Source organism: Ailuropoda melanoleuca, chromosome 6 (assembly GCF_002007445.2).
Source record: "Ailuropoda melanoleuca isolate Jingjing chromosome 6, ASM200744v2, whole genome shotgun sequence".
Classification (NCBI taxonomy): domain Eukaryota; kingdom Metazoa; phylum Chordata; class Mammalia; order Carnivora; family Ursidae; genus Ailuropoda; species Ailuropoda melanoleuca.
The window spans coordinates 72,684,220-72,756,308 of NC_048223.1; the positions used below are offsets into that span (position 1 = coordinate 72,684,220).

The window sequence follows — 72,089 nt, forward strand, 5'->3', positions numbered from 1 at the left end:
AAATGCACAGATCTTATGTGTACCATTTGATGAATTTTGACAACATGTGTTTAATTCAAACCCCTATTAAGATGAAGAATGTGTTATCATCACTCCAGAAAGTTCTCATGCCCCTTTTCAAGCAATTCCTACATCCATCCCTACTAGAGAGGTAACCACTAGTCTGTTTTCTGTTCTTTGTTTTTCACCGGATATTAGAGTTGTCTATTCTAGAATGCCATATAAATGGGATCATACGGTACACACCATTTTGTTTGGTCATTTCTACATCTTTCAATGTAATATGTCTGTTCAAATCCTTTGCCCATTTTTTAAAAATTGCATTGTTCTTGGGGTGCCTAGCTGGCTCACTCAGTAGAGCATGGAACTCTTGACCTCATGTTTTGAGTTCAAGTCCCATGTTGGGTGGAGATATTACTCAAAAATAAAATCTTTTTGGGGCGCCTGGGTGGCACAGCGGTTAAGCATCTGCCTTCGGCTCAGGGCGTGATCCTGGCGTTATGGGATCAAGCCCCACATCAGGCTCTTCCGCTATGAGCCTGCTTCTTCCTCTCCCACTCCCCCTGCTTGTGTTCCCTCTCTCGCTGGCTGTCTCTATCTCTGTCAAATAAATAAATAAAATCTTAAAAAAAAAAAAAACAAAAAACAAAAAACAAAAATAAAATCTTTTTAAAAAGTTAAAATAAAATTGCATCGTTCTTTTATTATTAAGTTACACAGATTCTTTATATTCTAGAGGAAAGACTTTTGTCAGATAAGTTTGCAAGTATTTTCTCCAAGTCTGTGGCTTGCTTATTCATCATCTTTTTTTTTTTTTAAGATTTTATTTTTAAGTAATCTCTACACCCATTGTGGGGCTCAAACTTACAACCCCCAGACCAAGAGTCACGTGGTCTTCTGACTGAGCCAGCGAGGCACCCCATTTATTCCTCTTCTTTTTTTTTTTTTTTTTTTAAGACTTTATTTATTTGACAGAGAGAGCGAGAGAGCACAAGTAGGGGAAGTGTCAGGCAGAGGGAGAGGGAGAAGCAGGCTCGCCTCTGAGCAGGGAGCCCAATGCAGACTCCATCCCGGAACCCTGGGATCATGACCTGACCCAAAGGCAGCCGCTTAAAGACGGAGCCACCCAGGCGTCCCTTATTCGTCTTAACAAGATCTTTAGATATACAGAAGTTTAAGTCTTTCTGAAGTCTAATTTATCCATGTTTCTTCCATGCTTTTTGCTTCCCGTGACTTAAGGAGTAATTTTCTAACCCCTAAGTAATGAAGATATTCTCCTGTTTTCTTCTTGAAGCTTGATCTATTTTTCATTTGGTACATGAGCTGTCTCAAATTAATTTATTATTAATTTAAGAACAAAGACATCACTGGTACATGAGCTGTCTCAAATTAATTTATTATTAATTTAAGAACAGAGACATCTTTATTTTTTAAAGATTTTATTTTTTTAAGTAATCTCTACACCCAAAATGGGGCTCGAATTTACAACCCCAAGATCAAGAGTCACATGCTCTACTGATTGAGCCACCCAGGCACCTCCAAAGATTTTTTTTTTTTAAGATTTATTCATCTATTTGTGAGAGAGAGAACACAAGTAGGAGGGGCAAGGGGAGGCAAGAGAGAATCCTCAAGCAGACTCCAAGCTGAGCAAGAAGCCCAATGCGGGGCTGGATCTCATGACCCTGAGATCACAACCTGAGGCAAAACGAGAGTCAGATGCTTAATTGACCGCGCCACCCAGGCACCCCTGAAGATTTAATTTTTTTAAGTAATCTGTATACCCATTGTGGGGCTCAAACTCACAACCCACACAAGACTTGCATGCTCCACCAATTGGCTGAGCCAGCCAGCTAGTCCTGAATTTTTTTTAAAAGATTTTATTTATTTATTTGACAGAGATAGAGACAGCCAGTGAGAGAGGGAACACAAGCAGGGGGAGTGGGAAAGGAAGAAGCAGGCTCATAGCAGAGGAGCCTGATGTGGGGCTCGATCCGATTGGGATCACGCCCTGAGCCGAAGGCAGACGCTTAACCGCTGTGCCACCCAGGCGCCCCCTGAATTTTTTTTTTAAAGTAAGTTCTATGTCCAGTGTGGGACTTGAACTCACCACCCTGAGATCAAGAGTCGCATGTTCTACGGACTAAGCCAACCAAGTACCCCTAAATGAAATTGCTTTGAAATTGTTTTCTAGGAGTGCTTGGTTGGCTCAGTCCCTAAAGCACACGACTCTTGATCTCAGGGTGGTAAACTCAAGTACCACCTTGTGTGTAGAGATTACTTAAAATCTAAAAAAATAATAATGTATTGTTTTCCAATTGCTTCCTGATACTGCAAAAATTGTACATATTTTTGGGGCACCTGGCTGGCTCGGTTGGTGGAGCATGTGACTCTTGATCTTGTGGTCGTGAGTTCAAGCCCCATATTAGATATAGAGATTACTTAAAAATAAAATATTTGATGGGGGTAGGAGGATGCAAATAGAAAAAAAAGAAAATAAAATCTTTTTTAAAAAGTGTATATTTTTATATTTACCTTATATCCTGAGATACAAATTCACTTATAATGTCTGGTAGTTGTGCTATAGGTCCATTAAGACTTTCTATGTAAATAATCATGTCATCTGCAAACAGAGGGAGTTTTACTTCTTCCTTTCTGATCTTTATGCTTTTTATTTCATTTTCTTATCTATGTTCACTGGTTAAATAGAAGTTGTGACACTGGGCATCCTTATCTTCTACCTGACCTTAGGGGGAAAGCATTCACTATTTCACCATGAAGTATGATGCTAGCAGTTGGGTTTTTGTGGATAACTGTTATGGTTATCTCATACTATATAAAAACAAAAACAAACCTCCCAAACTTAGTGGCTTAAAACAACAACAATTTTTTTTAGTTTGTGAAATTTCAATTTGGGCAGAGCTCAGTGAGGAAGGCTTGTTTCTGTTCCACAAAGCATTAGCTGGGGACCGAAGAATCCACTTTGAAGATGGCTTACTCAAATGGCTGGTAAGTTAAGGCTGGCGTCAGTTCCTCTATAGAGACTGCTTGCTTTCTCATAGTATGGTGGCTGGATTCCATGAGCCAGCATTCCAAAAGACCAGATGGAAGCCATCTCAGCACTATGACATAACCTCAAAAAACACATAGCATCATTTCTACTGTGGTCTTAGGTCCACCCAGCGAGATTTAGGAGGTGAACATGGTCGTTACTTCTTGGTGGGATGAGTGTTAATGACTCATGAGAAGAGCATGTGAGACGGGATGTATTGTGGAAAATGTAATCTGACAAATGCCCCATATCGGATTGAGGAAGGTCTCTTCTGTTCTAATGTGATTAATTCTTATAATGAATCAATGGTGAATTTTGCCAAGTACTTTTTCTGCATCTGTTGAAGGATTTTCTCCTTTATTCTGTTATTATTGGAAATTACACTATTGACTTTAGATTGTTAAACCATTTGGCAATCCTAGGATAAACTCAACTTGCTTATGCTATAATAAACTTTGTATGTATCACTGGGTTTGTTTGCTAATATGTTCCTATGTTTATTCATTCATTCATTCATTCATTCATTCATTCATTCATTCATTCATTCATTCATTCATTCAAGTAATCTCTACAACCAACTCATGACCCCGGAATCAAGTGTTGCATGCTTACCAGCTGAGCCAGCCAGGTCGCCTGATTTGCTAGTATGTTGTTAAGACTTTTTCCACCTTTGCTTTTGAAAGATACTGGTCTGGGGCACCTGGGTGACTCGGTTAAGCGTCGGACCCTTTAATTTCAGCTCAGGACTTGATCTCAAAGTTGGGAGTTCAAGCCTTGCATTGGCTCCACATGGGGCCTCAAGACTACTTAAAAAAAAAAAAGATACTAGCTTGTAACTTTCTTTTTGTGTAACAACTTTGTTTGGATATGAGTTATACTGGCATCATAACATGAGTTGGGGAATGCTGTCTTCAAATTTCTGAAAGTTTGTAGGTTATTTTTTTCTTAGATGTTCATTAGAATTCACATCTGAACCTGGAGGTGTTTTTGTTGTTGTTTTTTGTTTTTAAGATTTTATTTTACTTAAGTAATCTCTACACCCAATGTGGGGCTTAAACCCACAACCCTGAGATCAAGAGTCTCACATTTCACGGACTGAGCCAGCCACGTTGCCCTGAGGCTGGAGTTTCTCTGTGGAAGAATTTTTGATAAATGCAATTTCTTTAATTGGCTATGCAGATTTTGTTTCATCTATGGAGTTTTGGTTGTAATTTCAAGGCATCTGTCCATTCCATCTAAGTTGTTAAATTCCTTGGCAAGGAGTTATTTAGAAATTCCTTATTATCCTTTCAATATTTGTAGGATCCATAGTGATGTCCTTTTTAATTCTTGATATTAGTAATTTATTTTCCTTCTTTTTTAGTTATCAGTCTACTTAGGAGCTTATCAATTAGTTGATCTTTTCAAAGAACCAGTTTTGGGGTTTGTTATTTTCTCTATTGTCTTAAATTTTTTTGATTTGTTTTACCTACAAACTTTGTTGATGAAGTAGAGCAATTCTTGTAAAAACATAATCAGACAGTTTTATTCCCCTGCTGAAAATCTTCAAGCATTTCCCATTGCATTTAAGATAGAAGACAAAATTATTACCATATCCTATAGAGCCCTCCATGACCTGGCCTTTGTCTCCTTCTCCAACCCCATTTGTTGCTACTCCTTCACTCACAATGTTTCACTCACTATGGACTTTTGATAATTCCTATGTCAAGCCAAGCTTTTTCCTGTCTGAGTCTGTTCTCTTCACCTGGGCCATTCTTCCCCCACAACTCTGCATGGCTATTTCCTTTTTATCCTTCATGTGTCAGTTTAAAGTATAGCATATCAAAGAAACTTTTCCCTGACCATTCTGAAGGAGCTCTCTGGTCCCTGTATCTCACAATTATTCCCTATCATGTAATCTATTTACTTAATAAGACTTTCCATAAATTATCATTTTTGATTAGTTTATGTTTATTGACATGTTCATATTTCTTTGATGTTAGAGTTTCATCTGAATAGGAGACTACTGTGTTGAAGTATAGCATCGTGGCTAGTAGAGTAGGCTGTAGATTCAGGCTGGCTGAATTTGAATCCTAGATCCACCACCTACTGTGTGAATTTAGGCAAGTTATTTATCTCCCTGAACCTCCATTATTCCATCTGTAAAAAAGGAATATTAAATAGTACCTATCTTACTGTTGTTGTAGAGATAGAGTTAAGGCATCAAAAGTACATAAAATAAACCATGGAATATAGTAAGTCCCCAGGAAATATACATGACTTATCATTTGTCATTGATTTCCAGGGCCTAACACAGTGTGTTATTCAAAGAATGGATGTGAGGAATTGTGTAAAGTGTTCAGTTGCTATTCAAGTGTGTCAGATATCATTGGTGCAAGTACTCAAGGCAATGCATTACTCATATAATATAGGTTTAATTATCTGCCACTCATCTTGGCTCTAATTAGCAGCAAGAAATTTCTATGAAACAAGCCAAATGCATTTCTTTTCAAATTGCTCTTCCCATTGACTATTTGTGCCTTATTTCTCTCTACTGAACGTCAAGTCTCCAAAAACAGGGACGGAGCCATCCTTCTTCAGTAAACATCACTGAACACCTATTATGGTACCACACCCCGTGCTCCTTAGAGGGGATGAAGGCATGGCTCTGCCCTTGAGAGAACCAACTGGGGGGGCATAGGTAAACAGGGAGTTATCATAAAGTGTAGTACATACTCTATTAGAGAAATACCTGGTGTTAGATGCTATCGGACACCCAAATCAGACTGAAAGTACAGCTAACAGACCTCCTGAGCTAAGCTCTCCATAATGCTGATATAATGCCTGACATACAATGGGTGCTGAATAAATAAATGTTGAATACCCAGAGGGGGAATAGGGTAAGATATTATTATATAAACCCATTAACTTCTCTATTTCCATACCCTTGAGAGCAAGAGTGGTACCTCACTTATCAGTCCCTAGACCAGACCACTGTCCCACTCTATAGCTCGAAGGCCTATTCCCACAAAAGGCAGGAAGAGTAACAGTGGAAATCAAAACAGAAATAGTCAATCTTCAATGGAAGATAACCTGGCAAGAAACATTTTGGGTCATCAATCTGAAATAAATCAGATATATTATTTTAAGTATTCTTCCATTCTGACTACTTATGTTTAGCATTTGTGCTTCAATAATGTGAATAGTTTAATAATGTGAAGAGTTAAAAAAGAGAAACAATGGCCAAAATATGAATAAAATTTATTTTTAATATCCTATGTATTCTGTAACATAGAATGCAAATTTTTATTTAAAAAAATATTCGCAGTCCTCTTTTATTGATAACATAACAGATACTTATTACATACATTTAAGTTATCTTGAGATTTGATAACAATACTTAGCTACAATGTAGCCCAGAAATGAAAATATACAAAATAGTCTTAAGAACACATATATTTCTACCTGTGGTACACTTACAAATCATACAAAGATACTTATTTTAAAATAAAGACTCTGAAAATGAAACCAGTTCATCTAATTTTTACCAAGGTATGACAAAAAAATCTTTTATGCAAACAAAATTAAAATTAAAGCAGAAATAACACTTTCAACTTAGTTTTCTAATACATCAATTAGATGGCAACTAGACTTATTGTGGTGATTATTTTGCAGTAAATACAAATATTGAATCATTACATTGTGCACCTGAAACTAATATATTGTTATATGTCAATTTTACCTCAATAAAAAAATTATAAAGTTGGAACAATTAAAATAGTTTGCATTGATCAAAAAGAATCACATCAATTCTACAAATCACTATTTCTTTTTTTTTTTTTAATATTTTATTTATTTATTTGACAGAGAGAGACAGCCAGTGAGAAAGGGAACACAAGCAGGGGAGTGGGAGAGAAAGAAGCAGGCTCCCAGCAGAGGAGCCCAACGTGGGGCTCGATCCTAGGCAGACGCTTAACGACTGCGCCACCCAGGCACCCCTACAAATCATTATTTCTAAGGACAGAACTATAATTGTTCCCTTCCCATTTCTGTCATGCTTACAATAAAAGATAAAAAGTATTCTAAACACAATAAATGGAATTCTTATATTTTAAACCATTTTAATATAAAGAATTGCAATTAAATCATGTCTTACATTTCTACTTAAGTTTATATTGCACTAAAATTATTTTACATGGAAGAACTAGTTGATGTATCAAGACAAAATACCTTAGAAATATTCTTTGACATTCACATCTATATTAATGGATATTTCACAGTCCACTTAAATAAATTTTCTAGTGTATACCAAATCACCTAACAAAAACAAATCTATAATGCTAATCTGTTTTGAGAGCAAAGATATTCAGTATTTATTATTACTGCCTTTGGGAAATACATTGACTTTTAAAAACAAATTTAAGTCAGTCATAGTACCTAGTACCTAGTAACATTTGAGCAATACCTGAAAATTCTTCATTTATTGTTGAGTTTCTACAAGGCTAATTTTTAAATACATTTATTTTATTTAAAAACAAAGAGAAAAAGTGTCAGTTCTTTTATGCAGTGGAGCAGAATTATGAGGAGAGATATAATAAGAATAATCTTCAATGCTGGCATCTAAGCTACGTGTTTTTTAAAGTTTTCAAAAAAATTTTTTTTAGTAATCTCTACATCCAAGTGGGGCTCGAACTTATGACCCCAAGATTAACAGTCACATGCTCTTCTGGGTGGGCCAGCCAGGCACCCCCCCAAGGTATGTTTTATATAACTTAAAAATTCAGTTTCCATCATTCTACTGCAATATAACCAAGCCTATTTATTATGATAATATAACCAATGTTAGAGTCTTTGAAAATCATGATTATAATTAAAGCTTGGAATTAAAGCATGATAAAACTAATGGCCATTTAATCCCATTTTAAGTTAGTTCTACTTCCAAATAACACTTTAAAACAGTTTCAAATAACCGAACTGATTAGCCAGCATCAGCTTAGGAATTTTTTTCAATGGTCTAAGGTATAACTTTTGGCATCAAAAAGCACAGCAAGCACTTTTGACTTGTGATGCATACAAAAATCAAGTACTAAAAAACCAGTGGTTCCTGTGACAAGGCAAATATCCCCCTTCAAGTAATGTTCCTCCCAAAATTAAAGTAACATTTTATTTCTCCCTCTGAGATTTTATTAAGGAAAAGAAATCATGATTTTCTTTAGTTGAGGTGAAAAAACTGCTTCATAAGTTCATATGTTGTAAAAGCCACTGCTTGAGAGGGAACACAGCGAATGTAATTAAGAGATAAACCACGATATAATCCTCTTCGAATTCCATGGTGTCCATAGACATACTTCATAGTCTCCCACATGGTACTGAAAGACAATGGTTAAGTGATGACACCTTTATACCCACTCGTGAAGAGACAATTTCAGGATCCATAATAGCATTTTTTAAAAAGATTTTATTTATTTATTTATTTGAGAGAGAGAGACATAGCATGAGTGGGGGTAGGGCCAGAGGGACAAACAGGCTCCCCGCTGAGCGCAGTGCCCACATGGACACAGGGCTCAATCCCAGGACCCTGAGATCATAACCTGAGTGAAGTCAGATGCTTAACCCACTGAGCCACCCAGGCGCCCCCATAATAGCATTTTTAAAAGAAGCCAAAATGCCATCTTGAATAGTTTTTGGAAGGCAAGTGTAAAAACAACCTGAAAATTCACAATAAAGCAGCAATTCATTCCAAACAAGTACAAGCATCATGCACAGAATTGCTGGGTTCATTAGCACAACCTATTTTGTTTGGACTATGTCTGTAACATTTACTGGCAACACTTTCTCATAATAATATCTGGACTAATGGTAAGACCACAGTCCTATCTCCCTACTTACTTTAAACATTACATTACCTAAAGAAAATGAACAATGACAAATAGAGAACTTACAGGCACTTTTCAGATTCTGGAAGAACAGTTCCTAATTGCATTCGCCGACGAGTTACATCAAATGGGTAGCTAAAAGAAGAAAATGGCAGAAGGACTTAAAAATGATTTTTAGTGTTCTACTCAACAATTATCAAATACAAAGCCTTATATATTATTTCCTTAGGAAAGAATGTGTTCCTATGACTTTATTGTTTTGTCTAATCTGGGAGTCAGTATATAAGCTCATGAATAAATCATATAGCAATACAGAGGTCTTGCTTTTGCTTATTTGGTTCCATTGGGTTAGATGATTCTTCTCTCTCATCATTACAATATAGAGTTTTATTCATTCCTCAAGGTCAAATTAAGTGCCACTTTCTGAAGATTCAAACTGGGTATTTTTCATTGTTGGAACCTAGGACAGGGTTTGTCAACTTGGGCACTATTGACACTTTAGGTTGAGTAATTCTTGGCTGCGGGGGTCTATCCTGTGCACTACAGGACGTTTAAGTGCATCCCTGGCCTCCACTCACTACATGCCAGTAGCATACCCACAGCGGTGACAACCAAAATTGTCTCCAGTCATTAATAAATTTCCACTGGAGGCAAATCACCCCCAGTTGAGAACTACTACTCTAAGAGTATTCAGCAAGTCCCCCTGTACACAGTAGACCAACAGAAATTTTTCCTTAAGGGCAAAAACCAACAATACACATATTGAATTTAGAAGACAGAGAAAATTCTATATAAAAAAATTACCTGAAATAAAATAAACAAAAGTAATCTCTTTTAGGAGTGGGACCCCAGGTGATTTTTTAAAATTACTTTTATTTTGCTAATATTGACTAGTTGTGTTAGGTCCTGTGCTAAACAATTTATGTAAGTTATCTCATTTCATCTTCACAACTGCATGAAATAGGTACTACTATGCCAACATTAATAAACTGAATCTCAGAGACATTCTCCAGTGTGACAAAGCTGCTTTCTACTTTCCTATCCAAAGATCTCCATGGTACGTAATATACACCTAAGTGATATATGACAAAAATAATGATATACTTTTATATACATTTATATTTACAATGAAATGTTATAATTGAAAAGAAACAATTTTTTTGACCAAACAGCTTAAGAAATAATATTACCAATCACTGAAGCTCTGTATGCATTTCAATAGCATCTTTAGGAATTATTTTTTAAGGACGGTGGTAAGAAGAAACTATGAGAATTAAGGGACAAAAACCTCAACCTGAAGGATTCGGTTTCCAAGTAGGAAAAGATGTATGTGAGTACAAGGAATTGGTTAGTAGAAAGAAGAGAATGTAAGAAGACCAGGTACAAGGAGTAGAACAAGGGAAATAATGGAAAGAAAGAAAAAGCACAGTAGGCAGTACATTTTTTACCATTCTACAATAAAAAATGATAAGACAGAGTGAAAATTGGAAATGTATAATGTGAAAATTGATTTCAAGGTATTACCAGGGCTAGAAGATTAATGGCTATCAGTAACAAATAGGAAAGCTAGGAGCTGAGGATTGTCACCCAGAGGAGGACAAGAAAGTAATATCTGAACTATGGAGTTTGCACTGATGGCAGAAGTCCAAGTAGAAACATCCAAGAGCTTGCTTAGAAAAGTAATGGAGAGTCAGTAATGAAGATTTAAATAGAATATGTTATCTGTACAGAAGTGACCTTTGAATCCATAAAGATAGATGAGCTATTCTAGATATTTATGGAAAGAGCAGAGGACTAAAGTCAGGCTGGGCCTTAACAAATCAGCATGAATAGGTAGGAAGAGGAGGATATGAATCAGCAAGATACCTGAAAAGGAAAGGCTGGAAAGGTTGATTGCCAAGAGAGGGCACTGTTAAAAAAATCCAGAACTAGAACAATTAGAAGAAAGCAAAAGAACTTGAGATGGAGCCTTTGGATTTGGTAAGAGTCAACAGGTGTAGAATACAGTTTAAGAAAAGAAGTGGGAAAGAAAAGACAGATTTTAAGGATCTAAACTGGAAGTGAGTAGTAAAGAAAAAAAGCAGTAAAAGCAAGAATAGAGAATAGAATCAGGTAGTTAGAGGGTGATCGTGTTTTTGCAAATGAGCAAGATTCCACAGCCCGGTTTCCAAAAGTAAATCACACAACTTCTCTTCTTTACCTTCAACCTTGTATGATCTACTTCCACACACAAGTACACTGAATCTGCTTTTGCAAAGGTGATCCTTAATTGTAAAATCCGGTGAACACCTTACATTTCAGTACTTATCTTACTTTGACTTTTCTTTTCCATTGGATACTCTTTTAGTCTTTGTGACACTACTACTTCCTGTTTTTCAGGATACTCCTCAGTCACAGAAAGCTTTTCGTCTTGTTCCTGAAAAGTTCCTGCATCTTAGTGCTCCAGCCTCTTTTGATCTCATCTTACTCAATCTCTCTTGGGCTGGGAAATTTTAGGAAGTCGCCTGTCCAATTATGATATAGTTAATACCTTTATCTACATTCCCACTACAACTTCTATTAATACATAATTCCATTGTATCGCCACTGTCTTAATAAGGATATATGCCTTCTGGGGCACCTGGGTGGCACAGCGGTTAAGCATCTGCCTTCGGCTCAGGGCATGATCCCAGCGCTGTGGGATCGAGCCCCACATCAGGCTCCTCTGCAATGAGCCTGCTTCTTCCTCTCCCACTCCCCCTGCTTGTGTTCCCTCTCTCGCTGGCTGTCTCTGCCTCTGTCGAATAAATAAATAAAATCTTTAAAAAAAAAAAAGAATATATGCTTTCTGAGGCAATAACTTTGTTTTTCCTTCAGCAAATGTCCCAAAGCCTAGTGCACTGCCTGGCACAAAGGAGGCCTTCAAGATTTAGTGCAAGAGAAGTGCCTCCTTACACACACACACACACACACACACACACACACAGGCTCAAATTTCAGAAACTCATAAAGGCAAATTCATGAGAAAATATGAATGAAGACCATACTTAGTAATTCTTCTCAGCTTGCTTTCTTTTTTTCTTTCATTTAAAAAAAATTTTTTTAAAGATATTATTTTTAAGCGATCTCTACACCCAATGTGGGGCTTACCAGGCGCCCCTCTTTCTTTCTTTTTAATGAATCCACAGGAATTTGGATGGGTTCAAGCTAATTTGGTCAATTTGGCACCTGATTATTTATAATATGCTTAAAGTGCTACATCTGGAAAAACGTTATTAGATTACTGCTTATATTTTGCAAGGGATTCTGTGTTTTAATAATCTAGTAGAAAAACTAAAATGATTAACTAACACTGAAAATCAAGATCAAGAAACTGCAATTTGATTGAATCAAGTTGATGAAGAAACTTACGATATTGTCTGTGCTATTGCTCCAGCAACACCACCACAAAGTAAGTTTATGTGGGTTTTCAAAACTAAGACATTAGGATTGTCTGATGAAGGTCTGCCAAGAAGGGTGGGAGCATGGGAAAGCCCAACACTCTTTAAGGTACCAAAAGTAAAAAATGAAACACCTGAAAAACAAAATATAGATTCACCACAATGCTTAACATTACATGAGCCATGAAAAGACACCATTCTTCATAATAAACAATTAACTCAAGGAATAAACTATACATTCCCTGATTTCTGATGTTTGGCTTATTCTCTAAGAAAAAGGTTTAATTAATATTTATAAATAACCTAAAGATGACAAAATAGCCACCTATAAAAATTATAGCTGTGGTTTTCATACACTAATATATATTTCAGTGCAGTAGTTGGGCATAAATGCCACCTTACATATTAATAGAATTAAGTAGTTTTCCAAGGTTTCACATGAGTAAAAGTTAAATTCATGATTAATAATTACAAGTAACTATGACAACTTAGAGTCACAAAAACAATGACAGTAATAAGATAAAGACTAAAATTTCAGAAGTGACAAAGAATTGTTATTTTAACTCAGTGTCTAATTTTGTCTTCAAGGAAGAGTTGTGACCATGAGAGAAATGGTCATATTGGATCACAAGACATGTGAAATCTAATAAATATTAAATTATCAATAACATGCAGTTGGTGCTTACTGAACATTTATATGATTTTATAACAGACCCATTAACAAAATCAAGAATAGAATTCAAGCAATCCTATCAACTGAATATTACTCAAGATAACTTGATATCTACTAAATTTTAAAAGATATTTAAAATATACTTCATGCTTAACAAGAAATAAGCACTAAGAAAAATTCAGTGTAGGAGAATACCTCAATATATGCATTTATTCTTTACACAAAATTCTTATTATAGTATTTTGAATTGATGGTATACAATTTTAGAATATTCATATACTTTATATTTGAGAAATCTATTTTAAAGGCTTAATCTAAAATCTGAAAAAGATCACAATGAGGAAATTCATAGCAAATTAAATGTAAGCTGAAAAAATTAGAAATACCTAAATGATGTGGAATAGTATTCAGTGAAATATGATACAACTAATAAAAATGACATTTGTGGAGAGTATTTAAACATATGAAAAATGTTTGGGAAATGGGGAAAAATGAAGAAACAAAATTATATATATACTATAATTAGGTTAAAATACATTTTAAAAACAAAAAACTTAGAGAAGAAAATAGAGCAAAAAATTATGGAGTTCTACTTCCAACATAACAGCAATCTAGGTATACTGAATGACATTGTCATTGCTGTCGGACTTGCAAGAAGGATAAAAAGGTCTCCAAGAACCCCAGCACCACAGCCTTCCAAAAATACAAGCTGGAGCCCACTTGGGAGTTGTGGGCCCATGAGAGACATGAAGTGACACTATATAATGAAGCCAACAGCAGAAAGCTTATTGAGATGGATCTTGCAACTGGGTTTGCAGAAGATGGAATCACTGGGTCTAAAACTTGGAGATTAAGATCAAGTAATGGGCTCATAATTAAAGACCACCAACTATAGAAGGGGGCAAATAAATTTATACACTTACAAAACAGTGGGTAAGTGTTCAGAAAAATAAGCGAAAAAGATAGAAATTTTTAAAAACATAAAAAGAAAACCCATAGGCAGAAATCAAATACCAAGGTATAGAAACAAGTACAAATGTATCAATAATCACAACTATTAGGTGGGCTAATTGGCAATTAAGGATTTTACAGATCAGATTTTCAAAAATATCCAGTTACACAATGATTACAAAAGAAATACCTAAAACATAAAGACATGAAAAAGTAGAAAATAAAAAGATGAAAAAAGATATGGTAAATATTAACTTAGATCTGTCCAAAAACTAATTATGAGTTAAGGGGAGGGGGCGGGCATTTGAACAATGATAATATACTAGATGATATTAAGAATTTTTTTAAGTTCATAATGGTATATGGTTATGCTTTAAAAAAGTATAGAGAGGAGCTGAATACTGAAATACTGTAGATGAAATAAAATGGATTTGCTTTAAAACAATTTGGGATGAGAGCGGACGAAGTATTTAGGGGCACAGATGAAACAAGACTGGTGGTGAGTTGATCATTGTTGAAGGTAGGGGTGCATTATGGCTTATTATACTATTGTCTACTTTTGAGTATGTTTGAAAATTTCCACATTTTAAGTAAAAACAATAAAATAATAAACTCATGGGATACAGCTGAAGCAGGATTTAGGGGTAAAAAGCCTACATTAGAGAAAAAACCCCAAAGGTTGAAAAATGAATGAGGTAAGCATCCAACTGAAGAATAAACCTGAAGAAAGAGATACTTAGGAAATGAACAAGAATCAATGAAATGGAAAATAAAAGTAGACTAGAGAAGAAAACAAAAGCCAAAAATGATTTTTTGCAAAATCTAATAACTGATAAAACAAATAAAAATGAAAAAAGAGGCATGACAATAGAACAGATGTAAAAAAATAAAAAGAAATAAGGGAAATCTTTTGCCATGAAAACTAATACTAAAGGGTCAAGTTCAAAATGGTAAAAAAAAAAAAAAGGTATGAATTACCAAAAATGGTTCACAAAAGATAGAAAACCTACAACCATTTAAGAAATTAAACCAGTATTTAAAAATCATCCACAATGAAAACTTTCAAGAAACTTTCAAGAAATTCTAGTCATCTTATAGAGATTATTCCTGAAGATGGAAAATGAGGAAATTCTCTTCAACTCATTTATGAGACCTATATAACCTTGATACCCAAACCACAAGGATATTACAAAAGAAAATTATAAGCTAATCTCATTTAGGAATATAGATGTAAAACTTCTAAAAACAATTAGCAAACTTAATTCAACAGGATATAAAAAGGTCATTATGTCATAACCAATTTGGGTTGATCTTAGAACATCTATTAATGTCATTCATCATAATAATAGCTTAAAGGAGAAAACTATATGATCACCTCCGTAAATGCAGGAAAGGGTGTCTGATAAAGTTCAACGTCAATTCACATAAAAATTCTTACCAAAACTTCCTTAACGCCATACATGAATATTATGCTAAGTGAAGAAGTATTACAAACAGTCCCTTTAAAATCATTAAGGAGCCAAAATGCCCAGTATCATCACTTCTATTCACTGCTGCCCTGTAGGTCCTTAGCTATTACAGTAAGCTAAGGTAAACATAAATAAATAAGGAAATAAGGATTAGAATGGAAATAAGAAAAATATTATTTGTACAGGATATGAATTTCCCACACAGAAACCCCAAAGCATCTGTAAGTAATATCTGGCTATAATATCAACAAGTAGGATAACGGCTAGCTATCAGATTATATAAAATTATATCAAACAATAAACTGAAATGTAATTTTCTAAAAGACATGACACAGCTTATATGGTATCTATAAATACATCTAACAAAAATGTCTAAGAACTGTATAAAATTTCATTCAAAATCCCAACAAGGGTTTTTGTGCAATATCAAAAACTGATTCTAAAATGTCCATGGAATAGAATATCTATAGTTCTTACATTCCTTTAAAAAAAAAGTATAAGGTAAAGGGACTTGTCCTACCAAATATAAAGATTCATAAAACTGTACTCTATTATTATTTTTATTATTATTTTTAGAAGTACCACTACAGATCACTGGGGAGAGGAGGGGCTATTTAATAAATGGTCCTGGGTCAAATGGTTATCCTTAAGGAAGAAAAAAATAAATCCAGATGGAATAGGGGCTTGAATACAAAATGCTAAAATTTAAAAATCATTCTTAGACAAGAATAAAAGATCAAGATTCTGCCAAATTTGGAAATACCTGCATATGGAGCCATTCCTAATATAGTGGGCATCAGGCCTCTGTAAAATCCAAGGAAACCGCCTTCCTTTTGAATGAAGAAAAATTAGAAGTGAGGTTACATTGTGCTTATTATGAAAATATCAAAAAACAAAAGCATATATTACACTGAAAAAATTATTCTCGAACCCACCCTGAAACACTGATGTGTCATAATCTTTATTAATATCGATAACCATAAATAAGAGTTTAAATAACACTCAAAATATTTTTCTAAATATAAAAGGACACATTATAGGGGCACCTCACTGGCTCAGTCAGTAGAGTTTGTGACTTTTTGATCTTGGGGCCAAAATTCAAGCCCCATGTTGAGCATAGAGCTTACATTAAAAAAGGGGGGGCACAATATAAGTGAGAAAAGTAAATGTGAAATACCTTTGCATAAATTGTTTTGAATGCATGAATAATTCCTGTATAAGTGTGTTCCCCTTTCACCTGGAATGCTAGACGTACTCTCACCATGTCAAGAGGGTAAGTACAGATAACTGCGGTCATACCTGAAAAAAAGTAGACACTGAAATGTAAAAGCAGATATATATATGTAATCTTTCCTATCATTAGTAGTGCTCTCAAATTGTAGCAATGATGAAAACCCAATGCGATAGAAAATATTACTGACAATTATATCATAATATCATCAGCTGAAAAACAACCTTGTAAGCAAAGGGTGAGTTTGTAAAATCTTTTCAAATTCTTCCCACTGTGAAGTTATATTATTAACACGGAAATAGTACAGTATAGATGAATCATGAGGATTTTTTTGAACTCTATCTCTTGTCTATTCCCATGTAAGATACCAGAAGGAAAAAACTATCTCCTAGCACTAGGCAAGATATTTGACTTTTTATTTACTCTCTGATCCTAAAATGAAGAGATGCTTTACTTACCAAAGGAATTCTTTTTATTTTTTTAAGATTTTATTTATTTGAGAGAGAGAGAGAGAGAGAAAGCACACAAGCAGGGGGAAAGGGAGAGGAAGAAGCAGACTCCTCGTTGAGCAGGAAGCCCAAGGCAGGGCTCGATCCCAGGATCCTGAGATCATGACCTGAGCCGAAGGCAGACACTTAACCAACTAAGCCACCCAGGTGCCTCTTGGAATTCTTATAAAAATAAAATAAAGGCATTTTTTTAAACTTCAAATCATGATCGTTATTTTCTTTTGTTGTTGATGAAACATAATAAAAATATAAATGCTCATAGTCATAAAAACATTTTGTTTTAGGAATAAAAATCTGATAAGCAAATTTAGTATTAAGTCCTAGATTTTCATCAATATATAATTTTCAAATTTCATAAATTATCCAGCTGAGCTATTTTTTAATTAAATCATCTATTTTTAAGTTTTACCTACTCTTAATTTTATTTTAATTCCAGTATAGTTAACATACAGTGTTACTTTCGGGTGTACAATAAAGTGATTCAACAATTGTATACATTACTCAGTGCTCATCAAGTTAAGTGTACTCCTAATCCCCTTTACCTATTTCACCCATCCCCCATCCATCTCCACTCTGGAAACCATCTGTTTGTTCCCTATTGTTGACTCTGGTTTTTGTTTTGGACTTGCTGGGGGTTTTTTTTGGGGGGGGGTCTTCCCCCACTTTGTTCCTTTGTTTCTTAAATTCCACATAAATTCCACATATAAGTGAAATCATTTGGTATTTTTCTCTGACTTATTTGGCTTACCATTAGATTCTCTAGCTCCATCTATGTTGTTGCAAATGGCAAGATTTCATTTTTTACAGCTGAATAATATTCCTGTGTGTGTGTGTGTGTGTGTGTGTGTGTGTGTGTATCTCCCATCTTCTTTATCCATTCATCTACTGATGGACACTTGGGCTGCTTCCTTAATTTGGTTATCGTGGATAATGCTACAATATACACAGGGGTGGGTACGTCCTTTCGAATTAATGTTTTCGTATTCTTTGGGTAAATACACAGTAGTGGAATTACTGGATCATATGGTAATTCTATTTTTAATTTTTTGAGGAACGTCCATACTGTCTTCTGCAGTGACTGTCTGCCACTAGTTTACATTCCCACAAACAGCACACAAGGGTTCCTGTATCTCCACATCCTTGCCAATACTTGTTTCCTGAGTTATTTTATTGTGCTTTTGATTTTCATTTCCCTGATGATGAGTGATGCTGAACATCTTCTCATATGTCCATTGACCATCTGTATGTCTTCTTTGGAGAAATGTCTGTTCATGTCTTCCGTCCATTTTTTAATTGGATTATTTGGGGTTTTTTGTGTTCGGTTGTATCAGTTCTTTATATATTTTGGATACTAACCCTTTATTGGATATATCATTTGCAAAGATCTCCTCCCATTCAGTAAGCTGTCTTTCAGTTTTACTGATACTTACTATACAGAGCTTTCATTATTTTTTTTATTTAAAAATTTTTTTGAAGATCTTATTTATTTTAGAAAGAGAGAGAGCAAGAGACAGCACGAGTGGGGTGAAGAAGAGAGGGAGAAGCAGACTCCCTGCTAAGCAGGGAGCCCAAGGTGGGACTTGATCCCGGGACTCCGGAATCATGACCTGAGCTGAAGAAAGACACTTAACCAACTGAGCCACCCAGGCGTCGTATTATTATTATTTTTAAAGATTTTATGAATTTGAGAGAGAGAGAGAGAGAGCACAACCAGGGGGAGGAGCAGAGGGACAAGCAGACTCTCTGCTGACCGGGGAACCTGATGAGGGGCTTGATTCCAGGACTCTGAGATCATGACCAGAGCTGAAGTCAGACACTTAACTGACTGAGCCCCCCAGGCACCCCTATTTATTATTATCATTATTATTTTAAAGATACTACTTACTTATTTGACACAGAGAGAGATAGCACAGGCAGGGGAGTGGCAGGCAGAGGCAGAGGGAGAAGCAGACTCCCTGCTAAGCAGGGAGCCTGATGCATGACTCAATCCTGGGACTCTGAGATCACAACCCAAGCCGAAGGCAGATGCTTTACCGACTAAGCCACCCAGACGATCCACCCTATTTATTATTTTTTTTTAAAGGTTTTGTTTATCCATTTGACAGAGAGAGAGACAGCGAGAGAGGAACACAAGCAGGAGGAGAAGGAGAAGGAGAAGCAGGCTTCCCGCTGAGCAGGGAGCCTGAGGTGGGGCTTGATCCCAAGACCCTGGGATCAGGACCTAAGCCAAAGGCAGGTGCTTAACTGACTGAGCCACTCAGGCACCCCTGATGTACCTTAATTAATTAAAATAATACTCTTAGACATTTAGGTTGTCTAACCTAATTTGCTATATGCTCCATTATTTGCTATATGATATTGTAATAGCAAAAAATGCTTTGGTCAATGACCTTGTAACTAAATATTTTTGTGCATTTCCATTATAGATAAGTTCCTAAAATAGAATTATTAGGTCAAAGAGTAAGGCTTTTAATAGAAATTGTCTTCCAGAAAGACTGTGTCAATTTGTAATGTCAGCCATTAGAATAAAAATCCTATTTTCCTGTCTTCTCAGAAGTATTAGATAATTATTAGACAACTAGAATATTCAATTATTGGATAATTTTCCCAACATTTAATGGACAAAAAGCATCCTCTCTGTTATTTTGGCTTGTTTCTTTTATGACATTTTTTCCCCCTTGTTTGTTTGTTTCTTTTTTTTTTGTGGTTTTGTAACTTCGACACTCAGCTGTCAGTTCTCATCCACATTGATTGTATAGATTTTTGAAAGTGGTGCCAGATTTTTTAAAATGGTTACCTATTTTGTACCAAAACATATAGCTTCTTTGATGAATCTTCATCCTCATTACATTTTTCTTCTTGATTTTTTAAAAATTTATTTATTTGAGAGAGAGAGAACACAAGCAGGGGGAGTAGTAGGCAGAGGGAGAAGCAGGCTTCTTACTGAGCAGGGAACCCGAGGTAGGGTTGATCCCAGGACCCTGGGATCATGACCTAAGCTGAAGGCAGACACTTAACTGACTGAGCTACCCAGGTGACCCTCATTATGTTTTCTGAACAACCTCACATCAATATGTTATGAGGGACATTCCTAATTCCTTTGGCCCAGACAGTTTTATTGAGTCTAATGTCAATGTGCACATCTGGAGTTCCCATCTCCTTCGGGGCAAATTTCTGGATCTCTTTGAGTATATGAGGCACATGCTTCTTGAAGCCCACTCCATAGATATACTTGTGAATGGTAAGGGTGTGTTTTCCTTTTTTTTTTCTTTTTTTTTTTTTAAAGATTTTATTTTATTTATTTGACAGAGAGACAACCAGAGAGAGAGGGAACACAAGCAGGAGGAGTAGGAGAGGAAGAAGCAGGCTCCCAGCAGAGGAGCCTGATGTGGGGCTCGATCCCAGAACGCCGGGATCATGCCCTGAACCGAAGGCAGACACTTAACGACTGCGCTACCCAGGCGCCCCTGTGTTTTCTGATCACTCTCTCGTGTTCAGCAAAACAGCCTTTCACCACCCTTCTCTGCAGAGCCATTCTGGGCCCAGGTTGGAAAGGAAGAGTGCAAGGTATTATCCTGACTTCCTTTTTCTATGTAAGCTTTTTTTTTTTTTTTAAGATTTTAAAATTTTTTTATCTTTTTTATTTTATTTATTTGACAGAGAGAGTGCGCTAGCGTAAGTGGGGAGAGCAGGAGAGGGAGAATCAGGCTTCCCATTGAGCAGGGAGCCCAATGTGGAACCCAATCCCAGGACCCCAGAATCATGACCTGAGCTGAAGGTAGATGCTTAATCACTGAGCCACCCAGGTGCCCCTAAGATTTTTTCTAAAAGATTTTATTTATTTATTTGTGCAGTTCCCCAGACCTCCTTTCTACTTGCTAGATGGGATGCTGCCCAATGCATCAATTGTTGAAAAAGCCAATTTGGGGTGCTGGGGTGGCTCAGTCATTAAGCATCTGCCTTCGGCTCAGGACATGATCCCAGGGTTCTCGGATCGAGCCCCACATCGGGCTCCCTGCTCTGCTGGGAGCCTGCTTCTTCCTCTCCCACTCCCCCTGCTTGTGTTACCTCTCTTGCTGGCTGTTTTTCTCTCTCTCTGTCAAATAAATAAAATAAAATCTTAAAAAAAAATGAATTTTGTTACACAAGGATATAAAAATCACCAAGTTTTGTTGTTTTTCAATACTCCTGAAAACAACTTAATGATTTCAATGTAATTTTAAACCTTGGAATATAAGCAGAAGAGTCTTAAGAATTTTGCACTCTGAAACCTTAAAAACTAATTAGTGACTTTAAATGTTTATTTATTTTTTGGAATGAAGGGGAGGTAAATAATATTCTTCTGATAATCATATTTTTACCCTTCACTCCAAGTATAAAACTATGAAGCCCTCTACAAGGCTAGATGTAGACTTCTACAAACCCTAACTACAGAAAAAGATTATTATGTCTTGCATCGTTCAAACTAAAAATAATATCACACCATAAAATAAGTTTGAGGATATCCAACTAAGTTCTAATTTTCCTCACAATGACTACATTAATGCTTAAGCATGGATGTAGTCTACCTGCCAAGTAATCCGGCACTAGCATTATTTTCTTGGTTTGAATTTTTCTAATTTCAGCTAATTTATTTTTTATTTTTGAACTATTTTTTTAAAGATTTTATTAATTTATTTAACAGAGATAAAGACAGCCAGCAAGAGAGGGAACACAAGCAGGGGGAGTGGGAGAGGAAGAAGCAGGCTCATAGCAGAGGAGCCTGATGTGGGGCTCGATCCCATAACACCGGGATCACGCCCTGAACTGAAGGCAGACGCTTGCCACCCAGGCGCCGCTGAACTATTTATTTCTGACTTACGATCAAAACTGATCAAATGGTCAAAAGAACTTAAGAGTATGGACTCTAGAGTGAGCCTGAGTTCAAATTAGACTCTACCACTAACTAGCTGTGTGACTTTGAGCAAGTTATTTAAACTGGGTGTCAGCTTCAGAATCTATAAAATGGATATCTCCATAAGTCATTACCCAAATTAGGGTTTTATGAAGCTAAAGTGAGTTAATATATGTAAATAAATGCTTAAAATAATTCCTAACATATACTAAATATTATATGTAAATGTTAGCTATTATTTTCCCAGTCTTTTTCAAGCTATTCATTTTTTGACCCTTTCTTTTGTGAACCAAATCATTTGTCTCCTCTTTTTACCCAAATTCTTCCAATCTGAATCTCTTCCGGCACATCAAGAATTCAAATAAAAAGAAAAAAAAAATCAAAAAAAGAAAAAGAAAAAAACAATCAAAGGATTATTGGAGAGGAATATGCAACAAATGGGAACTTAGCTTGACTGCTAGTAATCAGGCTGACATATATAATAGTCATCCATATGGTGACTAGAATTTTTCAATTCATAAACCTAGTGTCTCCCATTTTGGCCTTTTTTCTTTTCTTCTTCTTCTTCTTTTTTAAAGATTTTGTTTATTTGTCAGAGAGAGAAAGTGAGCACAACCAGGGGGAGCAGCAGGCAGAGGGAGAAGCAGGCTCCCTGCTGAGCAAGGAGCCCAATGTGGGACTTGATACCATGACTCTGGGATCACGACCTGAGCTGAAGTCAGACGCTTAACCAACTGAGCCACCCAGGTGTCCCTGGCCTTTTTTCTATACTCACATATCTTCCTTACTATTTTAATTAGCACTGCTTTATAGAGAGGCCAAAAAAGTCCTCCAAGTGCAATTAAGGGAAATCAGAAACTACCTACCTCAAATAGTGGTGGTGATAGTTTTCTTCTTCCCCCATTTTACAATCACAATCTGATACAGAAAGTAGTGTATCTACACCTACCAGGAAGCAACAAGACTCAATCAAGTTGAGATGTGCCTGCAATTTTTGTGTATGTGCAAACTTCTCTTTTCCTCCCTTAGTCAAGAAACCAGGGACTTGGGGTGCCTGGGTGGCACAGCGGTTAAGCGTCTGCCTTCGGCTCAGGGCGTGATCCCGGCGTTGTGGGATCGATCCCCACATCAGGCTCTTCTGCTATGAGCCTGCTTCTTCCTCTCCCACTCCCCCTGCTTGTGTTCCCTCTCTCGCTGGCTGTCTCTCTCTCTGTCGAATAAGTGGATAAAATCTTTAAAAAAAAAAAGAAACCAGGGACTTAATGATGAATCCAAGCTGACTGAGACAGTTTTTTTTCCCCTAAGTTCTGACCCTCTTATCGTCTCCATAGTATAGAATCCAGGAATTGTGGTAACCTAAGAACGTACTTTAATCAGCAATTAGATTTTGCTGATTTGCAAAGCTTCGAAGAACTCAATATTACCTCATAATTACTGTATAAAATTTAAAAAATCCTATGATTGCAAATTATATTTGTAACCACAATACCGAAGATAGATAATTTTTGGTCACTAAAACTTAAGAGATCATATTCTGAAAATACAGCAAATATGAATTTTTTATTCTGCTCCAGCAAGAAGCATAAAGAACTTCTTAACAAAGGAACTAACACTGCAAGGCGGAAGCAGTAGAGGAAGATAAAAAAGGACTTCAACCACCTCCATTTTGACCTCAGTCTGTACTTTCTAATTGCTTAAGTTCCTCTTTCCAGCTTTTCTCTTAACTTAGGCAAAAGACCAAGTGGGTGGGATGCCTGGGTGGCTCAGGTGGTTAAGCGTCTGCCTTAGGCTCAGGTCATGATTCCTGGAATTGAGTCCCGCATTGGGCTCCTTGCTCAGCGGGGAGGCTGCTTTTCTCCCCCTGCTTGTGTACTCTCTTGCACTCTCTGACACATACGTTAAAAAAAAAAAAAAAAAAAAAAAGACCAAGAGCACAAAGCATCCTGTGAGCATCCCTCAAGCAATAACAACTGCCCTGAGCAAGCAAGACCCTGTGGGATTGACCTCACAACAATCATCGACCTGACCTTTACTGCCCACCTGCACATAACCACCAACCTTTGTCCCACATTTTCCTTATATCAACCTAGAAGTATTTTCAGCCCTTCAAGACAGTCTTTGAGACATTAGCCACTGTATTCCGGGTAATGGCCCACAGAAAATAAATTCCTTTCTTGTTTTACCACCATCCCCCTCTCTACCTTTGGATTTTATCCACAGCAAGTGGCCGAACCTGGTTTGTTTGGGAACCCCGAAGCCAGGCTCTCTTGCATCCCTGACCCCCAGGTACAATTCTGACGAGCCAGTCAGAAGCTATCCTTGTGATTTATGCACCCCCCTCAGGATTCCTCAATATAGAGCAGTTAGCCATGGGAGTACCCCAGGGCTCTCTGTTTGTTTCCCAAGCTAATGGCTGTGATAGGCCAGAGTCAGCTACCTGTGGCTAGTCCACTCCAGACAGGGAGCTGCTGACACCTGCTTCATTTCACAGACTTTCTTTATCGCTTGCCCAGAACTGGCACTGGCTGCCTTAACCACATTTGGTGAAACAGAGAAACAAATTAGAAGTAGCAGGCCCTAGAAAATTGGCTCCTGGTAAGTTCTCCCTGATAAATGCATATGGACCCTGTACTTCTCTACCTGCTTTTGGGATGGGTCTTTACCAACCCTGCTGTTGGGTTCTTTTGAACGATTTATCAGGTTTTCATAAACTATTTGTTCAGGTTTGCATAGGTTGGAATTGTGGCAGGGGCCACTGAAATTTGTGAAGGTACTGACGGAAAGAGGAATGATGAGAGGTAAACAGGAAGCTAGGGTACACATCTGGCAGAATCCCTATTGGAATTTGTATGTATGTGAGTGTATGTACAAGATGGGAAGTACTATTTCTATACCCTTTCAAAGCCCCCTAGGGAGAATATTGGCTGACTGGTCTACTTTTAGTTATAAACCTATGACTGAGAAGAAAATGATATGGTAATACCACCTGGGCTATGTATATGTTAAGCTCAGAGGAAAGATAGCCACTGAATGGCTCTCTTGAATTCCTTCCTTTCATTCAGTTGCCTCCAAATAGGGGGTTTTGGTTTGGCTATCTTAACTTGTCTAGGAAGCCATCTGGTTCAGCTGGTCAAGTGCTGACTTTTGGGGAGAAACAAAAACTGAAGCCATATGCTTCAGTCAGTGAAACCCCTGACTTTTGAGGAAGAATGAATACTAACAGAGGTACTCTTGGTTTCATTTAGTTATCATTTTGTTTCCTCTGTGTTCTTTCTGAATTTTTACCTAGGAAGATAGGGAATACTCCTTCTGTTCCCAAAGAAAGTCCATCAGGACATATTTTGAATAAATGGTACAGAGGGTTGAAAAACAACCAGAGAAAAAAGCCTGGTTTGCAAGAAGACAAGACAGGAGACAGAGATAAAGGAATGTTAGTCCAAACTTTTAATCTGTCTCTGGCCTTGCCAGTGGCTCCCCTGCACCTCTGTCTCTGCCTCTCTCTCCTTCAGCTCCCACACTACCATCGGCCAGCTCCTGTCCCATCCTCGGTACCTCCAACCCATGGGCTCCTGCTCTTCCTACCCCTGCTATCAAGGAGCAAAAGGTATCCCAAGCTGTTTGGCTACCTCCTTATGAGGATCAAACTGAAGCACCTCCAAAATCAACATGAAGGAGCCCAGAGGTTCCCCTGGACTTAAACCACCCACTTCAGATTTGCCCACAGGAGTCCCAGGTAAAATTGACAGTGGGGAACAAACTAATTGATTTTTTAGAGGATATGCAACATACTCAGTATTAAAGCTAACTCAAGAGAGTTGGTTTAATTAAAATAGACATGTCTTTAGAGTTACCAGCATTAAATATAAACCTTTATTCCACCAAGGTTTACTAAAAGGCCAAATAAATTCATGTTATCTCTGTTGCAATTTGTCAGGAAAAAGATGACTTAAAATGATGGTCAATTTTGTCTCAAAATTTTCATGGGTAATTATTTTTTTGTAAAGATTTTATTTATTTACTCGACAGAGAGAGACAGCCAGCAAGAGAGGGAACACAAGCAGGGGGAGTGGGAGAGGAAGAAGCAGGCTCATAGCAGAGAAGCCTGATGTGGGGCTCGATCCCATAACGCCGGGATCACGCCCTGAGCCGAAGGCAGATGCTTAACAGCTGTGCCACCCAGGCGCCCCTTCATGGGTAATTATTAAGAGCAAGTAGGTTGAATAAATAAAATGGTACAAGGAACAGGAATTCACTTTGTGGAGGGAAAAGAACGTAATTTTGTCCTACAATGAAACTGTCCTAGAAGAGACTAATAGATTTCTCTTATTTAGAGAGAGAAAGCTTACAGCTAAATCTGAATGTAAAAAGTTATAGGTTTGTGAAGGGGAATCTTTGGAAAAGAATTTTATGCATGTTCAGGACTAAGACTGGAATGAATGAGTTTCTTTGTTTTTTTGGCAGGGGGTGGGGGAGGGGAGGTGGGGTGGGGAAGAAGCAAGGGGAGAGGGAGAAAGAGAATCTCAAGCTAGCTCCTTGTCCAACACAGAGCCGGATGTAGGGCTAGATTCACAACCCTGAGATCATCACCTGAAATCAAGAGTCAGAAGCTTAACCAACTGAGCCACCCAGGCACCCCATGGAATGAATAAGTTTTAAAAGTACATTGGTTAGGGGCCCCTGGCTGGCTCAGTCGGTAAAGCATGTGACTCTTGATCTCAGGGTTGTGAGTTCAAGCCCCATGTTGGGAATAGAGCTTACTATAAATAAATAAAAATAAAGTATACTCTTCAAAAAAAAAATAAAAGTACATTGGTATAATACTGAAATTTGGCTTTTCTCTCTGTTAAAAAGACAAAGTTTTCTTGGATTGTTGTCTTGGTCTTGATAAGAAACTGTAAAAAGGTTATTTTTTTCTTTATCTGCCCAGAAAAACCAGTTTCTATATGTTGTCATTATCAAGTCTTCAATTACTTAAGAAAGTTAAGACTTCTCAATATTAAAGGAACTAAGTTTTGCTAATAACTATACAACCTTCTATAGAATCTTTTATTGCCACCTTGGTAAAACAGATAATTAAATATTTAGTTTTGTAACAATTTGTAATCTTGTTAAGGCAACTGCTTTAAAACCTTCTGGGGTTTTTGGGGTCTCTGCCTGGTTCAGTCTGAGGACTGTGTGACTCTTGATCCCAGGGTTGGTAGTTCAAGCCTCACATTAAATGTAAAGATTACTTAAATTTAAAAAAAAAAAAAAAAAAAAGAGGTGGGGAGGATGCCTGGGTAGCATAGTCAGTAACTGTCCGACTTTTGGTTTTCGCTCAGGTCATGATCTCAGGGTGGTGAGACTGAGCCCCATGTCAGGTTTTGTACTCAGCAAAGAGTCTGCTTGGGATTCTCTCTCCCACTCTCTCTGCCCCTCCCACTCAAGTAACACTCAAGCGCACGCGCGCGCTCTCTCTCTAAAATAAGTAAATATTTTAGGGGCGCCTGGGTGGCACAGCAGTTAGGCGTCTGCCTTCGGCTCAGGGTGTGATCCCGGCGTTATGGGATCGAGCCCCACATCAGTCCTCCGCTATGAGCCTGCTTCTTCCTCTCCCACTCCCCCTGCTTCTGTTCCCTCTCTCGCTGGCTGTCTCTATCTCTGTCGAATAAATAAATAAAATCTTTAAAAAAATAAAATAAAATAAAATAAAATAAAATAAAATAAAATAAAATAAAATAAAATAAAATAAAATAAAATAAGTAAATATATTTAAAAAAACAACCCTCTGAGGTTTTTAACAACTCCCAAAGACTCAAATTCTAAATGAAAGCATTTTGACTAATTAGGCTTGTTTATTCAGCATGTTAGGTTACATGGGAAGCACTGTCAAACAAATGGTGATAACCTTCTTAGGTTATATTGTCTGAGTAAATACTGTAACTGTTCTAGAAATCATAAGAAATCCCTAAAGTTTTAACATGTACTGGTATAAGGTCATCACTTGACATTCTAGTTATTGAAATGTTGTGTGCCACAGAAATAAATGCATTTCCTTGTCAACTACACTATAATGAACTATCATCCAGTCTTTAACCATGTCCATCTTTTAGTCTTTTGTTATTTTTTTTTAAGATTTTATTTATTTATCTGAGAGAGAGAGAGAGAGAGTACAAGCAGGGGGTGGGGCAGAGGGAGAGGGAGAAGCAGACTCCCTGCTGAGCAGGGAGCCCGATGTGGGGTTCAATCCCAGGACCCTAAAATCATGACCTGAGCTGAAGGGAGACCCTTAACCAACTGAGCCACCCAGGCACCCCTAGTCTTTTGTTATTTATAGTTACTGTTCTGATGCTCTTGAAAATGTGTTTCATCTTCAAGGAGATTAATGAAAAGGGGTTTTTGACAAATGCGACATCTTCACCCAGGCGCCCCTTATCTGGTCACTCTTAGTTCCATAAGAACTGGCAGAGCAAGACTGATTTTAAACAATTGAAACATACAGAAGGAAAGAAGACCTTTCTTAAATACAAATCTTGATTCTCAGTCCCTAGTTTTTCCGTTTTCTGGTTGACTGAGGTTCCACATGTACTAGATTGTAGTTGTAGGATGAGGGAAAATGATGAAGTTCAAAAAAGCTTTAAAATAAGCTCTGTTGAAATGATTGTGAATAACACACCATTTTTTATCTTGGCAAATATAAAAATTTCCAAACTTACACTCAAAGGCTACCAAGGGTACAGGAGCAAAGATACCTGATATAAATAAAATTAACTAGAACATTCATTTCACCTATTTACAATCATAGAAAAATGTAAATTGTAATTACTTAAACATGGTAATAAAAATAGAATCACTGAATAATGGAAGCACTAGTCTTATGTGTCATTACAAACTTTTTCTCTAAAAATTAAAATTTATAGTTAAAGTTCCTTTTGGTTATTATTGTTTTCTAATATATACTGAAAACTTGGTGTTAACATGTCTTTCATTTCAGAAAAATGAAACTAGAAATACTGTTTGAATGAATAATGCTATTCAATAATCAAATGCCGAGAAAAGGAAATAACACAAAGTCTTCAGGATTTAACTCATATTCACAATCCAACTTAATCTTTCCTACAACCTTCAAAGAAAGAATTTTGATCAGTTGAATTTACAAGACCGAAAATTTAAAAAGTGATGTACAAAATCATAAATTTTATAATTTAGGGGTCGCCTGGATGGCTCAGTTGGTTAAGCTTCTGCCTTCGGCTCGGGTCATGATCCCAGGGTCCTGGGATAGAGCCCCACATTGGGCTTCTTGTTCAGCAGGGGGTCTGCTTCTCTCTCTCCCTTTGCCCCTCCTCCTGCTTGTGCTCCCTCCCTCTCTCAAATCTTTTTAAAAATTTTTATAATTTAGAATCTTATTAAAATTTCTCTTCCATAAAATGAAGATAATCACAGCATTTTCCACATAGTGTTTTTCTGTGGACTACATGTTAAGTGCCTGAAGATCACATGTTACGATAAATAAACGTTTCCAGAAGTAGAATTGTCAAAGGGAACGTACGGTGTTCACACAGTTGTACATTTAGACTATTCCTTACCTTTTCTTACTATAAAATACTTTTTTTTGAGTTGGGATAGTAATGATTTCTTATATAATTGAGTGTAGGAAGATGATAAATGTGTGCTACTTAATCAATGTCACAAATATTACCTAAGCCAAATTAAGAATTTTAGTAGAAAATTAATTTGTCAGAAATAAAATACACCCAGGCGCCTGGGTGGCTCAGTTGTTTAAGTGTCTGCCTTCGGCTCAGGTCATGCTTCCAGGGTCTTGGGATTGAGTTCTACCTGGGCTCCTGCTCAGCGAGAAGTCTGCTTCTGCTTCTCCCTCTCCCCCTCCCCCCTGCTTGAGTGCGCTCTCACTCTCTCTCTCATTCTCGCACTCTCTCTCAAATAAATAAATATTAAAAAAATAAATAAATAAAATACATCCACTCCTCTTACCTGCCATGGATCCAGCCATTAATCTGTGCACATGACCGGAAACTCCCAGCTTTGTAGTAATCAACTAGAAATCAAAAACATCAAGTTAAATGGAATATTTTTAAATACTTCTCATTTCACTGTTTCATATTGAAGACACTTCAAAAAAAGAGCTACAGGACTAGTGAGAAGAAAATTAATGTTAAACATAAATGAAACAAGTGCAACTGTATAAAAGTGAGCAGCGTTATAGCACAGAGTGAGCAAATCAGGTATCTCCTCTGTCACCTTCTGTTCTAGCTCTGTACTTTTATAATCTTAACTTAGAATTATCAAATATACTATGTTGCACATTGACGACCACATATACTTAAAGAGTACAAATAAAATGCTACTACAGACAATGAAGTCTTGATATACTGATGGCATCGATTCTGACTGATGAGCTTAGAATGTTGTTCCCATTCTACTGCTTACATTTCTTTTTAAGATACCCTATGGAATTTAACATCCGTTTTCTGTGTTAAAATGTTTGAGAGGATAAACTTTCAGTCCAACAGAGAAGAGAAAGTCAATCAATGAGTAGGGTGGGAAAAGTTGTTAACTGATAGCATTACTCAAAAACAGACTTTCACCATACGATCTCACTATTTTATTCAGTAAGAAAATCCAAAGTCACAACGTTCCTTTCCTACAACTAAGAAACAAAAAGCACAATAAAAAGCTATTAATATTTTATAGATTTATTATTATCTACTTGAAGTATATTCTGGCTCTTCTTCATAAGTGTGTTCATAAACAATTTGCTCAAAAATGACAATTCTAGAATAGATAACTACAAAAACAAGTTATATTTAAAAATTTAAACTACCACAAGTCTTTTTCCTTCAAAAAGGCATTACTTTATCCATTCATCCAAAGTAACTTTAAAGGCCAAAGCAAATGCCTTCTCAACTAAGTATGATATGCAAAGACACAAAAAGAAAATAGAAGTTCAAGTACCGTTTTATAATGCTCAAATGCCATAAACTGGATTGCACCATAGGGAAAGATTCGAATCATCATTGCACCATTCCCTTTATATAATCCAAGGTATCCCTCCTTTTGGGGAACAGCACGCAATGCAGAAAATACTCCTATTTTTAGAAAAATGTTTAGAAGAAAAATACTATTAAAACAGAGAAAACTATCTAAATTCAAATTTTCTTCACAATCACAGAATCATTCATGATGTAATTTTGCCTGAGCAATTAAATGAATAGTAATTTGTTTAGCAGTTAAAACTACTTAAAATACATAAGTCCGAATTATACAAACATATCTCATGTAAAAATATAAAACACATTTTAGCAAAAACATAAAAAAACCCAGCTATACATTTTAGTAAATTTTATTTACAATTATCACAAATTATATTAACTTACAGCAATCTAAAAAATGTTAACAGAAATACACTCAAGGGGGGCGCCTGGGTGGCACAGCGGTTGAGCATCTGCCTTCGGCTCAGGGCGTGATCCCGGCGTTATGGGATCGAGCCCCACATCAGGCTCCTCTGCTATGAGCCTGCTTCTTCCTCTCCCACTCCCCTGCTTGTGTTCCCTCTCTCGCTGGCTGTCTCTATCTCTGTCGAATAAATAAATAAAATCTTTAAAAAAAAAAAAAAAAAAAAGAAATACACTCAAGGACCAGATACTGTACTTTCCAGACTGACCCAGATACACATGTGGCTTGTTTACATAAGGAAATTGCTAAATAAAAGAAACAAGTTTTATTTATATTTTTCAAGATTTTATTTATTTATTTGAGAGAGAGAGAGAGCAAGCATGAATGGAGGTCAGAGGGAGAGGGAGAAGCAGGCTCCCCACTAAGCAGGGAGCCCGATGCAGGGCTCTATCCCAGGACTCTGGGATCATGACCTGAGCCAAAGGAACTCTTAACCAACTGAGCCACCCAGGTGCCACAAAGAAACTAATTTTAAAAACTATTTTAACTATTTAAATTTGGGGGGAGGGGCGCCTGGGTGGCACAGCGGTTAAGCGTCTGCCTTCGGCTCAGGGCGTGATCCCAGCGTTCTGGGATCGAGTCCCACATCAGGCTCCTCCGCTATGAGCCTGCTTCTTCCTCTCCCACTACCCCTGCTTGTGTTCCCTCTCTCGCTGGCTGTCTCTTTCTCTGTCAAATAAATAAATAAAATCTTTAAAAAAAAAAAAAAAAAGAAAGAAAGAAAGAAAGGAAATATTAAAAAAATAAATAAATAAAAATAAATTTGGGGGAAATTTTCATTAGGACACTTTAATTAAGAAGACTGATAAACACCTGAGTTCTAATCCTATATAATAATATATTATTTATTCTTTTAATGTCAATCACTAATCCTATTTGCAGTACAGACTTCTCAAAAACAAATTACTATTTCTATTATTAAACTATTTAAATTCAAGTTTGTTTCCAAATTTTTCAAACAAAAATTTGATCAAATATAAAAGTAAATCACTAGTCTCACTTACAATTTTATTTTATTTTATTTTATTTTAAAGATTTTATTTATTTATGTGACAGAGAGACAGCCAGCGAGAGAGGGAACACAAGCAGGGGGAGTGCGAGAGGAAGAAGCAGGCTCCCAGCAGAAGAGCCTGATGTGGGGCTCATCCCAGAACGCCGGGATCACTTAACGACTGCGCCACCCAGGCGCCCCTCACTTACAATTCTAAAATGCAAGTAACCTTTTGATCTTCCTAGAAATTAAAATTGTAGGTACTTATTAACATCCAAAAAAAGATATCCTAAAAGCATTTTTTATTAAATAGATATCTAAATGGACTAATAGTCTATTAAAAAGAATTCTATTGGGCCACCTGGCTGGCTCAGTCAGTGGAGCATTCAACTCTCTGATCTCGGGGTCTTGAGTTTAAGCCCCATCTTGTGGGTAGCGATTACTTTTAAAAATGGCTTAAACAAGAAAAGGGAACCTTATGGGGCGCCTGGGTGGCACCGCGGTTAAGCATCTGCCTTCGGCTCAGGGCATGATCCTGGCGTTGCGGGATCGAGCCCCACATCAGGCTCCTCAGCTATGAGCCTGCTTCTTCCTCTCCCACTCCCCCTGCTTGTGTTCCCTCTCTCACTGGCTGTCTCTATCTCTGTCGAATAAATAAATACAAAAAAAAAAAAAAAAGAAAAGGGAACCTTAACATAAATCAATCAATCAATCAAGCACCTGTATAACTTCCACCCTTTAAAAAAAAAGTCACCCTCAATCTTGAAAAAAGAAAAGGGGGGGGGTGTGCCTAGATGGCTCAGTCAGTTAAGTGCCTTCAGCTCAGGTCATGATCCCAGGGTTCTGGGATCAAGCCCAGCATGAAGCCCCACTTCAGCCCCACATCGGGCTCCCTGCTCAGCAGAGAAGCATTCTTGCTCTCCCTCTGCTGCTCCCCCTGCTGTGCTCTCTCTCTGTCAAGTAAGTAAAATCTTAAATAAATAAATAAATAAATAAATCCTTCTCCATATCTTTTACCTATTTTATTTATCAAGATAGGATTAGAAGGAAATAACATTTGGTAATATGTTTGTATATGTATACATCAGCTCTGAAAGAAAATGGAAGTAACTGATAAAAATGCTTAATTCCAAGGAGGAAATAAGGGAGGGAACAAAATATTTGTTTTTATACTTTTTGAATTATGAGCTTGTGACAACATCACACATTCAAAAAAACTAAAAATAAATAAAAATGTAAAAGCAATAAAATTAAAAGTAGGGGCACCTGGGTGGCTCAGTCAGTTAAGCATCTGCCTTCAGTTCAGGTCATGATCCCAGGGTCCTGGGGTCCAGCCCCAATCAGCCCCCTGCTCAGCGGGGAGTCTGCTTCTCCCTCTCCCTCTGCTGCTCCTCCAGCTTGTGCTCTCTCCCTCTCTCTCAAGTAAAATAATTTAAAATCTTAAAAAAAAGATTAAAAGTAAAGATTTTTAAAGAATCCCATTCTGATTCACCTACCTATTTTTACATTACATTTGACTGTAAAAAGCTAAATGAGGTCAAAGATTTTCAATATATTTCAGAAAAAAATTCTTTATGCAAAGTGGGAAGGAAAAATTCTAATTGTACTCTTTGCTTTTCATTTGGCCAGAATAATTTTGCTTCAATATGAAAATAGTTTTTGATGCCTCGGAAGTAAAATTACACATTTTTAAGAAGAAGCTAAAGTAGAAGTTTTATTCAATAGCACAATTTCATCATCTTTGTGAAAATTCATGTTTAAAAAAGCAAAATTTGGGGCACCTGGGTGGCTTAGTCGGTTAAACATCCGACTCTTGATTTCGGTTCAGGTCATGCTCTCAGGGTCGTAAGATTAAGCCCTGTACCAGGCTCTGCGCTGAGCACAGAGTGGCTTAGGATTCTCTCCCTCTGCCCCTCCCCTTCCTCCAGCTGTCTCTCTCTAAAATGAATAAGTAAAATCTTTAAAAAATAAAAATAAAGGGGCGCCTGGGTGGCACAGCAGTTAAGCGTCTGCCTTTGGCTCAGGGCGTGATCCCAGCGTTATGAGATCGAGCCCCACATCAGGCTCCTCCACTAGGAGCCTGCTTCTTCCTCTCCCATTCCCCCTGCTTGTGTTCCCTCTCTCGCTGGCTGTCTCTATCTCTGTTGAATAAATAAATTTTAAAAAATCTTTAAAAAAATTAAAAAATAAAAATAAATAAAATAAATAAATAAATAAAAATAAAAATGCAAAATTTTATAGACTACCTTATGCATGCATATAAAAAGAGAGCAATCTAGAATAAAATGCCCAAAAACATTTAAAAAGAAAACTAAAAGCTATATATATATTTTTTTATTTTTTATTTTTGGCTCATATACTTTAAAGATATATGAAACTCCATGTACTACACCAACAGTTCATCATTTCACTCCAGGAATTCCATTTCAAATTTTGCATGACTTGTAGGGTACACTGTAACCCATGGCATGTAGCCCTGTAGAGCGTGAAATCTAATGTGAATATGTAATCTAATGACTACAAATCAGGAAACAAAACAACAAAAACCAGCATGGGGAGGAGGTTAAAGGAATAAAACAATCCTGCTCAGACATTCATACGTTGGGTTACAGTAAACACCCTGAGATATTGGGTAATATAATTCATCTCCTTTTTACCCTTAATTTGGACAATGAAAGAAAATAATTTCCTTCCTTTCCAGTTTCATATACCGTCTCAATAAGTTCAAAGGTCTGATTCTATATATGAGCAGCACACTGTGCTCATTGCTGGACACAGAAATGGCAGCAATTTTTTTTCTTTCAATTTTAAGTATAGACTTACTTAGTATTAAAAATATTGACAAGAGGGGCGCCTGGGTGGCACAGCGGTTAAGCGTCTGCCTTCAGCTCAGGGCGTGATCCCAGCGTTATGGGATCGAGCCCCACATCGGGCTCCTCTGCTATGAGCCTGCTTCTTCCTCTCCCACTCCCCCCGCTTGTGTTCCCTCTCTCGCTGGCTGTCTCTATCTCTGTCGAATAAATAAATAAAATCTTTAAAAAAAAATATTGACAAGAAAATGAGCTATAGTTAATATATAACATAAATATTACTTACATTTTTTGAGAAAAATCACATTTTAAAAACACCACTAGAAAAATAATTGATTTTTTTAAACTGAAGACAGCTGACACAATGTTACATTAGTTTAGGTGTACAACATAGTAATCTGACAACTCTGTATATGTTATGGAAAAAATAACTGACTCTTATTCACTCTGGAGAACATCTTCCTTGTATAGTGATGCTGCATAGGTCATGCAGAGCACACATCATTCCTATCTACTGAAGCATGAACCTATAAAATAATGGAGTGCTATGAGTTAGTTGCCTTGACCTAATTTCTTTCTTGGTGTCTGTCCACATTAATTTTTTTTCTTTTAAATCTTTTTCCCTCTAATTTTTAAAGTAATATATGTTCAACATGTATTAATATTAGCTTAGGAGAAAAAATTACCTTAAATTTCACCATTGAAAATTACCACTTAATGTCTGTCTTTGCAGCCTTTTGTCTAAGCTCATGTTTATTTACATAAAATGCAGTATCATTAAACCATTTTATATGTTTTCAGTTATCTAATACATCATGAATATTGTTCCTGGTCAATTAATTTTTTTTTTTTAAAGTAAGCTCTAGGGGCGCCAGGGTGGCTCGGTTGGTTGGGTGTCTGCCTTCAGATCGGGTCGTGATCCCAGGGTCTTGGAACGTTCCCTGCTCGGCAGTGAGCCTGTTTCTCCCTCTCCCTCTGTGATTGCTCTTGTTCTCACTCTCTTTCAAATAAATAAATAAAAATCTTATAAACAAATAAATAAAGTAAGTAAGTAAATAAGTAAGCTCTATGCCCAACGAGAAGCTTGAATTCACCAACCCAAAATCAAGAGTCACATCATGGCGCCTGGCTGGCTCAGTCTGTAGTGCATGCTACTCTTGATCTTGGGGTTGAGTTCTACCCCCAAGTTGGGCATTGAGATTATCTAAAAAAAAATAATAATTTAAATAAATAAATAAACAAAAATAAGAGTTGCATGGTCTACTGACTAAGCCAGCCAGGGACCCCCAGTTGATACTATTTTTAGTTTTTGTGTGATTGGAAAATAGCCTAAAATATGGATTTATTTATTCATTTAAATTATACTTATTATTTAATATAGCCAATTCCCTACTATTGAACATTTTGGTTTGCTTGTCTTTTAATTAACAGAAATAATGTTTTGATCCTTGTATATATATCTTTCAGCACATTTCTGATTAGTTCCTTACAGTAACCTCCTAGAACTAGAATTGCACGCCCAAGGAATATGTATCTTTTTTTTTTTTTAAAGATTTTATTTATTTATTCGACAGAGATAGAGACAGCCAGCGAGAGACGGAACACAAGCAGGGGGAATGGGAGAGGAAGAAGCGGGCTCATAGCGGAGGAGCCCGATGTAGGGCTCGATCCCATAACGCCGGGATCACGCCCTGAGCCGAAGGCAGACGCTTAACCGCTGTGCCACCCAAGCGCCCCGAGGAATATGTATCTTTTTAAGATTTTTGATGCATATTACCAAAATGCCCTCCAAAGAGGCTATAAAAATTTCTTACTCTCACCAATGACATATTATTAGAGCATCCATGTTAAGTGGCTGATTTTTATGTTTGCAAGGAACAAACAAGGGCTTGAATAAGAATGTAAATTTATCCATATATACTAATTGCATTGAATTCTGTTTACACTAAAGATTTCCAGAAGGCTTATTTAACTAGGTGTTTAAAGGAATAGGATGCCTGGCTGGCTCAGTCGGTACAGTGTGCAACTCTTGATCTCAGGGTCATTAGTTGGAGCCTCACGTTGGGTGTAAAGATAACTTTAAAAATAAAAAATAGGGGCACCTGGATGACCCAGTCAGTTAAGCAGCCAACTCTTGATTTCAGCTCAGGTCGTGATCTCAGGGTCCTGGGATCAAGCTCCATGTCAGGCTTCATGCTCAATGAAGAGGAGTCTTCTCTCTCTCTCCCTCTCCCTGCCAACTCATGTGTGTGCTCTCCCTCTCAAATAAAGAAATCTAAATAAATCTTTAAATAAATAAAGGAATAAACCTTATCTCTATCACTAATTGGATATTTTTTAAAAACCAGCACCCGGGTGGCTCAGTCAGTTAAGCGTCTGCCTTTGGCTCCCAGGGTCCTGGGATCGAGTTCCACTGTCGGGAACTCAGCAGGGAGACTGCTTCCCCCTCTGCCTGCTCTGCCCGCTGCTCCCTGCACCCCCGCCCCCCGGCCTGTGCTCTTTCTCTAACAAATAAATAAATAAAATCTTAAAAAAAAAAAAAATCAGGCTGAGCTCTTATGTGTCTGGAAAGGGCGTGACTCTTTAATCCCAATAAACAAATAGTACTTCAGTGATTCCAAGATTTTGGTTTAGAGAATATCAGTACCCTAAAATGATAATATATCTAACCACTACTGCAAATGAAAAGGTTAAAGTAGATAAGAGATAAATCTCTTGCACAATTTGTTCTCAAACTTGAACTCCCTTTTGTATCCTCTTTCCACCATAATTCACAACTGGAAATGAACCCAGCAGATAATGTTTTCATTCACTTTTATCTTTAGCAACCATTAACTCACCTAAATGTTTGTAATGGTGATTGTGAGCTTGTAATAAAACCTTTACTCGATCCAAAGGAGCAACTGTTGTTTTGGCACAGCATCCAGCAATACCTAAAAAATTTTTAAACAGTCAGGATGAAATTGCATACCATTTCTTTCCACATGGAAATCATTATTTATTCAGTCAGCACACCTCCTGATTTCTAATTTGGTCTCCACGGGTAGAACTGCCCAGTTGCAGGGATATAAAGATGATTGGCCCCTGTTCCCTGTAACTTAATAACTGAGTATGTCAGACTTAAAAATAAATCTGAAGAGTGTAAATCTTCCCCCTAATACCTGATGAACACTGGGAATCTTGCTAAATGTAGTTACGGAGACAGATACTTGAAGGTACTTACCCAGCTATGAGGCTCTGTTTCAAGTAACCTCTTCTGGATGACTGTTTCATTGAAACAACCAACTTTTACCCATAAAATTCAACATACCCATATATATTCAGCCATTATGTATTTGGTCCCTACCACATGTCACTGTGTAGACATATAGATGACAGTAATGTGTGTACATGGGCTTTAGTGTAGGTCAGAATCCAGGGCAGCCCTACTAGCTTGGCATCCTTCTAAGACAATAATATATGAAGACTCTTTGCTATAGATTGTGTCCTCCCAAATTCATATTTTGAAAACTAATTCCCAATGTGATGGTATTTAGAGGTAAGGCTTTTAGGAATTGATGAGGTCAGCAGGGTGGAGCCCTTGTGAACAAGATTAATGCCCCTATAAAAGCCCAGAGAAATCCCTGACCCTTTCCACCATGTGAAAACACTGAGAAGGTGGGGGCCCTGGGTGGCTCAGATGGTTAAGCATCTGCCTTCGGCTCAGCTCATGATCCTTGCATCCTGGGATCCAGCCCCATATCGGGCTCCTGGCTCACTGGGGAGTCTGCTTCTCCCTTTCCCTCTGCCTCTTCCCCTACTCATGCTCTCTCTGTATCTCTCTGTCTCAAATAAATAAATAAAATCCTTTAAAAAAAAAAAACTTACTTCAAAAACAAAACAAAACAACACTGAGAAGGTACCACCATGTGAGAACACAAAGAGAAGGTGCCATCTGTGAGGAAGCAGTCCTCCAGCAGACACCAAATCTGCTGACACCATGATTTGGCTTTCCCAGCTTACAAACTATGAGAAATAAATGTCTGGAGCTTCCAGGTTGATAAAAAGGAAGTAAGAAAGGAAAAAAAGAAGGAAGGAAAAAAAACGTTGTTTATAAACCACCAGATTATGATATTTTTGTCATAGTAGCCCGAACAGACCAAGACAATTTTGTAAAGTACCTTACATGTTAATAAGCACTTGATAAAATAGGCTGTTACATTATAAAAAGGTGGATAAAATGTGGATAAAAAGTCTCTGGTGTCTTTTTATGATTATATTAAGCTCTTCACTATTGCATATTTGATCCAGAAGGTACAAAAGGACTGGGATTTTGTGGGTCGCCTTTACCACTATATCGCCAGAGACCAGTACAGAATCTGGCACATAATAAGCACTCAATAAATGTTTGTTAAATGAATGAAGGTAGGGGCACCTGGATGGCTCAGTCGGATAAGCATCTGCCTTTAGCTCAGGTCATGATCCCAGGATCCTGGGTCCGAGCCCCGAGCGTTGGACTCCCTGCTCAGCAGGGAGTCTGCTTCTCCCTCTCCCCTAGCAGGTGCTCTCTCTCTCTCTCTCTCTAAAATAAATAAAATCTTTAAAAAAATTAATGTAGAGTCTTACTTTTTTTTTTTTTTTAAAGATTTTATTTATTTATTCGATAGAGATAGAGACAGCCAGAGAGAGAGGGAACACAAGCAGGGGGAGTGGGAGAGGAAGAAGCAGGCTCATAGTGGAGGAGCCTGATGTGGGGCTAGATCCCATAACGCAGGGATCACGCCCTGAGCCGAAGGCAGACGCTTTAACCGCTGTGCCACCCAGGCGCCCCTGTAGTCTTACTTTTAAAAATGTAAGACAAAATCACTCAAAGTCCACACACATTTATTTAATAGCCTACCATGTAACTGTTAATTAAAATCCATATTCTGAGATATCCAAAAATAAAGTGCCTATTCGTATTCAAATATTAAATCCACATATAAGTTTCTATATCAAGCTTCTCTTATCAGAACTAATGAAAATCATAGTCACGGCTACCCAAAATTGAGGATCAACTAAAAATAATTTGCATTTGGGTATATTTGGTTTCAGAATATTATATTATCTTCTCAGTCACTATGAACTAACCACATAATGAAATTAGTTAGAACGTGTTCAATAAGTTTCCTTTGATAGTATCTTAACTCACTTAATCCCATTACTTTATAGCTCAATCATTACAATAATCCATTGAGTTAGGTCATGCAGCTTTTATCTTCCTTTTAAGCAAATGAGGTTAAGATAGTGGCCAAAGGCACTGCTAATCAACAATAATAGTTCACAAGTTTTGAGCGTTTACCTTGTACCAGGTACTAGGCTAACATATTTTTTTTTTGAAGACTTTATTTATTTATTTGATAGAGCACAAGCAGAGGGAGCGGCAGGCAGAGGGAGAGGGAGAAGCAGGTTCATTGCCAAGCAGGGAGCCCCAGTTGGGGCTCCATCCCAGGACCCTGGCATCATGACCTGAGCCGAAAGGAAGACGCTTAACCAACTGAGCCACCTAGGGTAAGAGATTTAACTCAGGACACTATGCCGGCTTTTACGAGTACTACCTCATTTAATCATTACAACCTTCTCAAGTAGGAAGTCTTTTCCCATTTAAAGGATGTGGAGGGACACCTGGGTGGCTCAGTCGGTTAAGCGTCTGCCTTTGACTTGGGTCATGATTCCAGGATCCTGGTATCGAGTCCCGCACTGGGCTCTTAGCTCAGCAGGGAGGCTGCTTCTCCCTCTGCCTGCTGATCCCCCTGCTTGTGCTCTTTCTCTCTCTCTGGCAAATATATAAATAAAATCTTAAAAAAAAAAAGAACTAAAAATAAAATAAAATAAAAGGATGTGAAAACTGAGGCACATGGAGGCTAAGTAAGTTGCCCAAAAGTATTTTTTCATATCACCTGGACCAGGAACTCTTTCAAAATTATTCACACTTTCGGGGCGCCTGGGTGGCACAGCGGTTGGGCGTCTGCCTTCGGCTCAGGGCGTGATCCTGGCTTTATGGGATCGAGCCCCAAATCAGGCTCCTCTGCTATGAGCCTGCTTCTTCCTCTCCCACTCCCCCTGCTTGTGCTCCCTCTCTCGCTGGCTGTCTCTATCTCTGTCGAATAAATAAATAAAATCTTTAAAAAAAACAAAACAAAACAAAATTATTCACACTTTCTAAAAACCTGAAGCAGCACTTTACCAAATAAGAGAGACAAATGGCCAAAAAGAATATGAAAAGATATTCACCATTATTAGTCTCAGGGAAATGCAAATTAAAACCACAACTACATACCTTTGAACACCTATTTAAAGAGAAACACACACACACCCCTACACAAACACAGCCGACACAAACTCTGATAACAGCAAGTGTTGACAAGATAGTGGGGATACAAAATGGAACAGACACTTTAGAAAACAATTTGGCAGCTCCTACTTCACTCCAAATAAAAGCCATTTGGAAAGCCCCTCATTCACCTCTAACCTCCTTTCCCCATCAACACCACGTGGTTCCAGCTACTAAACTTTTCTTAAGGCCTGAAATTCTCCTCTTGAGACATCAACTTGCTAAACTCCCTCACTACTTCAAGTCTGCTCAAATGTCATTCTCTCCAATAGACTTACCACGACTGTCCTATTTAACATTGCACCCACTCAGCCTCTGCATTTCCTTGCCCCATTCTCCTTTTTACTTCTCCCCATTGCATTCATCACCTTCTAACATACTATATAACTTACTTTCTCATTTTATTTATTTTTTCTCCCCTCAACTCTCCAATCAATGTAAACGCCAGGATCTTTGTTTTGTTCGCTGATATACACTCAGCATGTAGCAGGCACATAGCAGGCACTCATATTCCTTGTATAAATGAATGAATGCCATTTTTATCAGAACAAAAGAAATTCTTAATACTACTAGACACTACAGATATTTTTTCTAAAAGCCCTTATAATGTGGAATTTTCAAAACTCCCAGCCTTAACAAGTAATTAAGTGTTGACAACCCAGACAATCAATTAAGAGAGGGTAGAGATTGAAAACATTTATGGGAAGGCAGAGGAAGTTTCTGAGAGACAATTATGAACTCTCTGGCTTCACAATGACACGGATAGAAGGGCTGCCCCAGCTACCTGTCATGTAGCTATAGAACAGTTTACTAGAATCACTGGAACCAGTTTTGGTTGTAGACAGTTTTGCACAATTTCCCAGTCAACTTTAAAAAGCTGACTTCCAATATATACTTTCTTTAAAGCAAACGGCAAAATCCCATTCTACACTGGGTCACTTATGGTCTTTACAAATGAAAGGGGTACCCAGCATGTTTCACTGAAACCCTGGAGTCTTTGTAAAGGACTCAGCTCTTTTCCCTACTATCCAACCCCGAAGAATGGGTGCTTGGTTCAGCCCGTCCACCCGCCCAGCCGCTCTCTGACAGCTCGAAGCCCTTTCTCCCCAGGATCCTGCTGTCACTAGTCAAGTGATTATTAGAAAGAGTTAGAACAGGTCAGGACAAATATCCAGCCGGGCATTGAAGCAGCCAGAGTCCAAGAAGTCACTGCGGCCGCAAGCACCGTATCTGCCCCGGATCCCGCCCTGCCACCCCAGCACGGCCGGGTCCTCTCGGCGGACACCCACCTCCGGCCAGAAAGGAGCGCAGCCAGTAGAAGTCCCGACGGGCGGTGGGCCCTCCGGCTCCTGCCGCCTGCGGCATCGCGGGAGGGGGGTCGGCCGCTGCCAAGGCCGCGGCCGCCGCCATCAGGACCAGGACCGCGTCGGGAACTGTGGTCGCCAATTTACGAGCCACGGGCTGGGGCCATGGCCACAGCGGGCGGTGACAGAGCACCGACCGCCGCGCGGGCGGGACCGAATAACACCCGGCTGCGCGGCGCGGGCTGATGGCGTACGCCAGGGGCGGGGCCTGGGCCCGGGTCCCAAGTGGGAGTCGCCCGCCCTCGCCACCTCCCCCACCCGGCGTCACCCAAAGACCCCACTCCCGGCCTCGCTTTCCAGGCCTCTTCTGTTCTAACTGAAGAGAAGTGTGGACCCGGGGAGGGTCCTACCAAAACCCACCGCCTCAGAAAGCTCTCCCCCGTCCATTGACTTGTAAATGCCCATTGGGCTGTCTTCCTAACTACCCCAGACGAATCCTTTCCAGAACCAATCTTTGGTTCCTCTCTGCTCTTTCCAGGAACGTATGAAGTTGCACCATCTCCCACCAAATCAGTTCTCCCTTCATAGAGCTTCTCACTGAACCGCAGTTTCTGCCCTTCCTAACCACCTATTAAGCTTCCATTCCACCCCATCACCCCTGTCAAAGAAAAAAAAATTTTTTTTCTTTTTTGGTCTAAGAAATATTGCTAAAGTAGATTGTTCTTTCTCGGAGGCCCTACAGATTACACAAATACTTATGCCTTGTCAGGCCTTTCTGAATCTGTGCCTGTGCTTCACTCTCAAATCCCACCGAGCTCTACTCCCCACCCCAGTCTCAGCCCTAAACTCTGAGAAACTCCCCCGTTCCTTCTCCCTTCCCTTACCGTATTCCAAGACTCTATTACTTAACCACACTTTAGGGGCACTGTTATCTTACCGTGAGCTCCTCATCACTACCTATCGAGCAAAATCATCCCTATCATTTATGACCAAAGTTGTTCTGAACTTGTATCATCTCTTTCAGAAACATTTATGATTTTCCCCAATACTTATTCCAACCTTTCCTATTATTGGCGCTTGTCTCCTCTTTCTCTTTCCGTGGATATGCTTCTGCAAGGTGTTTCTAGCCACGTGTAGTCACTAATGATGAGTCCAGATTTAAATGTTATTTTCTCCCATGTTCCCAATTTTCGATTTCCTCTGGAAAATACAAACCCATATAATAGCATCATTATTTATATTTTACATGTCTAATATCAGTAATCAAAAGCTCCCCAGAGTGGAATGATTGCACAACATCGTAAATGTAACTAATGTAAATTGTACAACTAAAAATGGTTCAAATTGTAAATTTTAAATGAAGTGTATTTTACACAATAAAAAAAACACAAAGAAGGCCGCCTGGGTGGCTCAATAGGTTAAGCAAGTGCCTTGGCTCAAGTCATGATCCTGTAGTCCCTGGATTGAGTCCCACATCAGGTTACCTGCTCAGCAGTCTGATTCTCCCTCTGACCCTCCCCCCTCTCGTTCTCTGTCTCTCTCTTTCTCTCTCTCTTTCAAATAAATAAATAAAATCTTAAAAAAAAAAAAACAAAGAAAACGCTCCTTTTTTTTTTTTAACATAAAAACAAAGGAGAAATTTCTGTATTTTGGGGTGCCTGGCTGGCTCAGTCAGCAGATTGTGCAACTTTTTTTTTTAAGATTTTATTTATTTATTTGAGAGAGAGGGAGCTGGGGAGAGGGGCAGAGGGAGAATCAGACTCCCCGCTGAACAGGGAGTCCAGTGAGGGGCTGGATGCAGAGCTCAATGTGGGGCTCTATCCCAGGACCCTGAGATCATGATCTGAGCCGAAGGCAGAAGCTTAACCGACTGAGCCACCCAGGTGCCCCAAAAGACTCTTACCTATAGGGAACAAACTGAGGGTTGCTGGAGGGGAGGTGGGGGGATGGGGTAACTGGGTGACCAAGGCATTAAGGAGGGCACTTGATGGAATGAGCACTGAGTGTTATATGCTACTGATGAATCACTGAGCTGTACCTCTGGAACTAATAATACATTATATGTTAATTAATTGAATTTAAATAAAATTAAAAAACACAAATTTCTGTATTTTCATATTACCTAATTGGCAAAACTGCCCTAATTCCTAGTGCTAACATGTATTTTTCCCCTGTCCTGTGGGCCATACTGGTACATCTCTTCTCTCTAATTTCCCTTTTCAATGAGATGTACCTTACAGGTTTAACTTTCACTTCATGGCTCCCAACTCCAAAACTCAATCCAGATGAAGGATGAAAAGTCGATATAAAGGATAACTGACAGGGCACCTGGGTGGTGCAGTCAGGTTAGCACCCAACTCTGGGTTTTTGCTCAGGTCGTGAGATTGAGCTGTTTGTCTGCTTAAGTTCTTCTCTCCCTCTGCCCCTCGCCTCTCATTACACACTCTCTCTCTCTCTAATAAATGAATAAATCTTAAAAAAAAAAAGATAACTGACAAGTCTAGTGATTTCAACATCCAATTACTTCTCCATCTACACAGCTGGTTGCTACTAAACTACCCAACCTACAGATGTCAGTAGTGTCTCAGGGCTCAGTCAGCAGATCTCTCCTACACTCCCACTCACTCTGGGAGATCTCACCCAACCTCATAGTTTTATGTTGTTGTTATTATAATTTTGTTATATTTTATTTATTTTTTAAGTAAATTCTATACCCCTTGTGGAGCTCTAACTCACAACTGCTGAGATGAAGAGTCACATGCTGTATGGACTAAGCCAGCCAGGTGCCATCATATTTTATTGTATTTTTCACAATATGGTGATTCAGCAATTCTATACATTACTCAATGCTCATCACAGTAAGTGTATTTTTAATACCCTTCACCTAGTTCACCTATTCCGCCACCCACCTCTCCTCTGATAATCACCAGTTTTTTCCTTATACTTGAGAGTTATTTTTTTGTCTTTTTTCTTTGTTTATTTGTTTTTCTTAAATTCCACATATGAATGAAATCAGATGGTATTTGCTTTCTCTGACTGACTTATTTCACTTAGCATTGTACTCTCTAGATCCATGTGTATACATGTGTGTATACACACACACACATATATATGCCACATTTTCTTTATCCATTCATCTATCCATGGACACTTGGATTGCTTCCATAATTTGGCTATTGTAACTAATGCTACAATAAATGGGGTGCATATATCTTTTTGAATTAGTGTTTTCATATTCTTTGAGTAAATACCTCATAGTGGAATTACTGGATCATTAGGTAATTCTATTTTCAATGTTTTTGAGGAATCTCCATACTGTTTTCCAAAATGCCTACTGCAGTTTGCATTCCCACCAACAGTGCATGACCAACCTCACAGTTTTAAATACTACCATATGGCAATGACTCCCAATCTCCAGCCCTTCCCATCCATTCCCCAACTCTATTGATTCATATTTTTAACGACTCCACTTACATATCTAATTGGTCTATTTATCATATACAAATTCCTCATCTAACTCTAAATTCTTCATTTTCCTTCACACACACGCTACTCCTGTAGCCTTCCCTCATTTCATTAAACAGCACTCCATCGTCAATCTGTATACCTTGAGTAATTTCCTAATTAGTCTCCCTGCTTTCTTGTGTCTCCTACTATCTATTCTCAATATGACAGCCAAAGCAATCCTTTAAAACCTAAAACAAATCTTGTCACTCCTTATCCCAAAACCTTTCAGTTGCTTCCCATATCATTTAGAGAAATTCTTACAATGGTCTACTAGTTTCCTATTATATCTCTGACCTCAACTCCTAGGACTCCCTTTAGTCACACTGGCTTCTTGTTCCTCATAAACACCAAGCATGCTCCCCTCAGGGCCTTTGCACATGCTGTTCTTTCTGCCTGTACTGCTTGTCCCCTAAATATTCCATGTAATTTCCTCCTTCTCGCTTCTCTTTCAGATCTTTACATAAATGTCACCTTCTCACATTACTGGCTATAATATTTCAAATTACCAGCACAAGGTGTCCAGGGTGGTGTAGTCAGTTAAGCATTTGCTTTTGGCTCAGTTCATGATCCCAGGGACCTGGAATGGAGCCCTGAATCGAGCTCCCTGCTCTACAGGGAGTCTGCTTCTCCCTCTGACCCTCCCCCTTCTCATACTCTCTCTCTCTCTGTCAAATAAATAAAACCTTTTAAAAATAAATAAATAAATAAATAAATAAAATCTTTTTTTAAGAAATAGAATGTGGGTTGGGGTGCCTGGGTAGCGCTGTCCTTAAGCGTCTGCCTTTGGCTCAGGGCATGATCCCAGCGTTCCGGGATCAAGTCCCACATCGGGCTCCTCCGATGGGAGCCTGCTTCTTCCTCTCCCCCTCCCCTGCTGTGTTCCCTCTCTCGCTGGCTGTCTCTCTGTCACATAAATAAATTTAAAAATCTTTAAAAAAAAAAAAAGAAAGAAAGGAAGAAAGAAAGAAAGAAAGAAAGAAAGAAAGAAAGAAAGAAAGAAAGAAAGAAAGGAAGAAATTGAATGTGGGGCGCCTGGGTGGTTCAGTCAGTTAAGCATCTGACTTTGGCTCAGGTCATGATCCCAGTGTCCTGAGATTGATCCCTGAATCAGGCTCCTTGCTCAGTGGGGAGCCTGCTTCTCCCTCTCCCCCTGCTATTCCCCCTGCTTGTGCTTTCCTTCTGTCTCTCTGTCAAATGAATAAATAAAATCTTTAAAAAAAAAAAAAAGATTCCTTAAAAAAAAAATGTAAGTTCCATGAGGGTAGGGATTATCTGTTTCGTTGATTGGATATGTCGTTTGGTACTGAATACATGGTAATCGGTGGTAGACCTACTTGAAGAACAATCTTTTCTATTTTTTTAAAGATTTTATTTTAATGTTAACTAACCACAATTTAAATCAAAAATTTGAAGAAAAAAAATATTTTGTTTTTAAGTAATCTCCACACCCAACATGGGGCTGCAATTCACAATTCAGAGATCAAGAGTCACACGTTCTATCGGTTGAGGCAGCCAGGTGCACCAAAGATCAATCTTCTCTATCTCTGCCTATCACTTTTAGGGTATGTAGCAATCAGTAACCAGAAGGCTAGGAAAACAGAGAAAAATCAATCCACTTCCTTAAAGAATGTACTATTTCTTGGGATGAATGTGAACCTAATAGTAAAATTAACATAATACAAATAAAAATGGGGATACGGGAGAAAGATCATATTTGTTAGCAGTCTATCAAGGAAGGAGATAATTGAACTGTCCTTTGACATGGGCCAAGGCGAACTCACATACATATCCACACGCACAAAAATAAGGACACTCAATCTGTTCAAGAAACAAAGAATAGTCCAGTTTGCCTATCTTAAGATCCTTGACCCCCTCTCCATGACTCCCCAACACTTGCATGGCAGACCATTGACCAATGTTAGAGAAGTAGGTCAAGGTTATATCAAGAACAGGTTTAATCTTTGGCTAAATAGTTTAGACTGAGTTCAATGGATAATAAGAAGCTGGTGACAGTTCTGTTTTAGAAAAATTAATCTGGAAGAGATGAATAGAATGTTTGGGAAAGCAGGCACTGACAGATCTTTAATAAGGAAGCCGGTTAGGAAGCTTTTGCAATAATCCAGGCAAGAGGGTGGTGGGAGCATGAAAACACAGTGACCTAAAAGGAAATGGATGGAGGTGCTTGGCTGGCTCATCAGAAGAGTATGAGACTCATGGTCTTGGGGTTGTGAGTTTGAGCCCCACATCAGGTGTAGCCATTACTTAAATAAATAAAACTTTAAACAAAATAAGAGTAAAAGGAAATGGATGAAGGAAAAGTCAAAGCTGCTGAAAACTTTTTTGCTAGAGTGATTAATAGATTTGATGGTATCATCAACAGAATAGGGAAGACAGAAAGAAGGAATGGTTTAAGGCACTGAAAGGAGTTAGAAATGTTAGCACAAACAGTAAAGATGAAAAACAAAAACAATAGCAACAGAAAGCCAAAATAATTTTAAAATAAACATTGTATAGGAGCACCTGGGTGGTGCAGTGGGCTAAGCAGTAGATGCTTGATTTCTACTCAGGTCATGATCTCAGGGTTATGGGATTGAGCCCTGGGGTGGGCTCTGTGGTCAGCGCAGGGTGTGCTGGGAATTCTTGCTCTTTCCCTCTCCCTCCTCCTGTGCCCCTCCACCGCTGGCATGCACCCTCTCTCTCTCTAAAATAAATAGATAAAATCCTAAAAAAAACAAAAACAAAAAAAAAACAAAAAAAAAAACCCAAAAACTGTAAAGGTGACGAAAACATGCAAAGTGTCAAAGAACGAAACTTGTTTTGTTTTTAAGTGAGCTCTACTTTCAAAAAGGGACTTGAACTCTCGACTGACTGAGCCAGCCAGATGTCTCTTGCAAAGGACAAAGTTCTGGCGAAGCTTTTTTTTTTTTTTTTTTGAAGATTTTATTTATTTATTTGAGAGAGAGAGGGAGAGAGTGCACTAGCATGGAGGATGGGCAGAGGAAGAGGGAGAGACAGGCTCCCTGTTGAGCAGGGAGCCCCATGTGGAACTCGATCCCATGACGCCATGCTTAGCTGACAGCCGCCCACGCACCCCAAAGCTTTTTTTTTTTTTAAGCATGGACTATATATGAATACCATATAGACCATATATAACAATAACTACCCCAAAAGCCTTCTTTGTGGGGTGCCTGTTGGTTAAGATTACAATTCTTGATTTCTACTCAGGTCCTGATCTCAGGGTCCTGAAATCAAGCCATGCCTAGAGCTCTGTGCGGAGTGTGGGACCTGCTGAAGATTCTCTCTCTCTCTCTCTTCCCCTCCCCAACTGCTCACACTCTACCTCACTTTCTCTCTAAAAATATAAAAAAGAAAACTTTGAAAACGTTCCCATCCCCACATGTACCCCGACATTTTGTGAATCAGGGAGGAATCAGTGTCATTTTAAGATGATCCATTTATTTATTTGAGAGAGAAACAGAGAAAGGAGGGGGCGTTGTGGCCTGCAGAGGAAAGGGAGAGAAGCAGATTCACCGCAGGGCACAGAGCCCAACAGGGGGCTCAATCTCAGGACCCTGAGATCATGACCTCAGCCAAAATCAATTAGCCAACCGAGCCACCCAGGCACTCTTCAGTGTGCCATTTTAATAAACATCGTCATGGATCTTAGCTATCTTCAAATATTCTATTAAGTAGTCTTTTAGACCACAGATCATTAACTTCTATTTTCTTATATTTATCAGCAATAAGCATCATATATCACAGATGCCTTATTAATTTCAATAACATTGGAGTCTTATATAACTTACCCTATACATAACATAAGATCTTTGGTCCTTTAGTACAGAATTTATCCGTATACAAAATTTTAAATATTTTATTTTATTTTATCATTTTTTAAAGTTTATTTACTGAAGTATTCTCTACACCCCACGTGGGGCTTGAACTCACGACCCCAAGATGCAAAAGTCATATGCTTCTCTGACTGAGCCAGATGCTAGGTAACTTCACATGAATTGGACATCTTCATTTTCTTTTCTATACATACAAAGTGTGGTATTTTAGGCGCACCTGGGTGGCTCAGTCAATTAAGCATCAGACTCTTTTTTTTTTAATATTTTATTCATTTATTCGACAGAGATAGAGACAACCAGTGAGAGAGGGAACACAAGCAGGGGGAGTGGGAGAGGAAGAAGCAGGCTCATAGCGGAGGAGCCTGACGTGGGGCTCGATCCCACAATGCCGGGATCACGCCCTGAGCCGAAGGCAGACGCCCAACCGCTGTGCCACCCAGGCGCCCCAAGCATCTGACTCTTGATTTCAACTCAGGTTATGATCTCAGGTTTGTGAGACCAAGCCTGTGTTGGCTCTGAGCTGGGTGTAGAGCCTGCTTAAGATTCTCTTTCTCCAGGGCGCCTGGGTGGCTCAGTTGTTAAGCATCTGCCTTCGGCTCAGGGCGTGATCCCAGAGTCCTGGGATCAAGCCCCACATAGGCTCCTCCACTGGGAGCCTGCTTCTTCCTCTCCCACTCCCCCTGCTTGTGTTCCCTCTCTTGCTGGATGTCTCTCTCTGTCGAATAAATAAAATCTTAAAAAAAAAAAATGATTCTCTCTCTCCCTCTCCTGCTCCTCCCACCTCTTGCTCTCACCCTCTCACTCTCTCTCTCTGTAAAAAATAAATAATTAGGGGAGCCTGGGTGGTTTAGTTGGTTAAGCATCTGCCTTTGGGCTCAGGTCATGATACCAAGGTCCTGGGATCGAGCCCCACATCAGGCTCCCTGCTCACTGGGGAGCCTGCTTCTCTCTCTCCTTTTGCTCATCCTCATGCTCATGCTCTCTCTGTCAAAGAAATAAAATCTTTAAAAAAAAAAAAAGAAATTTCATGAATAAACATAATTCTTACTATTTCCAACTGTAGAAATAATATTATATATTCTGAAGTTGTGACATCAGATTTCCATGGCTAAGATGCAATAGGCAGGCAAAAAGTTTGTGACTGAAAGTAACGGTTAGTAAGGAAAGCAGGGATTTTAGGAAATTGCTTCAGATTTCGAGTTTGTTTTGGCTTAAGACATCCTTTATTTATTTATTTATTTATTTATTTATTTATTTATTTATTTATAAGATTTTATTTATTTGTCAGAGAAAGAGAGAGAAAGAGAGCACAAGCAGGGGGAACAGCAGGCAGAGGGAGAAGCAGACTTCCCCCTGAAGAAGGAGCCCGATGCAGGACTTGATCCCAGGACCCTGGGATCATGACCTGAGCCGAAGGCAGATCCTTAACCAACTGAGCCACCCAAGTGTCCCAGACATCTTATATTTAAAAAATGAAAACAAACATTTTCTTTTTACTTTTAATTTTTAAAATTTTCTAATTTTTAAAAATATTTTATTTATTAATTGACACAGAGAAAGAGAGCACGAGTGCACAAGCAAGGGGAGCAGCAGCGGGAGAGGGAGAAGCAGGCTCCCCGCTGAGCAGGGAGCCTGACCCAGGGCTTGATCCCAGGACTCCGGGATCATGACCTGAGCCAAAGGCAGATGCTTAACCAATTGAACCACCCAGGCGCCCCCAAAACTAACATTTTGTAGGTCAAGTCTTTTACTAGAGTCCATCAAATCTACACATTAATTTTTTCAATTTGATTATAGTTGTTGCACATTAATTTCTAACAACACAGCATAGTAAGAAATAACAAAAGCATTGAATGCTTGCTTCTCTACTTAACAGATAAATGACCTTAAGGACTTACTAAATATCTGATCTTCAGTTTCTGATCTGTAAAATGTGAGTGATGCCTCCACTTCCAATATGATGTGAATATCAAATGAGATCAATGAGGGGCTCCTGGGTGGCTCAGTCATTAAATGTTTGTCTTCGGCTCAGGGCGTGATCCCAGGGTCCTGGGATCAAGCCCTGCATTGGGCTCCCTGCTCCGCTGGGAAGCCTGCTTCTTCCTCTCTCATTCTCCCTGCGTGTGTTCCCTCTCTCACTGGCGCTCTCTCTCTCTCTCTCTTTCTGTCAAATAAATAAATAAAACCTAAAAAAAAAAAAAGAGATCATTGAGCCATAGGAGCTACCACAGTGCTCAGCACACAGTAGGTGCTATATTTCTCTCACTTCCTTAGTATGTGCACTCCTAGACCTGCACAACACATCCTTATTCATTCAGTCAACATACATTTATTATCTACCTACTGTGTTCAAGGCATTATGTTAGATGACCAAGATATAAAAGTTAATAAGACAAAATTTCTACAAAGTCTTTTGTAAGAGATCAAGCAGCTACAAAAAAGTGAGAACAATTTGTTGGTATTAGGGGTGTGCATGGAGTACTATAAGGTAGAAAGAGGGGACAGACCAATTCTATAAGAGGAATAGGGAGATTAGGAAAAGCTAGAGACAAGCTGAGCTTTGAAAAATGAGTAAGAGTTTTCCAGGCAGTGTAGGAGGAAATAATATTTCAGAAGATCTGCATCATCCCAATGTTGTTAAAATTAAATATAGCAATGAACTAGAAATTGTTTACAGAACCGACCTAATTTATTCTTTCATTCATTCAATAAGTAATTCTTATACAGATGATAGGCATCAAAGATGCAATAGTAGGGGTGTCTGGGTGGCTCAGTTGGTTGAGTGACTTCCTTCAGCTTAGGTCATGATCGAGATCCCCCTGCATCAGGGGGTGGGGGGTGTCCCTACTCAGCGGGAAGCCTGCTTCTCCCTCTCCTGCTCCCCCTGCTTGTACTCTCTCTCTCTCTCTCTCTCTCCCTCTCTCCCTCTTTCTGTCAAATAAATAAATAAAATATTTTTTAAAAAGATACAATAGTAAATAAAAACTTGGTCTATCTTGATCTTGGGGGAGTAAGTTTGAGCCCCATGTTGGGTGTAGAGATTACTTAAAAATAAAAGCTCAAGGGGATGCCTCGATGGCTCAGTTGGTTAAGGGTCTGTCTTCAGCTCAGGCCATGATCCTGGGGTTCTGGGATGGAGCCCCTCATCAGGCTCCCTGCTCAATGGGGATCCTGCTTCTCCCTCTGCCTGCTTCTCACTCTACTTGCCATTCCCTCTGCTTGTGCTTGCTCTCTCTCTCTGACAAATGAACAAATAAAATCTTTAAAAAAATAAAAATAAAAGCTTAAAACAAAACAAACCTGGTCCATGCCCTTCAGGGAACTTACACTCTGGAGGGAAAGACAAATCTTAATCAACTAATCACAGAAATTCATGTAAGATTGAGTTAAGTATTTTTAAGAGGAGGCTTAACGCCTGGTGATAGAAGACTGTAAAACAGGGATTTGACCTAACCAAGAAGTTTAGAAAAGGTTTCCTTAAGGAAGTGAAGCTTGAACCCAGAGGTGAAGGATGATGACTAGGGTTTAACTGAGGAAAGAAATAAGAAAAAGCATTCTAGAAAAAGGAAACAGAGCCTCTGGTGGGAGAGTTTGTTGGTTTCAAAGGTCTGATCACAATCTCAAATGCATTACTGCACTATGTCCTTTAAGGGTCAAGAATTCAGAAGCCTTCCAGGATCAGGCAGGTCACTTATACTGATTAATGTATGAGACAATAGAGGGAGCTGCTAGACTGGAGAAGCGTCAAAGTGTTTGTTCAGCCTAAAATGAAACTTGTCTGCAAATGAAATTTACTGGTTTACAAAAACAGAAATATTGGTTTGCAACTACGGAAGAAAGCCACTGTGGCTGGAGTAGGAAGAACTAGGAGGTTTGCGATATAAGATGAGATAGAGAAATGGGTCAAATTTTATACCACTAGCAACCTTGAAGCCACCATGGAGGTCTTGTCATCATCCTAAAAGCAACATGAAGCCAGGGTGTTAAGCTGTGGTTGACATGGTCAGGTGTACATTTCAAAAAGATCCCTGCCCATGGCTTGGATAATGGAATAGGGACAAAAGTAGCTATGATTAGACTATTGCAAGGTGTGGCACATGGTCTAGAGTAAAGGCCATAGAATGAAGGGAAATGGATGGATTGGAGAGACACTGAAGTGATAAAATGGGTGAGACTTGGCAATGGATTCAATAAGGGCAATGGGAGAGGGAGATGTCAAGGATAACTCCTAGGTTCCTGTTAACATAAATGGATTCACTGAAGCAGGGATCACTGGAAGAAGATAGGTTCATTATTGGTTTAGAGCAAGGTGGAAGGACAGAGGAAAGGATGAGTTGCTTGGTTGGGACATAATGAGTTTGCAGAAGCCTGGGAGACATCCAAGTGGAGATATTAGAAAGTTGACTACATAAGGAGCAGCCTGGGCTGAAGATATAACATTAGTAAATCAAGGCTAAGAAGAAAGTGAGAACCCAGACTTCAGCTGTGGGTAATTGCAACACTTAATGGCCTGCTAGAGAATGATGGCAGAAGAGACAAAGAAGTAGCTACAGATGTAGAGGGGGAAAAAGAGTTATAGAAGTCAATGGAAAAGTGTGTTTTAAGAATAATATAGTATTTGGTGATCAGTACTGAGTAACATATGGAATTGTTGAAGCACTGAAACTAGTATAACACTGCATGTTAACTATGCCGGAGTTAAAATTTAAAAATAAATAAACAAAATAAAAATAAAGACAAAAAAACTTAAGCAATTAGAATGTTAAGAGAGAGAGAGAGAATAATACAGTATTGGAAATGTTGAGTTTAGAGGCACCTAGCTGGCTCAGGCAGTAGAGCACATGACTCTTGATGACAGGGTCATGAGTTCAAGCCCCATGTTGGGCGTGGAGCCTACTTTAGAAAAAAGGTTGAGTTTAAAAGGTTTGTGGGGGCGCCTGGGTGGCACAGCGGTTAAGCGTCTGCCTTCGGCTCAGGGCGTGATCCCGGCGTTATGGGATCGAGCCCCACATCAGGCTCCTCCACTATGAGCCTGCTTCTTCCTCTCCCACTCCCCCTGCTTGTGTTCCCTCTCTCGCTGGCTGTCTCTATCTCTGTCGAATAAATAAATAAAATCTTAAAAAAAAAAAAAAAAGGTTTGTGAAGGATCCAAGTCAAAATAATCTGGATCTCAAAAATGGACTTAAAGGGGCTCCTGGGTGGCTCAGTGAGTTAATCATCTGCTGTCGGCTTAGATCATGACCCCAGCTTCCTGGGATTGAGCCCTGCTTTGGCTCCCTGCTCAGCGGGGAGTCTGCTTCTCCCTCTACCTGCTGTTCCCCCTGCTTGTGTTCTCTCTCTCTCTCTCTGTCAAATAAATAAATAAATAAAATCTTTTTTAAAATGGACTTTAAGTTTAGAGAAATAAACTTGGAGGTTCACAGCATTTAAATTGCAATTTAAGCTGTACTTATTTGGGGAACAAGTTTAATGTGTAAAGATAGTAGTTGTACTCCATCAACAGTAGCAATTACTATTCACACACTTGAGCAATAATACCACTGGTGGATTTACTTACTGCTTTCCTCCCAGAAGATAAAAACACTTTGGAGATATTATCCAATTGCTTCTGTCAGTCAATATTATTTGGCCTGTCAGCAATATTTATTGAGGGTATTATAGTATGAGGTCCTATACAAAGATAAGATCCAAAAGAAATAGAAGATAGCAGTCTTACCCTGAAGCCTTCAGGCAGTTAGGGAAATAAAATGTTGATATATGTAATACTAATGAACAGAGTCAAAATTACATATTGGTGAGTACCAATTAGTAAAATTCAATACTATTCTTCATGAATGCTGACAAGGGATGATAATTCAGAGGTTATTTACGTTTGCTGGAGTTGTTCAAGAACAATTTCCTAGAGGAATTGAGTTGTCAGTGGATTTTGAATAATAGAACTGTAGAGATGGTAAAGGCTTTGGAAATCTTCAAGGCAATGACAAATATTTTTGAAGTTCTTCTGATACATAAGGGGAGGCGAAGGGCAAGGGACCTGCAAAGCCCCTGCTTTGTGTGGGCCGGTTGTAGGTGCTTTACATTTTCTGTCATGCTTAAAGTATGGTGACACCGTGAAGTTGATCAGGCAATCAGTCCTGCCACACCTGGATGGCTCAGCCAGTTAGGCTTCCAACTCTTGATTTCGGCTCTGATCGCGATTTTGGGGTTGTGGGATTGAGCTTCCCAACAGGTCTGTGCCCAGCACAGACTCTGCTTGTCCCTCTCCCTCTGCTCCTCCCTTGGCTCACTCTCTTTCTTTCTCTCTCTCAAATAAATAAATGAATAAAATCTTTAAAAATAAAAAATTTGTTGTGCAAACATAGAATTGCTGGATTGCACCCATAGCGTTTAGATTGGACCTCAGAGAGGTATTTAACAAAAACCCAAACCAAAACAAAACAAAACTGTTTAAAAGATTTTTTTAAGGAGATTTTTAAGGAGAAAGAGAGAGGGTGTACATGCAGGGAGGTAAGGAGGGGCAGAAGGAGAGAATCTTCAAGCCGACTCCCCATTGAGCCCAGAGCCCTAGGCGGGTCTCGATATCATGACCCATGAGATTATGACTTGAGATGAAACCAAGAGTCTGACGCTTAACCTACTGAGCCACCCAGGTGCCCCAACAAAAATTTCTTGAGCCATTTGGTGTCTGCTGTGAACCAGGTCCTGAGCTAAGCACTGGGAATATAAAAATGAAAGATAAGCCCCTTGAGGGGCATACAGTTTAGTAAGTGGAGTGGAGTGTGTGAGAGGTGCTGTGACAGAGATGTGGAAATGCTACAGAAGCAGTGTGGAGGGAGCTGTGACACTCCGAATTCTGCCTGGGTCCTCATGTGAGGCTTCACGGACAAAGAGCTCTGAGAGCTGGGTTTTGAGGGATGAGGATAAATTTGCCAGATTGACAAGAATAAGAGTAATATAGAGGCAGGAGAGACAGAACAGGAGGGAAGACATTCCAGGCAGACCTGTACCCACCTCAACCTTTCCATCTCTTATATTCACAAAGCCAGAGAAAATAGTTTGTTAGGAGAGACTCATCAGGTAATTAAGATAGCGTTGAATGAATTCTCAGTGGGGAGGAAGAAAATCTTCAGAAATAATTCAGGCAATTGCTTGTAAAGTGTCTAACAGGGGCCCCTGGGTGGCTCAGTGGGTTAAGCGTCTGCCTTTGGCTCAGGTCATGATCCCAGGGTCCTGGGATCCACACATCGGGCTCCTGGCTCAGCTGGGAGCTGACTTCTCCTTCTCCCTCTGCCCCTCATCCCTGCTCAGGCTCTCTTGCTCTCTCTCTCAAATAAATAAATAAAATCTTAAAAAAGAAAAAAGTGCCTAATAAGTGGAGGTCACCACATGTGACATAGAGAAACATCAGCACAGAGCAGGGCCCAGGATGCTTCAGGTAAAAATGAAAGGAAAGTAGACCAGGAACATCGCCCATGGCTTCCGAGGTGAGAGATAATGGGCTGGAGTTACAAAGCAAAATATTCTGGGCTGCATTCAGCTCTGGAAGTCTTCTGCTGAACCAGGAGTCCTAAAGTACTTGCAGTGCCGAGAGAACTCTGAAGAAGAGAGAGAAGATGGTGATGGCTTTTGGTGGGACATGTAAGACAAGAAGTGGAATGGCCTACACGTGTCACAGAATTCCAGGATGGAGGCATGTCAAAAGTAAGGGTGGGGGGAACAACATGGAGCTGTCTTGGGAGTGTGACGTCAGGAGAGTGGGTCATCAGGTTCAGGAAGAAATAGATGTTATAGGAACAAGAAACAGCAAGAAATAGAATCTGTCACAGAGAGAAATGGGGCTTAAGTTAGATGGGAGAGCAAGTTCAGGTAAAGGGGTGACCTGGGCGTGCTGAACAAAAAGACCTCTAGAAGGCAGAGAAGACGGAACATTGAAGGAGAGACTGAGATGCTAGAAGAAGCTCCCTTAAAATAGAAAAAACAGCTTAAATAAAATAGCATGGACACTATGGGCTCCAGGACAAAAGTTACGGAGCAGCCGTGTAACAGGGAAGAAACTTCAGCAAAGGAAATAGTACTGCTGAGGAAGGGTGGGAAAGGTAAGGAAGAAATCTATTGCTTGGATGGCTCAGTTGGCTGGGCTTCTGCCTTCGGCTTGGGTCGTGATCCTAGGGTCTTGAGATCAAGTCCCACATCAGGGGCTCTGCTTGGCGGGGAGCCTGCTTCTCCCATTCCCTCTGCGGCTTCCCCTGCTTGTGCTCTCTCATGCTCTCTGTCAAATAAAAAAATAAAATCTAAACAAAAGGAAAAAGAAAGAGAGAGAGAGAGAGAGAAAGAAAGAAAGAAAGAAAGAAGAAAGAAAGAAAGAAAGAAAGAAAGAAAGAAAGAAAGAAAGAAAGAAAGAAAGAAAGAAATGTATTGATTGCTTGAGGGCCCCACTTGACAGCTTCGGCTATGGGCAGCTTTGGTGGTGAGGAAAATGAAGGCTCAGAACAGGTCCCATGGCAGAAAGAGGCTAAAAATCTCCCCAAACAGGGAGTACTGAGGAGCAATAAAGACTTCAGGCAGATTTAGGTCTTAAGATTTTGAAGCTGGCTAAGGCTCTAAGAGAATTCTGCTTTTGCAAGCAGTAGAGAAAATGGATGATGGGAATATAGAGGTCAAGTGGGGATGCTTCCAAGTTGAGTTGGGGAGACGTTAAGGGAACAATTGAATTAGTAGATTGAAAAATTTACCAATGAGGGGCACCTGGGTGGCACAGTGGTTAGGCATCTGCCTTCGGCTCAGGGCGTGATCCCGGCGTAATGGGATCGAGCCCCGCATCAGGCTCCTCTGCTATGAGCCTGCTTCTTCCTCCCCCACTCCCCTGCTGTGTTCCCTCTCTCACTGGCCGTCTCTATCTCTGTCTAATAAATAAATAAAATCTTTTAAAAAAAGAGAGAGAAAGAAAAATTTACCAATGAAATTGCTGGACAAGGCTTAAAAAGAGAAAATGGCCTAATCTTGTCATTAGAAGTAGGGAAGGAGCTTGCACCAAAGCAGGCTCCCTTAGACCACATTCAGATAGTTCTCCATTTGAAGTTTGGTCCTTTTGAAAGTTGTTTATAATATGAAAGACCTTGTTTCATCATTATAACTAGAATATGTCTTCATGCTTTACGATTACTGTGAAGACATGCCAATTCTACTTCCTTTCAAAACAATTCTGGCAATATCAATTTTTTTTTTCCCTTCAGAATACCAATTTGATTTCCTCTCTCCCACCTTCTTCACGGAAATGTCTTTTGGTTTGTACCTACCATGTGTTGAACACATGCTGTGTATTCTTGACAATCTTTGAATTCAATTTAGAAACTTGAGTGAGAAAAAGGTTTTAGGTCTGTGTCTGCCATTAAATTGACCCACAAATGCCCTAAATTCCTGCAAACTTGCTCAGTGCAAATTCTCTGGTAATTCCCTTGAGTCTTTTCTGCTCTAAGTTTTTCTTGCTCTCTTGAACTCCTGGCAGAATTGACAGCATAGATGTTTTTCAATTTTTTTTTTTTTTAAGGTTTAGTTATTTGAGAGAGAGAGAGCGCGCAAGCAGGTAAGCATGAGCAGGGAGGAGAGGAAGAGAGAATCCTCTCCCTACTGAGCACAGAGCCCAATTCAGGGGATCCCAGGACCCTGAGATCATGACCTGAGCTGACATCCAGAGTTGGCATCTTAACTGACTGAGCCACCCAGGCAGGCCAACAGCTTAGATCTTTTTCCATACTAAGCTGTTACTGCACATTGATCATGCCCAGCCTCCCCTGTTATCTTCTAGTATCATGCAAATTGTGCTGTCCTAGATCACCAAGAGGCAATTAACTCTCTCCCACCCGCTATTATATCATCTATCTATCTATCTATCCATCCTTCCGTTCATCCCTCCCTGATCTCCTAATAAAGAGTACTTAGCTTGTCTTCCTTAGCTGTTATGCCATTTGTAGTACCAGGAATGTATAAGATGTCCTCACCAATACTAGTACAGTATTGCCAAATTCTTGTTTTATTTTATTTTTATTTTAATTCCTCTGTAGTTAACAGTGTTGTATTAGTTTCAGGTGTACAATGTAGTGATTCAACAATTCTATCCGTTACTCCGTGCTCATCACGATGGGTGTACCCTTCAATCCCCATCATGTACTTCACCCATTCCCTCCACCACCTCCCCTCTGGTAACCACCAGTTCTCTATAGTTCAGAGTCTGTTTCTTGGTTTCTCTCTCTGTCCTTTTTTTTTTTTTTTAAGATTTTATTTATTTATTGGACAGAGAGACACAGTGAGAGAGGGAACACCAGCAGAGGGAGTGGGGGAGGGAGCAGCAGGCTTCCCACTGAGCAGGCAGCCTGATGTGGGGCTGGATCCCAGGACCCTGGGATCACGACCTGAGCTGGAGGCAGCTGCTTAACAACTGAGCCACCCAGGTGCCTGTCTCTGTCTTTTTTTTAACCTTAGCTCACTTATTTTGTTTCTTAAATTCCACACATGAGTCAAATCATATGGTATTTGTCTTTCTCTGTGTGACTTATTTCACTTAGCATTATACTCTGTAGATCCATCCATGCTATTGCAAATGGCAAGATTTCATTCTTTATTATGGCTGAGTAATATTTCAGTGGGTGTGTGTGTCTGTGTGTGTGTGTATGTGTGTGTGTATCATATCTTCTTTATCCATTTTTTAAAAATTGTTTCAAGATTTTATTTATTTGAGAGAGAGAGCACACATAAGCAGGGAGAGGGGCAAAGGGAGAGGGAGAAGCAGACTCCCCACTGATCAGGGAACCCCCAATGTGGGGCTTGTCCCAGGACCTTGGGATCATGACCTGACCTGAAGGCAGACACTTAATAAACTGAGCCACCCAGGCACCCCTTCTTTATCCATTCTTTTTTTTTTTTTTTAAAGATTTCATTTATTTATTAGACAGAGAGACAGCCAGCGAGATAGGGAACACAAGCAGGGGGAGTGGGAGAGGAAGAAGCAGGCTCATAGCGGAGGAGCCTGATGTGGGGCTCGATCCCACAACGCTGGGATCATGCCCTGAGCCGAAGGCAGACGCTTAACCGCTGTGCCACCCAGGTGCCCCCTTTATCCATTCTTCTATCAATGAACACAGGCTGTTTCCATAATTTGCCTGTTGTAAATGATGCAATAAACATAGGAGTGCATGCATCTTTACAAATTAGTGTTTTCAAATTCTTTGGGTAAATATCCAGTAGTGGAATTAACTGGATCATATGGTAATTCTATTTTTAATTTTTTGAGGAAACTCCATACTATTTTCCTCAGTGGCTGCACCAGTTGGCATTTCTACCAATAGTGCAAGAGGGTTCCTTTTTCTCCACATCCTCGCCAACACTTGTTGTTTCTTGTGTTTTTTTTATTTTAGCCATTCTGACAGATGTGAGATGATATCTCATTGTGTTTTTATTTTATTTTATTTTAGACTTTATTTATTTATTTGACAGAGAGAGAGAGCCAGCGAGAGAGGGAACACAAGCAAGGGGAGTGGGAAAGAATCAGGCTCCCAGCAGAGGAGGGAGCCTGATGCAGGGCTCGATCCCAGGATGCTGGGATCACGCCCTGAGCCAAAGGCAGATGCTTAACAACTGAGCCACCCAGTCGCCCCTTTCATTGTGGTTTTGATTTGCATTTCCCTGATGATGACTGATGTTGAACATGTTTTCATGTGTCTGTTGGCTATCTGTATATCTTCTTTGGAGAAATGTGTGTTCATGTCTTCTGTACATGTTTTCACTATTATTTGGGTTTTTCGGTGTTGAGTTGTATCAGTTCTTTACGTATTTTGGATACTAACCCTTTATTGCATATGTCGTTTGCAAATATCTTCTTCCAGTTAGTAGGTCGTCTTTTAGTTTAGTTGATTTTTAAAAAATTATTTTTACTTTTATTTATTTATTTATTTTTTTAAAGTAGGCTCCATGCCCAGTGTGGGGTATGAATTCATGACCCCGAGATCAAGAGTCACATGCTTTGCCAACTTAGTCAGCCTGGTGCCTCAGAGCTTTTTATTTTGATGTAGTCCCAATAATTTATTTTTACTTTTGTTTCCCTTACCTCAGAAGACATATCCAAAAAAAAGGTTGCTATAGCCAATTTCAGAGAAACTGCTGCCTGTGCTCTCTTCTAGGATTTTTATGTTTCAGGTCTCACATTTAAGTCTTTAATTCATTTTGAGTTCATTTTTGAGTATAGTGTAAGAAAGTGGTCCAGGTTCATTCTTTTGCATGTTGCTGTCCCCAGTTTTCCCAACACCATTTGTTGAAGAGACAATATTGCCAAATTTAAAAATTTTTGCCAATCAAGATTATATTCTTTAGGAAAGAAGCTGTGTGTGGATGTATGTGTGTGTGAATGTGTGTATGTGTATTTGTGTGTATGTTTGAGGAGAGTATATGCATTTTTTCCCAGGGCACTGCCTAAGGTAAATTAGTAAGCAGGGCAGCCAAGATGAAATTAGTTATATCTTGAGGCACCTGGGTGGCTCAGTCAGTTAAGCCTCTACCTTCAGCTCAGGGCATGATTCCAGGGTCCTGGGATCACTTTCTTTTCTTCTCCTTAACATAGTAGACACTATGTTATTTTTTTTTTTTTTAAGATTTTATTTATTTATTTGACAGAGATAGAGACAGCCAGCGAGAGAGGGAACACAAGCAGGGGGAGTGGGAGAGGAAGAAGCAGGCTCATAGCGGAGGAGCCTGATGTGGGGCTCGATCCCAGAACGCTGGGATCGTGCCCTGAGCCGAAGGCAGACGCTTAACCGCTGTGCCACCCAGGCGCCCCTAGACACTATGTTATTGACTAGCTCCTCATGAGTTGCTCAGCCTTTTAGTTTCTGTTATAAATATCAGACCCCTTTTCTGATAGTTCCAGATGGACCTGATGATGGTTGGCGAGATGTTTAAGACTCAGATACCAAGGTGGATGTAAATACCATGTGCATGTGGAGGTGCCTGGGCGGCTCCATTGGTTAAGTGTCTAATTCTTGATCTCAGCTCAGGTCTTGATCTCACAGTTGTGAGTTCAAGCCCTGTGTTGGGTAAATAAATAAATAATTAATAAATATCATCTACATGCTGATGACCCTCAAATTTGTTTTTCCAAATGAAACCTCTTTTCCAAATTCAGAGTTGTCCCAGACTTGGCCAATGGGAGTGATCTATACTTTTTTTGGCATATAGAGTTTCCAATGTTACACTGTTGTGAAATGCAGTGAAATTTTTGTGTTGCCACAAACACAATCTCATCTGCAGGGCCTTTGCACTTGCTTTTTCCCACACATAAAATCTCCTCCAGCTCCCTCCCTTATCTTTTTCAGATCTAGTCAATGAGCTCATTGCTGTATTTGAAATTGCAACTTTTGGGGCACCTGGATGGCTCAGTCAGTTAAGTGTCTGCCTTCAGCTCAGGTCATGATCCCAGAGTCCTGGGATCGAGTCCTACATCAGACTCCCTGCTCAGCAGGAAGTCTGCTTCTCCCTGTCCCTCTGCCTCTCCCCCATCACCCCCACCCCTGGCTCTGTCTCTCAAATAGATAAATAAAATCTTTAAAATTGCAACTTTCCCCAGCACTCCCTGTCCCCTTCCCTGTTTTTCTCCCTCTCCCTCTAACCATCACCATCTGACACACTATATATATTCTGTTTATTTGCCTTCTTTATTTTCAGCCCATCCCCGCTCTATGATGGAACGTAAGCTCCACAAGGACAGAGGTTTCATTCTGCTACTGTTGTTTTCCCAAAGTTCAGAACTGTGCCTGGCACATAGTATGCATTCAACTAACATTTAGGGAATGAAGGGAATGAGCGTTACCATGGACATTTTTTTAAAAGATTTTATTTATTTACTTGTCAGAGAGAGAGAGTATAAGCAGAGAGAACAGCAGGCAGAGGGAGAAGCAGCCTCCCGCCGAGCAAGGAGCCTGATGTGGGGCTCGATCCCACGACCCTGGGTTCATGACTGAGCCACAGGCAGATGCTTAAAAACTGAGCCACCCAGGTTTCCCACCATGGACATTTTTCTACATCTTTATGTGATTTTCCCATTTCAATACTTTTTAAAGTTAATCATTTCAGTTAATTGACAAATGCCAGGATATTGCTATTTCATGATAATCTTTTCACCTTTTTTCTTTTTTCTTTTTTTTAAATTTATTTTTAAAAAGATTTTATTTATTTATTTGACAGAGAGAGAGAGACAGCACAAGCAGGGCGAGCAGCAGAGGGAGAGGGAAAAGCAGGCTCCCCACTGAGCAGGGAGCCTGACCTAGGGCTCCATCCCAGGACCCTGGGATCATGACCTGAGCTGAGGGCAGATCCTTAACTGACTGAGCCACCCAAGTGTCCCTGTTCTTTTTACAATGCTCTTTTTTTATTTTTTTTAATTTTTTTATGGAGATCAAGTTATGAGTCAAACTCTCCCAACATTCTTTTCATCTAGGTCCTAGGAAATTGTTTCTGACAAGGTATTAATAATTAGGCTTTTGGAAACATTGAGAAAAGTCCATTATTGCAGATAAGGTTTATTTCAAATGCCACATTTTTTACTTTCTCCAACTATTTATCTGGCTGTAGCCCTGGAAACACTGTAAGGCGGTCATTAGTTTGTTTGGCTTACCAACCAGGATTTGTGTTCCTCCTGTTTAAGAGGCAAGTTTTATTCATCTCTGTATATCATCATCTATATCCTAGCTCAAGTATAAATTTGAATGAATCAATCCATGAGAAAGGTTGAAAGTTTAGGAATCTTTCTCAAGAGAACAATCTGGTTATGCTTATTAAAGCAAGTATACCAAAGAATAAAAATTATGTGCAGAATGGGGGTAGAATGGTGTTGAAGGTAATGATAGGATGAGTCTTTCTCTACAGCTGAAGTTTTGACGTGGGAGGAATGATAGTTCCACGAACACCATTTTCCTTATCAGTGTGAGCCCATGAAAGATCTGGATTCCCTTGTCTGTGTCATGACTGACTGCTGGAAGAAGCAATAGCCATCAAACATTTAGGGAGAAATTCCAATGCACCATTTGGTCTTAATTTGGGGTAATGCCACTGGTTAATCCTTCTAATGCTCAAAACTTACTTCTTCTGGTGCCTTCATTGCTCCATCCATAAAGTGAATATGACCACCCTTAATGTACAAGGGCCAAATAGCTAACAAAAATGTAATGATGACCTTTTCAGACATCAAGTGTGGAGTCAAGGGAACACAACCCTCCTCTGGCCTCTCTTTGGTGTTGAGGGCAGTTCACCATCATCTGCAACCCAGATACTGCTCAATTGTGTCATCTCTGATTGGGCATTCCCTTGATCTGTCTATAAACATTCAATTTAGAAACCCTAAAATTTGTCTCTCAGCCCGAGCCCCTCCGAAAAAAAGATAATGACAAGAAAACCTTGACACCTCTCTTCCGGTCCAATACTCTCTTTTGACCTTAAAAAAAAAAAAAAAGGTGTTATGAGAGAGGAGGGCGAAGGGGAGGGGTAAGGGTCGAGAGGGGAGTCCAGCTCCAGTTTGGGGAAATCCAGCGCGCGTTTTGACTCTAGCTCAGTGGTGCAGGGTCCAGCAAAGGCAGAGCCCTTGCTTCACTCCCTGAGGTCTGTCCTGGGGAGACACTTCTGCTCCGGGGGGCTGACCTGGCGGGGAGTGGCAGCGCAATCCGTTCCCGCACGGCTTTGTGCGCGCAGCCGCCGGCCCCTCGGCTCCCGGGTCTGCCCCCTGGGACAACCCCCTGCCCCGCCCCAGTCATGCAACTCTACCTGCCTCTCCTCTGTGGACCTTTGGGAAGCTGCCGCCCACCCCGGGGGCTCGGGCCCTGACCCTGCCAGGCAGCCGGTAGGTGTCCGCCCTGGGCCCGCTCCCGCTCCTCGCGCCCGCCGGGGCCCTGGGCTCCCAAGTTGTGGCGACCAGCGCGAGTTGGAAAGTTTGCCCGAGGGCTGGTGCGGGCTTGGAGCCGGGGGCACGCGCGCTGCCCTCCGAGCCTGAGCGGGCCAGTGGTGAGCTGGGGCCGGGGCAGAGGGCAGGGGTGTGGGGACCCTCGCGCCGAGGCCGGAAGGGGGTGCGAAGGGCGGTACTCGGCTGAGCTGGGATGAGGGCCAGAGCCGGGCGTCCGCGGGTCCTCGGGGTCCACAGGGGTGGGCCCACTCCCCGCGGCGACCCCCTGCCCTGGGCGGCGTGGGGAGCTTTTGTTGCGGGTGGTAAACAATGCCCCCGGCCGGAGGACGAGGCCGCCTGCCCCCGAGGCCCAGCTGCGGCGCTGGATGGGGGGGAGCGGGGGCGGGGGCGCCGTGGGCTTGGACCTCGGGCGCAGCTGCAACCCGGGCTGGGGGAGGGCGAGTGTGCCTTCGGGGATCCCTGAAGGTGCCGGCGACCCAGGCGCCTCTTAGGAGAGTTGGAAGTCCAGCACCTCAAGACGAGAAGTAAGAGTTAGGGCAAGTTGCGGGTGGGGAGCCCGTCCTGCCGTATAATCAAGCCCACCCTCAAACAGATTTTCTCCCTCCCCCATGCTGGTGTGGGAGACGGATCCGTTGGGAAACATTTGGCACTTCCCTCCCTGAGCATGTCGGGGAGGGGACTCCAAGGATGAACTTTTAGAGTGGAGGTAGCAGGGGAGTCTGACCTGAGGTGACCCGGAGTTTTATACCAATCGGCGAAGAAGGGAATGGGGAATAGAATTACTGTTCTGTCAAAATGGCTTTTTAAAACCTCTTTCTGAGCGCCACCAGGTCGCCGAGCGCGCCGGCGTTGCCGCGCGTCAGTCCCGCTGGCGGGATCCGGGAGCTGGGAGGTGCGCAGAGCTGGGTGCTGCGGACCCGGGGAGGGGCAGGATTCCGGCCGGAGCCTGCGGCGGGGGGCGCCAGCACTTCACGTGTCGGGGAGGGAAGGGGCTAGATCTCTCTCCTCTCCCTCTCTCTCCTCTTCCTCCCTTCCCCTTCCTCCCTCTCACCCAGACCCCCTACTGAGCTTCTGGAAGGGCTGTATGCAGTCCATACAGTTCCAAAAAAAGTGGCCAGGAAGTTGCCGGTCGGCCCCAGTACCCTTTCCACATGAATGGGGAACCCAAATTGAGCATTTCTGACCCAATAAAAATGAATGTGTTACCAAGAGAACAAATATTGCTTGAACTAGGAGTCTTTCTGCCGCCCCCAACTCGTCCTTTTCCCAAATTAACCATTTTGCATCGGTCGCTGATGTGCCATTTCTCCCCGGTTCCGCTCTCCGGTACCAAATGAGCTGCACAATACATGGGAATGGACAGTTTGTGAAGAAATAAAGCGTAAGTGTTTCGAGATTTGAAGCGAGTGAAAGATGAGGTGCACAATTTAGTGTCCGCGGGGTGCGCCGCGCGCCGCTCCGGGATGGGTTGAAGGGCGGCGCTGTAGGGCAGCAGCCTCGGGTCGGCCCTGAACCGAAATGTGCTCACTTGCCCTTGTCCTCCTCCCAACAATATTTAGTAAAATAAACTTAGTAAAATAAAGACGGTGGCTTCTTTAGGCCTCAGGATGTCAAACACACACATACATGTATGTATGCAAATATATATATATATATTTATATAAATTATTAACCAGTTAGGGCAAGTGTAATTTAGAGCATATCAGGAATTTATGACAACAGTTAATCAAGGGTGGTACACGCAGGTAGGTGCATAGATAAGGAAATGTTGGAGGTTAGTCTGTATAGTTTCCAAGAACTAAAAGACTTCGGTGCTGTGATTTTGGGTGTGTTTCCTGATTTTAATCGGTTTTAGGTTACGCTGGTTAAAACCTTCCTTTCCCTCCCCAATTAAGGGATCTTAAATAGGTTGGTTGGTAGCCTCTGACAGTGTTTAAAGCCATGTTATGATTTCAGCTAAACTTCAGAATCAAGATATAGGGGAGTTACTGGCACACACTGTCCCTTTTTCTTTGCAAAGATTAGTAGCTGAGATTTACAATTCTTCAACTACCACTTACCGTTTTAATGAGAGTTAACTATCATACTCAGCTCTGGTTTTCCAGAATTGATGCATCGGAGGTTTGGATCACCACTGTTCCTGCTCTTTGTTTCTCTTCCCTCTCCAGTCTTCTTTATCTGGTTTGTCCATCCCCTCCCCCACGCTCTCTTTGCATCTATCTTTCTTTCCCTGCACACTTAAATTTCTTTTTTCCGCTCTAGGTCTGTCTTCTTTGAGTCTTCATCATTTTGATCCCAGTTATCTTTTTTACATTCTCCCTTTATTACTGTAAATTTCTTCCTCTTCCTCTGTCTTTTGCTCCCCTTCTCCCGTTTAGACTTTTCTTCCTTAGGCTTTTTACTATTCCACTGGTATTTTATGTTTTTCTTGTTTTTGGAAGAGCCAGTCTATCTCCATTTTAACTTCTCCCTTCCCTTTTCTGTGGCCCTCTTAGGCTTTTTTTCCCTTGGCTCTCTGCAGGGCAGCAGGGGTGTTTTACATATGGAAGGAGCCTTTGACTAAATCTGCTGGTATTCTAGTGAGTTTCCTTGAACAGCCTTTCCTTTTGCACAGGGTTCTCACACTTCCTGTGGTAGAAGACTATCTAGGAACTGCAACCAGCCCGCCCACCTCCTCTTCCTTTAGATGTAGAACTTAGTTGCTGGACGAAACTAAGTCAGGTGGTGTCTTTTAAAAGAAATGTTTTACATCTTCTATTTCTCAGTCAAGTGCAGTAGGCTGAACGGAGTGACCATGAAATCAGAGCCTCTTTTGCCTCGAGCCCTACGGATGAGAATACTCACCACTTTTTTGGCCACTGCTGGTAGTGGGAAGGGTTGCAGTATAATTTTAAATTGACATGCGGGCTGTCTGGTTACATCAGTTCAGCCACTTCCTGCCCAGGGGACTTCGGAAGATCCAGAAGGAGGAGGGATGTAGATGGGAGAGGATTTTCTGACGTGGTGCTGTCAACATCGTCCTTTACAGACAACGGATAAAGTTTATGAAGTCAGCCTTTCATTTTCTAGGCAAGGGGATTACTTCAATAATTACAAAAAAGGCCTTCTGTAGGGAAAGGTTGACTACTTAGTAAGCTCAGATAATACTGATACAACAAATACTGATCCTATTTGTTGACCAATTTGGTTAGGTAAGTTTTAAGTTACTTGTGAATAATTAGCAGATCCTTACACAGGCACTGTTTACCATATTCACCCTGGGGCCTGCTCCTGCCACTTCTGTCTTCTGTCTTTAGCTTTATATTCTCTACTTTAGGCTGGCAACGTGTCTTTTCAGGTTCAAATTATATGTTGGGCTCTTATCTCCTAGCTTTTAATGTTTGGATCACATATGCTCTAGTCCCCTATATCACAAGGACATTTTAGGAAAAATAATTTTTATTTTTGGTGCCCTCTGGTGAAAAGTCTTGCTAACTAAAGTTTTGCATCCCACAGTGATTGGATTTTTTTTTTCTTTGGTTCATTTTGTTTTCTCTTTCAGGGAAATAAGAACCCACACAATAGTATCAATTAATTGCAAATAATTATGTCCTATGGTATATGTTTAATAACAGCAACACTAGTCTCTTACTTTCAGCTTTGTTCATGTTATCCTACAGCTATCTCTGTAGCACTCAGACTCTTGGATATATTCTAGGGTAGAATAAAACCGATTTTGAGAAATATTGAAATGTCAGTATTCATCGGAAATGAAAAATGGAAAAAAATGATAAATGGAAGTAGAATTAATTTTCAATTGTAAATATACCTTTTTGTATGACTTAAGTACTCTACAATAAATAAAAACACCCAAAAAAGGGGAAATGGAGCATTTAACAATGTTTACAGATTAATAAGGAAAATAAATATCAGGAGATCTGTGGGGATAATTCCATATTTAAGTATGTACCTATTTAATAGAATGGACTACATTGTTTTTTTTACCCCACAAATATTTAAAAAACAAAACAAAACAAAACAAAAAAAACCTTCTGCCTCTCCTCCCAGAGTTCAGCCCTGGGGATAACTTAGTTTATCACAAAAGAAGGTCACATTTCATCAGTGGAGCCAAGGGTGATAAAATTAGGATCTTGTGGGAGCCCTTATTTTGTTCCTGATTGTCTGTTTCTTTAGCTGGGTGGTACCCAGTGGTTTCTCCCCTGCAGTTGGGTTTTTCAGGGGTCATTGGCCTCTTTCACGATCTCATAAAAAGGCTGTTACCATTTAAAGAGGCCACATCTTCCCAATCCATGTTGCTCATACCTTTTCCATTTCCTTGGCAGGCTCTTTTTCAGGAGATAAGGTTTGAATGGTAAACATTATCTTAATTACAAGTCTGAATTTCTAAAGCACTTTAATTTAAAAATATAAAAGAATATACGAGACAGAGATCAATTTATAAACTACTTTCACAGGCAGATCCCATGACACCTTCTGGCATATCCAGATTACTTGCCTACATATGTGAATTTTAATTTTTGTGGCTGATTGCAATACCTAGATTATATGCTCCTAATAATTTTTGAACAATGTAATCTTGATACAAGAGATAAAGCAAGCTTATACTGATATTGTTGAATTTCTAAAGAATGGAAAGGATTGCTTTTTGCTATCTGAAAGAAACATCCTTATAAAGACTGCTGACTTTCTGGAGATTAGAATTGGAATGTCTTTTGTTTTCTAAAAATACTGGTACAAAAAGCAGTGGTCTTTGGAGAAAATATCCTACAGTTTTTCATAGCCAAAAAGTTAGTGCAAGCCAAAAACTTTTTTTTTCTTTTTTTAAGAAAAGGGGGAAGGCAGAGAGCTTAGATGCCAAGAACTCAAGTGAAGTATTCTCTAGTCTAGTGTTTGTGTTTAACACAGATTTATCAAACTTATTTTTCTTGTGGTTAATGTTATCACTAATGTCTATTTAAAAAGTCTGTCTTAAAGGCACAATGCTTTGACTCTAAATCTTTGTGCTCTAGGATCTTTTATTATAGTGCCTGGCTTACAGTGTGTTAGGTGATAACAGAAACAAAAGAACTAGATCTTGTTTTGCAGGATATGGCAGACTGTGGGCTAAACTGGTTCTATAATAATGATAACCACCCTTCAACTTATTTTCTCTTGTTATTTTTTTGTATTTTGGAAGTATAAGCAGCCTTTATTTTTTAGCTCACATTTATTATTAAACACCTATTATATGCCAGCCCTGTGCTAAGTGTTTACACACGTCATCGCATTTATTCTCATGGTAACCCAATGAGGTCAGTACTATTATGCTTCCTATTCTATTACACATAAGGAAACTGAAGTATAGAGAGACTGAGGAATATATCAGAATCACATGACTAGTAAGTTTCTGAGCTGGAAAGTGAACCCAAATCTGCCAACTTCCAAAGTCCTTACCTTACCCCCCCCCCACACAACCTCAGATATCAATAGGAAGCCTCCAGGCTTTCCCTGTAGGAGCCCAGTGATACCTCTAAACAACCTCATTTCAGATGTAGAAACTGTGTTAAATAGGTTCTGGAAGGACATAGCTGGTGATCACAGATTCAAACTCACAGCTTTCTGATGGACACATCTCTAGCTACTAAACTAACCAGTGCATCCTAGGATTACCTGGATCAGGTTAGTACAAGAAAAACAAATGCACAATTTGCGAATGATGGAGGGCTGTCAAGTTTTTACTTGCCAAGTAATAATGGTATAAAATAAACCTATCACTACCTTTTCACAAAAAGGACTTTTATTACTTTTTTAAAGAAAGGACACTTTTAAAAAGATTTTATTTATTTATTTATTAC

The 72,089-nt window shown here is 39.6% G+C and overlaps 2 protein-coding genes across 9 annotated transcripts in view; one reads left to right on the top strand and one right to left on the bottom strand.

Annotated features, from left to right (window-relative positions):
* Window positions 1-6,331: 6,331 nt before the first annotated feature.
* SLC25A16 (solute carrier family 25 member 16) lies at window positions 6,332-43,195 on the bottom strand. 2 transcript variants are annotated; one of them, XM_002913736.4, is made up of 9 exons: window positions 42,946-43,195; window positions 38,145-38,237; window positions 31,003-31,136; window positions 30,022-30,085; window positions 16,594-16,715; window positions 16,180-16,246; window positions 12,295-12,457; window positions 8,971-9,039; window positions 6,332-8,397 (listed from the first exon to the last, which is right to left on the bottom strand). In XM_002913736.4, exons 1-9 carry the CDS (start codon window positions 43,064-43,066, stop codon window positions 8,241-8,243), a joined length of 990 nt encoding a protein of 329 aa, XP_002913782.1. In that variant the 5' UTR covers window positions 43,067-43,195; the 3' UTR covers window positions 6,332-8,240. The 2 variants fall into 2 exon arrangements, with proteins under 2 accessions (XP_002913782.1, XP_019663443.1); XM_019807884.2 differs by having other exon boundaries at window positions 8,320-8,425.
* A 22,755-nt stretch (window positions 43,196-65,950) lies between these two features.
* TET1 (tet methylcytosine dioxygenase 1) overlaps window positions 65,951-72,089 on the top strand; it is a 131,810-nt gene continuing 125,671 nt past the window's right edge. For 5 of the 7 annotated variants that reach the window (XM_034662603.1, XM_034662602.1, XM_034662601.1 and 2 more), the window contains exon 1: window positions 65,951-66,195. The gene's annotated coding sequence lies outside the window, so the exon portion shown is untranslated. The remainder of the gene's footprint in view (window positions 66,196-72,089) is intronic. The other 2 variants (XM_034662606.1, XM_002913735.4) reach the window with 1 other exon arrangement.

What these genes read in the sequence shown, in the direction of transcription:
- SLC25A16 (XM_002913736.4), bottom strand. Translation starts at nt 43,066, where the DNA reads ATGGCGGCGGCCGCGGCCTTGGCAGCGGCCGACCCCCCTCCCGCGATG. An exon ending in GCGCTCCTTTCTGGCCGGAG is followed by an intron (nt 38,238 to 42,945) that starts GTGGGTGTCCGC and finishes AAAATTTTTTAG; the next exon opens with GTATTGCTGGATGCTGTGCC. An exon ending in AATGGCTGGATCCATGGCAG is followed by an intron (nt 16,716 to 30,021) that starts GTAAGAGGAGTG and finishes ACTTTTTTTCAG; the next exon opens with GTATGACCGCAGTTATCTGT.